Source organism: Rutidosis leptorrhynchoides, chromosome 4, assembly GCF_046630445.1.
Source record: "Rutidosis leptorrhynchoides isolate AG116_Rl617_1_P2 chromosome 4, CSIRO_AGI_Rlap_v1, whole genome shotgun sequence".
NCBI classification, from domain to species: domain Eukaryota; kingdom Viridiplantae; phylum Streptophyta; class Magnoliopsida; order Asterales; family Asteraceae; genus Rutidosis; species Rutidosis leptorrhynchoides.
Genome location: NC_092336.1, coordinates 480563731 through 480635819, shown reverse-complemented (window position 1 = coordinate 480635819; position 72089 = coordinate 480563731).

Genomic DNA, 72089 nt, shown 5'->3' with positions numbered 1-72089 from the left:
TCAAACCTAGTGTTTATCATCTCCGTTACGTCTACGTACTTTTCTGAAATATTGAATCACAATATTGATACGTAAGCATTTATATTTTATCTTTTATATACTAATAGTGTATCCATGTCAAGTGCTCAAGTATATATATTTATACAAGCTTGTATGCTAAATTTCATCGTTAAACAGTCTATGATGAATAACAAATTAAATACATATATTACTGGTAAAAGGTATATGATATACATGTTTTTGGAAAGCTGGCGAAAAATCAATAACTTTTCATTTAGACACCGAATAGTTTCGATGAACGGATTAAAAGATATGATCAACTGAATTATGATTGACGTTAATTAAAATTTCTTTTGAATCTGCAATTAAGATTTAAACAACTTGTTAACGAGATTGATAAAATGGTTTTTTTGAATATTACCAACCGAGTAAATGAATCCTTATATAAGGTACATCTCGTTTTGTTGAACTTTTGTCAAAATTGACTTTTTGAAATGACTTTTGATAACTTTTGTATGTCGATCTTGAGCATTAGGATTATGATACACTATGACCAGACCTAGCTTAATAAACATTTATTGACCAACATATGTTCTCTAGGTTGAGATCTACAATTAATTGGTAATTCGAGTTTCGGTTACATTTTGGTGAACAACTTTATATGCTGCTAAGGTGAGTTTCATTGCTCCCTTTTTAATTGCTTTTGCAATATATTTTTGGGCTGAGAATACATGCAATTTATTTTAAACGCAATGGATACAAGTACATACTTAATTCTACACTGAGTTTAAACCAAAAATCCCTTAGCTTTGGTAACTAGTAACTGCCAGTACATAGGATGTGAAATGGTGGGCTCGAATAACAGTATATGGATCCATAGGGCTTGACATCCCCGTCCGAGCTAGAGCGCTAGACTTTTAACGGACGTGTGTTATTTGAGTTTAGGACACGTTGGTTTGCGTGTATTAAAACGAATGGGGTATTTATCATTATAACGTTAAAGTTTAGTTACCAGGGTGCTCTGTTATGTAGAATCTATTGATAAACGTTTCTGGATGAAACAACTGAAATCTTGTGATCCACTTTTATATACAAATTATGCGAAACACTAAAACTATGAACTCACCAACCTTTGTGTTGACACTTGTTAGCATGTTTATTCTCAGGTTCCCTAGAAGTCTTCCACTGTTTGCTTATATGTTAGACAAGCTATGTGCATGGAGTCTTACATGGCATATTTTTCAAGGAAATGTTGCATTCACCAAATCATCACCATGTATCTTATTTTGACTGCATTGTCAACGGAAGTAATATTGTAAACTATTATTTACGGTGATTGTCTATATGTAGATATCATCAGATGTCGAAAACCTTTGATTTAAATATTCATTTATGGTGTGCCTTTTCAAAAGAATGTAATGTTTACAAAACGTATCATATAGAGGTCAAATACCTCGCAATGAAATTGATGAATGATGTGTTCGTCCATATGGATTTAGAGCGATCGTCACAGTTGGTATCAGAGCGTTGGTCCTGGTGAACCAGGTCTTGCATAAGTGTGTCTAACTGATAGTTGTTAGGATGCATTCGTAAGTCTGGACTTCGACTGTGTCTGCATGTCAAAAGTTTTGCTTATCATTTCTTGTTGGAAATTACATGCTTATCATTCTTAAGTCTAGACACGTTTTCCAGCATTTATTGCATAAATAGTGTATAGACAAAAATTCATATCTTAGCGTATCTGTTACTGTAAAATTTTCCTGACATCTTCCGTAAATTCCTCCGTGATTTATGGAATTTTGGTATTATATATACATATGTAAATTATGTATTGAAGAGTACCAATCTAAATTCTATAATCTATTTCATATCAAAAATCATCTCTCTAATTATACAAGATGGATCCCGTATCTAGTTCAAATTCCTTAAACTCCGACAGCTATTCCGATATGGATATTCACCTGAATTCCGAAGACAGTGTAACCGGAATGGATCAACCAATCAGTCATCATCTATTCTGGATGAATTGGGGATGGGTTCGTAGCCTACTTAATTATTGGAGACAAGAAGAAGGCAATCCCTTCCATCCATCACATTGCCCTCTTGGCGAAGAACCTGAAGCACTTACCGGCGAACCTGTTCGTAATACCATTTTCTCTCTCATCTCCTGAATATCTCGTCATGATCATATACTCTCTCAAATTCTGAATCTTATTCATCCGCTTGTCCGAACCGCCAATCATCCCAGTATAATAGAAGAAGTCAACGAGCTTCGCGCTCGGGTAGTGGCTTTGGAGAATATGGTGCAAGGATTACAAACACCAGCAGCATAACCAGTATCACCATCATCAACACCAACAGTACCATTACCACCACCAATAACAACATCCCCATCACACACCTCAACATCACAATCTGTACCTCGGATATCAACATCATACGCACCATAGGTACCAAGGAGTACCAACAACAATAAACGATGAAGTATTGATTCATAACTTCATCGAAAAAATATTCTACGGCGATTAGGTAATCTCTAAAATCTTAGAGATTATTTATCCCAGTTCTAACCGTAAATCAAATGAATAGAGATGATAGAAGGAAGAATAGAAACCCTGACAAGAATGGTGCGTAAGGTACAAGCTAGACTTGTTTTACCAACAACATCAATAGTACCCTTAGCCTCACCAGCACAGTCGGTGCTGTCAACATCGCCTCTAACATCACAAGCTCTGCCAGTTCAAGAAGGCACTGTGGATATTATTACGAGTCAACAACGAGTATATTGTATCAATGAGTTATGAAGTAATAACTCAATCCCTCTAAAGAATTTATATGTATATCTTATATATATAAATTTTAAAACCATCATAAATATTTTCGTACTAAGCTATTATGTAAGAATTGAAAAAGGGTAAATACTACTCGGTTAATTCATATTACTAATATGCTATAATGTACATCTTTCGTTAACAACTTAACCTTCGTTAACTACAATCTCTGTTTCAACTCAATGAATTCCATTTCCTAATAAACCAGGTGTACTATTCAATTACATAATTGATTTTACATTTTCATTTTTGATGTACTCGAAACTTTCCATAAAACATCATATGTGCCTTGTAAGGTTCACAAAGATTCCACAAGCATCAACATCCTTCACCGAGAAATAAGAATAAATAATGAAGTATCGATTACATTAGCGAAATACTCCGCAAAGATTATGTAATCTTTAATGTTTTAGAGTTTAATCATTTCTAAGTCAAGCCGAAAATCAAATGAGCTTAATATGATATTAACTCATTAAATCTATATTAGATCTGAAGAAAATATACATACATATATTTTCATAAAGACGGTAATAAAAATTCTTTTATACAAAGTATTAATTGTGAAATCTTTAACGGGTAGGTACTACTCGAGAAATATTTAAGTTCACAATTAATATGTTACACTGTACATTCTTCAATTTTGATTCAAAAATCATTAACTATACTCACTATCTTCACAATGATACACAATCATTTCATACAAATTCAATCACATATTCTGATATCGACGTATCAGAATCCAAGCCATAACTCTGAACCAGTGACATCATTCTTAGATCTTTACATCTTTCAAAGCTATACTTTAACTTTAAAACTGTGAAAGATCCTTTAGCATTGTTATTACCGAAAACAATCTTGCAATCCCTGTTCAAAGTATCCAGTTTTACCACACTTCCAACCAGTCAACTTCGACTTTTTAGATTAGCCTTATTATAACCTTGATATATACGTTTTTGTTACTGGGGAACCTTTCATGTTCCACCACATTAGCAGTAAATTTACCAACAACTTCATTGATCTTTGACCTTCTGAAAAATCCTTATACTCATTGAAACCGTATCATGTACTCATCCACATCTTGTAACGGCAATTGACATACCAACTATCAGGAATTAGCAATCAGTATTTTGAAATCTTGTAGCACGTCTACGCCAACAGTTATATGTGTACATATAACGTCTACCTCCTGGACTTACATACTTCGAATGTGAAGTTTCCGAAAAACACCCCAAACTACGAAACTAGTTCTCCGAATTTTGGAAAAATGTTGATGAAGCGGCAAAAACTGTAAACGACCTTAACAGTCAAAAGTTTGATGATAAAGAATAGTATGGTGGTAAAGCTGAGAAAAAGAGAAGGTTTGGAACTGGAAAACAGATTGAGCAGACCATGAAGGAGGCTGTGGACAAATCACAAAGACGAAATCTACCTTCAAAGAATCCAAATGATTCAGTGCCAGCTGAAACCATTAGTAAGAACCTTACTTCTTATTCTAAAGCTTCATAGATAGATTTTCCGCATCATCCTCTGATATTAGAAATTCTAAGATATCATCGTATCTTCCATTATAAATATCCTCCATATTTCTGAAGATATTTTCATAACTATTCTTATCTGAAATCATTTATCTCTTCACGCTATCTTTGTTACATCATAAAAGAAACTATTTTAGTGTCTAAAATCTGAAAAATTCGAAAAATGGATGTTTTGAAGTAATGTTGGGAACTAAAGCATGAGTTAGTATAATATAATGACACTTGATCAACGTGATTATATTACAGTAAGTCATGCTGAGTTTCTAATGGAACGTGATAAAGGTTCACAGATCATACCCTCATCATGAACCATGTTACATAACTCTTTCATTCTATATAATCTCTAAAAATATCAAGAAAATATTTTCTTAATGATTCGGTCTTTTTCGAGGTATTCTGGTAATTTGACAAGTCAGATTGTGCTATTACTATTTCTTTCTTAGAACATTTGTTATGTTCATCTGAAACTTCATACCTACGAATTCTGGACCATTATCCGCTTGACTTAAGGTCGGGAAGAGAAAACGAAAGCATGAAGCTCCGAAATATAATGGAGAATATAAAGCCCGATAACAACCCTGAAATTACAAACCGTGTATATCAATGCGTATAGCAATATAAAGACACGGTAGAATGAAAAACACTATAACCCCAAGGTGTAACATCCCGCATTTTTCCGTTAAATTATTTTAACGCCCGTCTTTTTCTTTTTAAATAATACCCTTCATATCTAGATTCGTATCCTTTGTTAAGTAACATTTTAAATATTCTCGTTATCGGATTTTTAATATCTCCCGTACTTCCGTGTAATTTAAAATAATTCGTTTGGTCAATTCACGCACCCGCAACCGAACGCGAGGGACTAGTTTCGCCATTGGAGCAAAGATGTGACTAGCTTGACTAGTCAACACCCACCTCCCCATTTTCCTTTTCATTTTCATTTCCATTTACTTTCTATACTTTCCAATTTTCTCTCAAACACCAATACAAAGAATCATCATCTAAATTCGGATTTGGAAGCTTCAACCAAAACAAAATACATATTTGGAATCCTCTCTTCATCCTCTTCAATTTGATACCAACTTCATCTCATTTGGGTAACTTTCTAAAATCACTAATTTTATGTGTTCTTGAGATTTTTGAGTTATAAAGTTGTTAATTAGTGTCTATGGCTCATTGTGATGTCGTGTATGTAATTTGTATGCTCGATTCGTTGTTTTTGGTGTAACTAGTTCAATATGAAAATTACTTGCTAAATCCTTGATTTTGGATGATCAAATGTTGTTAGATTATTAAAGTGCATGTTTTAAAAGTGTTACTAGTATCATTAGCTTCAATTTGATGTGTAGGTTGCCTTAGAAAACTTCATGAACTTGATTATTGATTTTGGTGAATTTGGGTTAGGGTTTGATGAACTTGAAATGGACTTTTGATGCATTGAATGCCATGGATTATTATTGGTAAGTGTTTAGTTGGATTGTATGCTTGATTACCTTCGAAACGGCATATCATTCACGTAAATTGGTTGCCCGAATCATTGAATTGCATTTATGAACTTGTATGCGGTTAATGTTAAGCATTAGATATGAGTTTGTTTGGTTTTGATTGAGTAAATGCGTTTAGTTATTCTCCTTGTCAAATTACCTCTCCAATGATATATGATATGCGTTTTAAGTGTTTTCGGTGCATGAGATGTGTTAAATTGTATTTTGGTTCGTGACTTGGACCATTTTTCTGCAAACTGCATGTCTCCCAGGTATTGCGCGCCGCGCATATACCCGCGCGCCGCGCAGAATTAGAAATCCCAGATATTTGCCCCCTTTAGTTGAGTTCTGACCCGGATTTACACTAGGGTGCGCGCCGCGCAACCCATAGCGCGCCGCGCATATGCCCAGCTCATTTTTGTTTTTATTTTTCCTTTCACAAAATGTTTCCCGCTTAACCGTAACTTCGATTAACATGAAACTTGACTATTATGCTCGTATATGACTTCTCATCATGAGAAAATTGTCGGACACCCGACCCGACCCCGTTGACCTTGACTTTGACCAAGTTTGACTTTTAGTCAAACTTAACCAAACAATTATTACGATCGTTCTAACATGCTTAATTACTTGTATCGTGCATGAAACTTGACAAATTGATCCACGTGCTATATTAATCGAGTCGTAACGAGCCATAGGACTAATTGAACATCTTTGACCCTTCGTGACTATCGTTATTGATACAACCTATTTGTTTAGGTCAAGACTAGCATTGTTTCTTGCACGTTTACTTGTCGAAGTACTTTGTGGTTCGTGCATACAAGGTGAGATCATAGTCCCACTTTTTACTCTTTTGAACTTACTTTTGGGATGAGAAAACATAAACGATTCTTTTGAACTAAGTGAACACAAGAACGGGAAAACAAACATTCTACATACGAGTTTAGAACAAAATCCTCAATTCAATTATCATTAGTTACATTTGCAGGGTGTAAGTGTAGGCGTGAACTTATGTTGTATGGCCATATGGGTTTGACAACCCTCATCTTTGACGGTTCGCTACCATCTACGGATGAAATATATTTTCGGGAATAGTGTTGTTCTAGCACTAATTTATGGGGTATTCAACGGACGGAATGTTAAGCTTTGATAATTGGGTGCTCGTGAATATTAACTTTAGAATGTATTACTATTATTACAACTTTACAAATCTTGTGGTTCGGCTTACTTTACTTTTACTCACATACTTACTTAAACCTATGATTTCACCAATGTTTTCGTTGACAGATTTCTATGTTTTTCTCAGGTCTTACACGATACGTGAAACATGCTTCCGCTCATTATTTGATACTTGCTTTGGATGTCGAGTATACATGCTTTTCATGGAGCGTCCTATGACTTTACTTTAAACCGTGTCGCCTAGATTTCCTTTGTACTTATAACCTTGTAACTTAACTTTTGGTTGAACAATTCTTGTAAACTTTGAAAACAATCTTTATTTTGAAATGAAGGCGACATATTTTGGTCAAACGTTGTCATAAAGACTTATGACCAGGTGATGAGACCCATGTAGACGACGCCGTCACTTGACGATTTGTCGGGGTCGCTACAAGTGGTATCAGAGCCTTGGTTGTAGGGATTTAGAGTTCATTTGTGTCCACCCCGAGTCATAGGGTACATAGGTGAATCTAGACTACAACCGGCATATAGACTGAAGTAGGAATTACTTGACTATTTGTGCATTTATACTCGAACTCTTCTATCATATCTAACTCGTATTCGATCTTGATCTTACGTTGATAAATTTTGTTGACGCGCCACCTTGACTTTATAAAGTAATGTTAAATGCACATGTAAATCAGGGTAATATAATTTCCGGGATTATATTACGGTGATTCACATGGACGTTCCGACATTATGACGTAAAGAATTTAAGGCGAGTCAAGGAAAAATTTCCTCTCTATCCTTATTCCATACTCCGGTTAGTATTGTTGAAAATACTAACCAACGATATTCTTGTGTCATGAAGGAACAATGGCTCACCAAGGTCAACACAATACTCCTCTCGAAACCCTAGAACAAGCTCTTCAACGAATGATAACCACCGCCGTGGGTACGGCCGTGGCCGATCACTTTTCTAACAACAACAATCATGGAACCGGTAATTCAAACGAAGGTTGCTCCTACAAGAACTTCATGAAGTACAACCCTCCCACTTTCGATGGAACCGGAGGACCGGTTATTCTCACCCGATGGTTTGAACAAATGGAGACCGTTTTTAACACAAGCAGTTGTCGAGACCAAGATAAGGTCAAGTTTTCCACCCTCACTTTCACCGGTGTTGCACTCTCATGGTGGAACATGTATGTACAATCGGTGGGTATCGATGAAGCCCACTCACTCTCTTGGACCGAATTAAGAGAAAGAATGATCACCGAATATTTTCTGCGCGACGAGACTCGAAGGCTCGAGCAGGGTCTAAGGAATTTAAAAACGATCGGGAATGACCTCGAAGCTTATAATCAACGGTTTACCGAACTAGCCTCAATGCGTCCCAATATCATGACTCCCGAATCCCTAAGAGTCGAACTTTACATGGATGGCCTCCCTAAGAGCATTCAACACGGGGTAATGACATCCCAACCCACTAACCTACAAGAGGCTTTAGCAAAGGCCCACCAAACTTTGGAAACGGTGAATGAAATGGAAGCACCGGCACCAATGGTCGAGAACCACCCGAGTAACAACAAAAGAATATGGGAAGCCTCTCAATCAAGCAACCACAACAATAACAACAACCCCGCCAAGAAGCCTTTCGCCTCCAACGACAAGAAAGGCTATGCCGGAAAACTACCTTTTTGTAACGAATGCCACAAGCATCACTTTGAAGGATGTGGCAGGGTCCGCCACCGGCGCCAAGGAAGTGGTCACATCGCCAAACATTGTGGAAGTGCCACCCCCGTCACTCAAAAGGGACCCAACCCACGAAAGTCGGTCACTTGCTACGCATGTGGCCAAACGGGTCATTTTAGGAATGAATGCCCAAATAAGAAAATTAACCCCAACGCACGCCGTTGAACTTTCAACATCAACGCCTAGGAAGCCCGAGACGATGATGGACTAGTCACGGGTACATTTCTTCACAACAAACCGTATATTTCATACTTATTCGATTCAATTACCGCTAGACGTTTTACAACCGAGACTTTCACTTGTACTCTTTACATTCCACTTTTTCCCCTAGATACTACTTAGACGATTTAAGTGACCAACGGAAAAATATTGTGTGCCTATAAATTCTATCGGAGGATATGCGTTAAGAAATTGGACTCGACACCTATAGAACTAAGGAACTCAAAATCCAGTCATTAAGGAGAAATTGTTGCCCTACATTTATGTATAGATTATTGTGAACTAAGAAATTTTCGGTTGAAAACCGATACCCTCTCCCTCACATCCATGACCTCATGATTATTTGCATGAATCTCGTATGTTCCAAATCGACCTCCGTTCCGGTTATCATCAATTGGGGGTTAAGGGAGACGATGTCTCCTGAGTCTTTTCCGAACTCGCAACGTTAGTTGTAAATCTCTCTTAGTACCATTCGATTTATCCAAGGCTCGTCCATATCCATAAACCTCTTAAACCACGTATGCAAACTTATCTAGACAAATCTGTTATCGTATTTATAGATGACATCTTAACTTATTCAAGTAAAGAAGGAAAACGAACAACATCACCAGCTTACGCTCGAACTTTTGAGAAAAGAGCAACTTTATACCAAATTCTCCGAGTGGGAATTTTTGTTGAACGAAGTCTAATTTTTCTAACCATGATGTTAACGGTCGAGGCATTACAATCAATCTCGAAATCAAGCCACATGTAATCAGTAAACTCTCCCAACTCAGACTTGTATTCGTAAAATCTTAGGTCTCGTCTGTTATTACCGAAGATTCATTTCTGACTTTTCTCGTGTTACACGACTTTTAAACTCGTTAACTCACTAAGGAAAACTTTAAACCTCTCTGTGTTCGAACCTTGAGCGTGATTCTTCACACCAACATTTCTAGTTAAATTCGTATAGCAACAGATGGAACTCAAACATGGAAATATTTCTACTTGAACGCCGAAAGGCATACTCTCTCGACTCAAAATCAACGTAGCTAAAAATTCGTTATTTTGCACGAAGAATTCGAATACTAAATTGTGGATCCGATCAATTTTCTCGTCATCTCATACCATACTACATACCTATGATATTTCATCGTTACCGTCTGATATTACTGGAATATAAGATAACACACAATCCAACGATACTTCACTCTTCTTTGACTTAACGCCCTTGTGTTTCTGATAATCGGCCAACTATTATTCAACCCCGAACTATACAACTACGTGTACTATCTCGTTTCTCTTTCAGACTTCAACTTTTGACAACTAGAGGCACGTTATGGCAACCCCGAGATGTAAGCTCATCCTATTCTAAGTCCTCATTTCACTCCTATCTTTATCGCTCACATTTCTGTTTAAGGAAACTCCTTGTAACATTTCTCCATGGATAGAGAAACTCTTCATATTACAATAGTATTCGCCACGAGGGTGAATAGTTCTAACGAACATTTTCGAACCCTAACTAACTTGTTCAAACGTATATTAAGAGATTCTATTCCAACACGGTGCATCTTTGTCAATTATCACGTATCGAAATACTCGTTCCACTTCTAGTTTTGCAAGAAACCTTGGAGACCCGCTTAGACATGAGTACCGCGTACCACCCACAAACCGACGAACCGAGCAAACGAACGATTTACGTCTTGGAAAGACATGTCACAAACTCGTATCGTCACCTTTAGTAGATCACTCTTACAACAGTAGATACCACTCGTGTGTTCACACGCACTTTCCGAAACCCTATATGACCGCTAATGTCATACCCCTGTTCATTTAACCAAAGCATCAACCACCGAAATCTGAACTCCATCAAGAAACAACAATTGAGATCGTTCAAGTCCGAGAAGGGCTCGAGACAACCCATTGTCGCCAGAAGAGTTATACCAAACTTAGATGAAAACCTCACCAAACCCAGTGTGTAACCGCGTAATATTGAGAAACCGCGCCTTGGAAGGGTGTAATCCATTTTGGGAAATCGAGAAAGGCTATATCCGCAATATTGAACCTTTTGAAACCTTGGGGCGTATTGGAACCGCTTCCTACCGTTTAGAACTTCCGACTCAATTAAGTTTCCATTTACCCTACATTTCGTGTAAAAAACTTAGAAACGTGTCCTGCGGAACAGGAACGTGCAATCCTGCTAGATACATCAACTATCGATGACAAACTACTCTTCATAGGAAAACCAGTTGAAACCAGGGATCGTAAAAACCAAACCTTAATACAACGTAAAACCCTGACTATCCAAATTCATGAGAACACTCAAGGACGTACCTACACTTATTCATATCATGAACAACGTAAAGTCTCGAGTAAGAGATATCGACTATTACTTCCAACTAAATTTCGGGACGAAATTTCTTTTAAGGTGTGGATAATGTAACATCCCGCATTTTTCCGTTAAATTATTTTAACGCCCGTCTTTTTCTTTTTAAATAATACCCTTCATATCTAGATTCGTATCCTTTGTTAAGTAACATTTTAAATATTCTCGTTATCGGATTTTTAATATCTCCCGTACTTCCGTGTAATTTAAAATAATTCGTTTGGTCAATTCACGCACCCGCAACCGAACGCGAGGGACTAGTTTCGCCATTGGAGCAAAGATGTGACTAGCTTGACTAGTCAACACCCACCTCCCCATTTTCCTTTTCATTTTCATTTCCATTTACTTTCTATACTTTCCAATTTTCTCTCAAACACCACTACAAAGAATCATCATCTAAATTCGGATTTGGAAGCTTCAACCAAAACAAAATACATATTTGGAATCCTCTCTTCATCCTCTTCAATTTGATACCAACTTCATCTCATTTGGGTAACTTTCTAAAATCACTAATTTTATGTGTTCTTGAGATTTTTGAGTTATAAAGTTGTTAATTAGTGTCTATGGCTCATTGTGATGTCGTGTATGTAATTTGTATGCTCGATTCGTTGTTTTTGGTGTAACTAGTTCAATATGAAAATTACTTGCTAAATCCTTGATTTTGGATGATCAAATGTTGTTAGATTGTTAAAGTGCATGTTTTAAAAGTGTTACTAGTATCATTAGCTTCAATTTGATGTGTAGGTTGCCTTAGAAAACTTCATGAACTTGATTATTGATTTTGGTGAATTTGGGTTAGGGTTTGATGAACTTGAAATGGACTTTTGATGCATTGAATGCCATGGATTATTATTGGTAAGTGTTTAGTTGGATTGTATACTTGATTACCTTCGAAACGGCATATCATTCACGTAAATTGGTTGCCCGAATCATTGAATTGCATTTATGAACTTGTATGCGGTTAATGTTAAGCATTAGATATGAGTTTGTTTGGTTTTGATTGAGTAAATGCATTTAGTTATTCTCCTTGTCAAATTACCTCTCCAATGATATATGATATGCGTTTTAAGTGTTTTCGGTGCATGAGATGTGTTAAATTGTATTTTGGTTCGTGACTTGGACCATTTTTCTGCAAACTGCATGTCTCCCAGGTATTGCGCGCCGCGCATATACCCGCGCGCCGCGCAGAATTAGAAATCCCAGATATTTGCCCCCTTTAGTTGAGTTCTGACCCGGATTTACACTAGGGTGCGCGCCGCGTAACCCATAGCGCGCCGCGCATATGCCCAGCTCATTTTTGTTTTTATTTTTCCTTTCACAAAATGTTTCCCGCTTAACCGTAACTCCGATTAACATGAAACTTGACTATTATGCTCGTATATGACTTCTCATCATGAGAAAATTGTCGGACACCCGACCCGACCCCGTTGACCTTGACTTTGACCAAGTTTGACTTTTAGTCAAACTTAACCAAACAATTATTACGATCGTTCTAACATGCTTAATTACTTGTATCGTGCATGAAACTTGACAAATTGATCCACGTGCTATATTAATCGAGTCGTAACGAGCCATAGGACTAATTGAACATCTTTGACCCTTCGTGACTATCGTTATTGATACAACCTATTTGTTTAGGTCAAGACTAGCATTGTTTCTTGCACGTTTACTTGTCAAAGTACTTTGTGGTTCGTGCATACAAGGTGAGATCATAGTCCCACTTTTTACTCTTTTGAACTTACTTTTGGGATGAGAAAACATAAACGATTCTTTTGAACTAAGTGAACACAAGAACGGGAAAACAAACATTCTACATACGAGTTTAGAACAAAATCCTCAATTCAATTATCATTAGTTACATTTGCAGGGTGTAAGTGTAGGCGTGAACTTATGTTGTATGGCCATATGGGTTTGACAACCCTCATTTTTGACGGTTCGCTACCGTCTACGGATGAAATATATTTTCGGGAATAGTGTTGTTCTAGCACTAATTTATGGGGTATTCAACGGACGGAATGTTAAGCTTTGATAATTGGGTGCTCGTGAATATTAACTTTAGAATGTATTACTATTATTACAACTTTACAAATCTTGTGGTTCGGCTTACTTTACTTTTACTCACATACTTACTTAAACCTATGATTTCACCAACGTTTTCGTTGACAGATTTCTATGTTTTTCTCAGGTCTTACACGATACGTGAAACATGCTTCCGCTCATTATTTGATACTTGCTTTGGATGTCGAGTATACATGCTTTTCATGGAGCGTCCTATGACTTTACTTTAAACCGTGTCGCCTAGATTTCCTTTGTACTTATAACCTTGTAACTTAACTTTTGGTTGAACAATTCTTGTAAACTTTGAAAACAATCTTTATTTTGAAATGAAGGCGACATATTTTGGTCAAACGTTGTCATAAAGACTTATGACCAGGTGATGGGACCCATGTAGACGACGCCGTCACTTGACGATTTGTCGGGGTCGCTACACAAGGTAATATTAGAAGAAAATAACTTCCTCTGGTGGCAGATGAAAAAGAAGAATGAAGGATACGATAGCCAGGAAAATATCAAGAATCAGAACTGGATTAAGCATTTTCACAATCTATTGGGATGTATGAAATAAGAAAGAAGATTATAGGAGTGTTGAAAATAAATGAAACGGAAGAGGTCAATTTATAGCGAAATATCAGACATAGCAATTGAGGCAGATTACGCATTTAATCAAAGAAAATCCTAATTTCTGCAAATTCCGAAGAATCAAATCTTATTTAGATTATGAAGATTTTCTATTCCTTAAATTCCGGAAATCAATCGTAACTACGTTAAAAGTTAAGACGAATCTCTATTCTTTCATTTCACTCTATTATGATAACTTCTCTCATACACTTCGAGTAATTGGATTGTTTTATCCATATTATTCAACGGTGATAAAAATTCTATTTATCAACACATATTCGTCATGAAAACATTTTTATTGTTAGCCATGACGACCTCACTCAAATTTCGGGACGAAATTTCTTTAACGGGGAGGTACTGTGATGACCCGAAAATTTCTGACCAAATTTAAACTTAATCTTTAACGTTTTCGACACGATAAGCAAAGTCTATGAAGTTGAATCTCAAAATTTTGAACTATTCAATTACCCTTCGATTGTTCTCAATGATTCGCAAACCATTATATGTAAATAGATACATATATATACTATAACTTGAAAACGTAACAAAGTTTTAATTGTTTAATACCGTACATTAAACTTATTGGTTTAAATATTTATTTGAATATACATGATAAGTTGGAATATTAATTGTATGAATAAATTGCGACGTATATTTAAAACGTGTTTATGAATGTTGAAAATATATATTAACTTGGTCATAAAACGATTTGTTATTATATATCAACAAATAGCGAGATAATGATTTATAGAAGTAAATGACCAAAACACTCAAAAGTTTAAGATACACTTTGAATGATATAGTTTATTGATAATTTAAGACTATATTTTGACAAAGGTACAAGTCACAAAACGTAAATTGTGAGTTTTCTAAGCGTACGAAAATGCGTTCGAGAAACTAGAATCGGGACATAAGTCGAGTGACAACGTACGAGTCATCGGAACGAAAATTACAAGTCAACCATGCATGTGAATTTAATATAATATATAATTAATTATATAAATTAAATATATTATATATATTATATAAAATTATGTCAACAAACAAAAAGTTAAAAGTTTATGAGCTGGATCAGAGGGCCATGCGATCGCATGGCCTTGAAGCACGAATCCCATGCGATCGCATGGGGTACTTTTTCAGAAAAGGTTCTATAAATTGCGCGATTTTGGCTCAGCTGAATCTATCTCTCTTTCTCTAGTATTATTACTCCGTAATATTTATTTAATTTATTTTATTATTATTATTATTATTATTATTATTATTATTATTATTATTATTATTATTATTATTATTATTATTATTTATATTATTAAGATTATTATTATTATTATTATTATTATTATTAATCTTATTATTATTAGTATTATTAATTATTAATTATGTATTATACATAAAATACTACGACGAGGTCATGAGTGAGTTACTTTCAAAATGGGTTTCCAAGCGGGATAGAGCTAAGGAAATTATGGGTAATGTTCGGGGGTATATTTATGAATCAAACCTAGTGTTTATCATCTCCGTTACGTCTACATACTTTTCTGAAATATTGAATCACAATATTGATACGTAAGCATTTATATTTTATCTTTTATATACTAATAGTGTATCCATGTCTAGTGCTCGAGTATATATATTTATACAAGCTTGTATGCTAAATTTCGTCGTTAAACAGTTTATGATGAATCACGAATTAAATACATATATTACTGGTAAAAGGTATATGATATACATGTTTTTGGAAAGCTGGCGAAAAATCAATAACTTTTCATTTAGACACCGAATAGTTTCGATGAACGGATTAAAATATATGATCAACTGAATTATGATTGACGTTAATTGAAATTTCTTTTGAATCTGCAATTAAGATTTAAACAACTTGTTTATGAGATTGATAAAATGGATTTTTTGAATATTACCAACCGAGTAAATGAATCCTTATATAAGGTACATCTCGTTTTGTTGAACATTTGTCAAAATTGACTTTTTGAAATGACTTTTGATAACTTTTGTATGTCGATCTCGAGCATTAGGATTATGATACACTATGACCAGACCTAGCTTAATAAACATTTATTGACCAACATATGTTCTCTAGGTTGAGATCTACAATTAATTGGTAATCCGAGTTTCGGTCACATTTTGGTGAACAACTTTATATGCTGCTAAGGTGAGTTTCATTGCTCCCTTTTTAATTGCTTTTGCAATATATTTTTGGGCTGAGAATACATGCAATTTATTTTAAACGCAATGGATACAAGTACATACTTAATTCTACACTGAGTTTAAACCAAAAATCCCTTAGCTTTGGTAACTAGTAACTGCCAGTACATAGGATGTGAAATGGTGGGCGTGAATAACAGTATATGGATCCATAGGGCTTGACATCCCTTTCCGAGCTAGAGCGCTAGCCTTTTAACGGGCGTGTGTTATTTGAGTTTAGGATACGTTGGTTTGCGTATATTAAAACGAATGGGGTATTTATCATTATAACGTTAAAGTTTAGTTACCAGGGTGCTCTGTTATGTAGAATCTATTGATAAATGTTTCTGGATGAAACAACTGAAATCTTGTGATCCACTTTTATATACAAATTATGCGAAACACTAAAACTATGAACTCACCAACCTTTATGTTGACACTTGTTAGCATGTTTATTCTCAGGTTCCCTAGAAGTCTTCCGCTGTTTGCTTATATGTTAGACAAGCTATGTGCATGGAGTCTTACATGGCATATTTTTCAAGGAAATGTTGCATTCACCAAATCATCACCATGTATCTTATTTTGACTGCATTGTCAACGGAAGTACTATTGTAAACTATTATTTACGGTGATTGTCTATATGTAGATATCATCAGATGTCGAAAACCTTTGATTTAAATATTCATTTATGGTGTGCCTTTTCAAAAGAATGCAATGTTTACAAAACGTATCATATAGAGGTCAAATACCTAGCAATGAAATCGATGAATGACGTGTTCGTCCATATGGATTTGGAGCGATCGTCACACAATTGTTTTTGTTTAAAAAAGAAAAATCAATGAAATCTTTGATAGATACAACCACCATCCTCGCCATCAAAGAACCCAAAACCCTACTATTTCCCTTCGAAATCACCACCACAGTTTGCTTTGCTGTTGTCTTTTCTGTTCTAATCAATCTGAAATTGCTGCTGTTGCAGCAGTCCTACTTGATGTTAACAGCGAAGAAAGTTATAAGGGAGAAGATAGAAGACGATGAATAGTAAGTTAAACAAGAACCTGCAAACCTTCATATTTTATTTTTCTTCGATCTTCACATCCAACTATTCGAACAGATAACATTACTCCTGCTATAATTATACTTCTGCTTCTGTTTTAAATAACGATAATGATAAAGTTATAAAGTGCTGAACAATGATTATTATGGTGGACGACAAAAAGGAATGGTGATAATACAGCGGCATTATTGTATTTCCTTTTAAACAGAACCCTTATTATTTAATAAAAACGTGCTATTTGATCCATTGAAAATACACTTGGGCTAGTTAAATTGATCTTTTTTTGGACTGCTATTCGACACACCAACCATACTTCAAATTGTTTTGGGCTGTAGAATTGGTTATACTTATGATGATGGTATAAGTTGGTGACAATAAGGATTATGATTATGATTATGTTAGACAATAACATCGAAGGAAGTAAGGATTATTCGGTCGTATATTATGACCAATGATCTTACGGTTGTACCCCCAAAATAAGCATCAGATACATATAATAACATAGTGGACTAGTAGGTTAAATGGGGCTTTATGAGATTGGGCCGAGATTTGGTTCATGATTTTTGTTTGGGCCGTTAGTATAAGATCAAGCCCAATAAATTAATGGATCGACTATTCTAAACTGCTCTTGGTTGTAGTCTGTTTCTGAATCCATAATGAAAACGATGATGAAAATTTATGAACAAGATCGTGATATTGATGGTGATAGCGTAATATTATAGATGAAATAAGAAGCAGAATACGGGTTAAAAATATTTATGTTACGAATAAAAGCAGAAAAACAAGTTAGCTCAGATGGTTTGGGAGTGTGTGAGGGGAATGAGAGGTCGTGGGTTCAAGCCCGGGCAGTGGCGTATTTTTTTAGAAGCTTGTTTCTTCAAAGGTTATATTCTAAAATTTTTATTATTATTATTATTTTTATTATTATTATTATTATTATTATTATTATTATTATCATTTTTAATATTATTATTATTATTATTATTATTATTATTATTATTATTATTATTATTATTATTATTATTATTATTATTATTACTACTATTATTATTATTATTATTATTATTATTATTATTATTATTATTATTATTACACTAACATAAATATTACTCATTATTATTATTATCATTAAAAATGAGCACTAGGATTATTATTACTATTATTATTATTAATATTATTGTTATTAATATTATCTTTAAAATTATCATTTTTGAAATTATTACTATTAACAAAAGTATTTTTATTAAAATTATCATTTTCATTATCATTATAAGTATTATTATTTTATTATCATTACTAACATTATTATTATTATTATTACTATTATTTTTATCACGTTTATTATTATTATTATCATTATTAACATATAACATTTTTATCCTTTTATTATTAGTATTATCATTATTATTAAAAGTATTATCATTTTTATTATTATCATTTCTATTATTATTTTTAGTATTATTATAATTATTATTTTTAACAAACAAGTGTTATCTATATAAAAATATATTACAAAACAACTAATATTACATACTAATATGTTTTTAACTAATATATTATCAATTATATTGATAAAACTTTAATTAAATTATATATCATATATTTATTATAAGTATAATTATATGTAAAGATACTAATTTTAATAAATTATAAAATATTAGTAAACGTAGTTGATTAAATGAGATATGTGTTAATATATATGCAACAGATATAGGTTCGTGAATCCGAGGCCAACCCTGCATTGTTCAGTATCGCCGTATGAATATTTTTACTTCAAAATACAGTATCGTGAGTTTCATTTGCCTTTTTACCCTTTATATTTTTGGGCTGAGAATACATGTGAAATTTTTATAAATGTTTTACGAAATAGACACAAGTAATCGAAACTACATTATATGGTTGAATGATCGAAGCTGAATATGTCCCTTTTTGCTTGGTAGCCTAAGAATTAGTAAACCGATCTACTAATTGACGCGAATCCTAAAGATATATCTATTGGGCCAAACGAACCCCATCCAAAGTACCGGATGCTTTAGTACTTCGAATTCGTTTTTATCATGTCCGAAGGATTTCCCGGAATGATAGGGGATATTCTTATATGCATCTTGTTAATGTCAGTTACCAGGTCTTCAATCCATATGAATGATTTTTGTCTCTATGTATGGGACGTATATTTATGAGAAATGGAAATGAAATTCTTGTGGTCTATTAAAATGATGAAAATGAATGATTTTGATAAACTAATGAACTCACCAACCTTTTGGTTGACACTTGAAAGCATGTTTATTCTAAGGTATTAAAGAAATCTTCCGCTGTGCATTTGCTCATTTTAAAGATATTACTTGGAGTCATTCATGGCATATTTCAAAAGACGTTGCATTCAAGTCGTTGAGTTCAGTAAAGATTATTCTAACGACCCGTCCTATTCCATATGGACGAATACATTACATTTGGTTACATCGCGAGGTACTTGACCTCTATATGATACATTTTACAAACATTGCATTCGTTTTTAAAAGACAAACTTTCATTACATAGAAAGTTAATGGCATGCATACCATTTCATAATATATCCAACTATAATTGACTTAGTAATAATATTGATGAACTCGACGACTCGAATGCAACGTCTTTCGAAATATGTCATGAATGACTCCAAGTAATATCTCTAATATGAGCAAATGCACAGCGGAAGATTTCTTTCATACCTGAGAATAAACATGCTTTCAAGTGTCAACCAAAAGGTTGGTGAATTCATTAGTTTATCATAATCATTCATTTTCAATAATATAATAGACCACAAGATACTCATAAATATACGTCCCATGTATAGAGACAAAAATCATTCATATGGATTGAACACCTGGTAACCGACCTTAACAAGATGCATATAGAATATCCCCATCATTCCGGGACTCCCTTCGGACATGATTAAATTCGAAGTACTAAAGCATCCGATACTTTGGATGGGGCTCGTTTGGCCCAATAGATCTATCTTTAGGATTCGCGTCAATTAGGGTGTCTGTTCCCTAATTCTTAGATTACCAGACTAAAAAGGGGCATATTTGGTTTAATAATCCAGCCACAGAATGTAGTTTTATGTACTTGTGTCTATTTCGTCAAACATTTATAAAGCAGCGCATGTATTCTCAGCCCCAAAAATATATATTGCAAAAGCATTTAAAAAGGGAGCAAATGAAACTCACAATACTGTATTTCGTAGCAATTATGCATATGACGGAACTGAACAAGTGCAGGGTTGACCTTGGATTCACGAACCTATATTAATTGTATTTCTATTAAAACATATAATAGAAATCTCATAATTTCATTTATTTATATATATTATATATATATATATATATATATATATATATATATATATATATATATATATATATATATATATATATATATATATATATATTGTAGTTATATAATATTTATACTAGATTCCATTTAAAAACATATACTTTATTTTATATCTTGAATTATATGTTATATATATTTATTTTGTATATGTATTTAAAGTGATTAATATAGTTATATTAATATCTATATATATTTAATATTATATTAAAAATACCGAATTTGTTGTATATAAGTTTTTATATAAGAAATGTTAATATGTTTTATATATAGTTATATGGAATATTAATATAATGGTAATATATGTAATAACTATGTTTTATATGCAAAATATTTATTTGTTTAAAAATAATAGTTTTGATATTAATGATTTACTAATGATAATAATAATAATAATAATAATAATAATAATAATAATAATAATAATAATACTAACTTTATAATAATAATAATAATAATAATAATAATAATAATAATAATAATAATAATAATAATACTAACTTTATTAATAATAATAATGATATTATTAATAATGATACTTTTATATTATAATAATAATAATAATACTAATATTTACAAAAGTAATACTAATACTAATATTAATGATAATAAAACTAGTTTGTGTTATTTTTATAGTAATGATAATAATGATAATCCTAATCATAATAATACTTATATTAACATTAATATTACTAATAACAACACTAATAATAGTTAATGATGTTGCTTAAAAACAAAAGTGATAATAATATAAATTAAATTAATAATGTTAACCTAATAATACCAATAACTAATAACAATAACAATAACAATAACAATAACAATAACAATAACAATAACAATAACAATAAAAATAAAAATAAGAGTGTTACCCTTAAAAGAGCTTTTCTAAAAAAAATCGCCACGAACCGGGCTTGAACCCAAGACCTCTCGCTCAACCGCTAACACACAAACCACTCTACCAAACCCGTTTTTCTGATTCATTATACTCCCATAATAATTATATCCTGTATCTAACTGTTTTTCACTTCTTCTTCTTCAATTCAAATCGAACAGAAACCATAACATTTATATTTGTAAAATATTTGTTGGATTTGGACCTTTTAACATCAACAGAAAACAACCATTCTTATAGTGTTCTTGTAAAAAAAAATTAAAAGTATAGCAGTAGCAGATGTCACGATGAACATTTTTAGACTCTAACACCAATTTCGATTTTTAGATCGTTTTAGAAAAATATTACAACATGAAATAAGTCGAAAATCACTCATAGAAACCTTTTCAAACATCAATTTGACTAGAATCATTAAAACAAATTTTGAATTTTAACGAAGAACTAATTGTTGACTTTTATTTCAAGAACTTTGACTCGCGAATTCAAACTCGATATAATGAATTGAACCTTGAAACTTTGCAGTTAGTTTTAATAGACGATTCCTAACAAAATGACATTTTCAGATTTTGAAATTTGATAAAAAAAATCGAGCTTTTGCAAAATAAATTACGCGTACAGAGTAACGGGATGTTTCCCTTCTGTTTTTGATTTTTTTTTCTCGTTTTGTTTTTGTGAAATCCAGTAAACAAATGCTGTGTAGATGATTATAACATGTGAATCGAATATTTGGTATAGTATAATTGTTTGTTATTTAGTAACAAAAATCGAATATTGCTCACAGGTTAATAGAAGAGATGAAGAAAAAAATAAAATTGAAAGTGATATGTATAATATTATATATATATATATATATATATCATTATATCTGCATCTAACTATATCTGTATCTTTATATCTTTATTTAGTTATATCTATATTTGCATTTTATAAGAAATGATCATAATATCATTAATAACACAAACATTAATATTTAATATTAATATTAATATAAATATTAATATTAATAACAAAACTAGTAATAATAATAATAATAATAATAATAATAATAATAATAATAATAATAATAATAATAATAATAATAATAATAGAGATAATAATAATATTATTTATATTAATATCATAATTATACTAATAAGAATAATGATAATTTTTTTTAAATAAAATGACAATGACAATTTTTAGTAATCAAGTTAATATTAATACTTTTAATAATCATAATAATAATTAAAACTATAATTTTACTAATAAAAATGATACTAATAATGATAACAATAATATTAATATTAATATTTATTTTTAATCATAATGAAAGTAATAATAATAATATTAGTAAAGATAAAAAATTTAATGTACTAAAATTCATATCTATATATTCTCCATTGAAAATAATAATATAACTAATACTAATATTAATATTAATATTAATGTTAATATTAATTAGAATAATGAAAGTAATAATAATATTACTATAACTAGATTTTTAACTTGTAATAAGATTTCATATTTTAACCTTTCATGTTATAAATTATTTAATACTTATTTTTTTTAATAACATAAGTGTATATGTAATATTTATATAATTTATATATAATACAATGTACATACATTATTAATTATATAGAAGTCATTCATATATATATATATATATATATATATATATATATATATATATATATATATATATATATATATATATATATATATATATATTCATTCTAATAGCAACCTAGCTATTATATATACTATTTTACATTTTTAACTTTAATGTTCATATTATATTTTATATTTACATGTTTATTTACACACAGTTGTTCGTGAATCGTCGGGAATAGTCAAAGGTTAAATGCATACATGAACATAGTTCAAGGTTTTTGAGACTTCAGTTTAACATACCTCGCTTATCGTGTCAAAATCATATTAAGATTAAGTTTAAATTTGATCGAAAATTTCCGGGTCGTCACAATTATGATTAAGTAAATGACAGATTAGATCATTTATAGATGGATATTTTGAAATGGTATGCATTCCTGTCAACTTTCTATGTAATGAAAGTTTGTCTTTTAAAATGAATGCAATGTTTGTAAAATGTATCATATAGAGGTCAAATACCTCGCGATGTAATCATATGTTATTGTATTCGTTCTTATGGATTAGGACGGGTCTTTACAATTGTGGTATGATTGATGATACTAGCTTGTATGCTTGATATACGAGATTATTGTGGTAAGATTGATTGATGTAAGTTTCCTATACTATGACATGTGGGTTTATGTGATGGCCCGCCAAAATCCCTATTGACGCAGCACATCATTCATCGATCCCATTGCGAGGTTTGCCCTCTATATAATACATTTTACTAACATTGCATTCATTTCAAAAGACGCGCTTTCTATATAAGAAAGTTTTAAAATCTGTATACATTTTTAAAGCATGTATATAAATGTTTTTAGACTTGTGGTGATTTCTACATATAGACAATCCCAATAAATGATAGTTCATAATAATACATCAGTTGACTAAACAGTCAAAATATAATACATATTAATGTTTGAATGCAAAGTTTCCTTGAAAAATATGCCATGTAAGACTCCATGCACATAGTAGTTAAACAGCGGAAGCTACTTTGATACCTGAGAATAAACATGCTTTAAAGTGTCAACCAAAAAGGTTGGTGAGTTCATCGTTTTATCATAAATAATGATTTTCAATAGTTGTAATAGACCACAAGATTTCAGTTTCATAAATAACCATACACTTGAAAGTGTATAAAAAGCATTCTATAAGTTTTAGGCACCTGGTAACAAGCCTTAACGTTCATGTTTTACCCTCTGAAAGTACACCGAATCAGGTGTGTTATATAAACCTCGAAGTACTAAAGCATCCCATAGTCAGGATGAGGTTTGTGAGGCCCAATAGATATATCTTTAGGATTCGCGCCTACCAGTCATACACCAGTAGTTATAGTTACCAAGCTAAGGGGATATTTCTGGTTTAAACCCACGTAGAATTAGTTTTAGTACTTGTGCCTATTTCGTAAAATAGTTATAAAATATGCATGTATTCTCAGCCCAAAAATATATAATGCAAAAGCATTTAAAAAGGGAGCTATGAAAACTCACATATCAATATTGTGGTTCAATATTGTAGGAAAAGTGTGTAGACGCAACGGAAATGATAAATGCAAGGTTGGCCTTTGATTCACGAACAATACCCCCGAACATTACCCATAACCTCCTTAGCTATAACCCATTTGAAAACCCGTTTGAAATCACTTGAACATAACACCGTCGTAGTATTTTATGTGTATACTAATAATAATAGTACTTCTAATGATAATAATAAGATTAATAATAATAATATTAATCTTAATAATAATAATGATAATGATGATAATAATAATAATAATAATAATAATAATAATAATAATAATAATAATAATAATAATAATAATAATAATAATAATAATAATAATAATAATAATAATAATAATAAAATTGTGATGATGAATATGATATGGAGTAAATATCTATTTCTATGTGAAAATGAATTGAACGAGAAACTGAAGTTATGTGAAATTATTGGTGTCGATCATTCATATATATAGACTAATAAAATAATAATATAATAATTTTGAAATAAAATATAATAATAATCAATAATTCAATATAATAATAAAAAAATTAAAATTTGAAAATGTGTGAATTTAAAAAGTAGTCGCCTTTGTCTCATTCTACCGACAGTTTTCACAGACCAGTATTTCGTACTCTGTTGCTAATAATTGACGGGTAAAAATATGGATAAAAATTCCACTTTATATATATATATATATATATATATATATATATATATATATATATATATATATATATATATATATATATATATATATATATATATATCTGTTTTGGTCTTAAGATTTATAAAATTAGTTATAAAAAGGTTCGTTTATAAAGTTTATAAGCGTAATATGTGTTTTTCTAGTTTTTGATTGGACAAAGATATATAATATAATATAAATTTTAATATAATAATATAATAAATATAATAATATAATAATATTGAAATAAAATATAATAATATAATAATAAATTTAGAATCAAATTTGAATCGTAAATTTTTAAAAAGTCGTATTTATTAAATACTTTAGAGGTATATTATGTAACTTATAATTAATAATTTCTATCATATCGCTTTCATGTGAATAGTAAATGAATTAATTTCGTTTCATTTACTATTCAATGAATAGTAAATGAATTAATTTAAATTTAACTATTTAAGCTACACGTTATTGTACACTGTGCTTTACAAATTGTACATTTTTAATTTAACTTCGTTTCTTAAAAAAAATTACAAAAATTATATCATAAAAATAAAACGACTTAATACGTAAAATTTTTAATTTGAAATAGCATCGTTTAATAGTAAATTTTTTAACATTTCATATATAAATATTATAAAATTTAGTTTTCTAGAACTAATTATATTGAAAATCAATTTATTAAGAGGTTATAATAATAGAAATTATTATATCATAAAACGTTTTCATTTAAGAAAGTAAAATCATATATAAATCATGACGGGTTTGAGTTTTAAATTATAGGTTGTTCGTGAATCGTAGGGTAAAGTCCAATGGTTAATTAAATGTATGAAAAAATATTTTAATGCAACACATCAATTTGCTTATCTTGTCGGAGTTATCAGAGTTTAATTATGACCGAAATTTCTGAAGAGATAATTAATTTCAGACAAGAATAGTTATGGAGGTATTTTTTAGAAATATTGAGGATATTTATAATGGAAGATACGATGATATCTTAGAATTTAAAAAAAATTAAAATCAAAGGATGATAAAGAAAATTCTTCCGCAAGGATTTAGAATACGTAAAGAGATTGCATATCTTCTGAGATTTCCATCAGAAACTGAATTATCTAAATTCTTCAGGTACGGGTTTAGTTCTTGTGATTTGTCAACAGCCTCCTTCATAGTTTGCTCAATCCGTTTTTCAGTTCCAAATTTCTTTTCTAACATACTTCTCTTTATTATCAACTTTTGACTATTAAGACCATCAACAGCTTTGGCTGCTTCATCCACATTCTCATATATAACGAGTCCGATTCGTTGATTTTCAATCTGAGGTGCTTTCAAGAATTTTGAATTTGAGTGTTTGAACGCAGGTTGTATCCATTAGTATATGATGGTGGAGGTGAAATCATAGCGAATTATGAAAGATACGAATAATATTCTCCTCGGTTTTATGAATAACATTTTGAATTCAAAGTATGGTTTCGAAGGATGTAGGAATTTAAGATTGATGACAATTCTTAAATCTTGACTTGGATTTTGATTTGTCAAAATCGGAAAATTTAATTGAATTGGCATGGAAAATGGTTGTCTTGATTTTTGTGAAATGATGTATATTGCTATGAAAGGAGAGAGTATAATTAACGATTGTCGAAACATCAGCGTAATATATTAATGTGAACTTAAGTATTTCTCGGGTATTACCTACCCGTTGAAATAAAATTTCACAAGTAATATTTTGCACAAAAGAATTTTTATTACAGTCTTTATGAAAATATATGTATATATATTTTCTTCAGATGTAATATGGATTTAATGAGTTAATATTATATTAATCTCATTTGGTTTACGGTTGGAACTAGAAATGAATAATCCCTAAAACTTTAGAGATTACATAATCTTTGCGGAGTATTTCACTAATGTAATTAATATATCATTATTTATTCTTATTGATATTCCTTGGTGAAGGATGTTGATGCTCATGAAATACTTGTGAATTCCGTAAAGTACGAATGATGTTTTTCTAGAAAGTTTCGAGTATATCGAAAATGGGAGTGTAAAATCAAACATGTAGTTGAATAACACACTTGGTTTATTATGAAATGGAATTCATTGGTTTGAAACATAGATTGTAGTTAACTAAGGATGTACATCATAGCATATTAGTAATATGAATTAACCGAGTAGTATCTACCCTTTTTCAATTCATACTTAATAGCTTAGTACGAAAAAATATATTATGGTTTCCAAAATTCATATATATAATATATAAATTCCTTAGAAATAATGAGTTAATACTTCATAACTCGTTATTCCAATATACTCCTCGGTGATTGTGGTGTTGATATCGTCGGTGGTTATGGAGTTGGTGGAGCTTGTGGTGCTACAGGTGTTACTGGTGTTGGTGATACTAATGGTGATGCTGGTGGTACTTCTGGTGGCGCTTGTATAACCAGTCTAGCTTGTAGATCACACACCATTCTTGTCAGGGTTTCCTCTATCATCACTATCCATCTACTCTTCTGGTTTATGGTTAGAACTAGAATAAGTAATCTCTAAATTTTTTTTTTAGAAATTACATATTCTCTGCAGAATATTTCTTTAATGAAGTGATGAATCGATACTTCATCGTTTGTTGTTGTTGGTACTCCTTGGTACCTATGGTGCGTATGATGTTGATGCTCGAAATACATATTTTAGATGTGATATTGAGGTATGGGATGTGGATGTGGTTGTTGGTGGTGGTAATGATACTGTTGATGTTGATGATGGTACGGTTGATGTCGGTGATGCTGCTGGTGTTTGTGGTATTGAGGCTTCCGATGTGGATGTTGTTAGTGGTACTGGTGTTGTTGATGGTGCTTGTAATCCTTGCACCATATTCTCCAAAGCCGTCACGCGAGCGCGAAGCTCGTTGACTTCTTCTATTACACCGGGATGATTGTCGGTTCGGACGAGCGGATGAATAAGATTCAGAATTTGGGATAGTATATAATCGTGACGAGATACTCTGGAAATCAGAGAGAAAAGGGTGTTTCGAACAGGTTCACCTGTAAGTGCTTCAGGTTCTTCGCCAAGAAATGAATGTGGTGGATGGAAGGGATCACCTTCTTCTTGTCTCCAATGGTTAAATAGATTACGAACCCATCCCCAATTCATCCAGAATAGATTATGGCTAATTGGTTGATCCATTCCGATTACGCTGCTTTCGGAGCTCAGGTCGAATTCTATATCGGAATAGCTGTCGGAATTCGAGGAATTTGAACTAGATGTGGGATCCATCTTGTATAATTAGGGAAAGAATTTTTGGTATGAAATAGATTATAGGATTTAGATTTGGTATTCTTCAATACATAAATTACATATGTATATATAATATCAAAATCCCATAAATTACGGAGGAATTTTTGGAAGATGTCAGGCAAAGTTCACAGTAACAGATATGCTAAGATAGGAATTCGTCTATACACTATTTATGCAATAAATGCAGGAAAACGCGTCTAGACTTAAGAACGATAAGCAGGTAATTTCCGACAAGAAATGATAAGCAAAATTTATAATATGCATATACGGTTGAAGTCCAGACTCACTAATGCATCCTAACAACTACTGGTTAGACACACTAATGCAAATTCTGGTTCGCTAAGACCAACGCTCTGATGCCAACTGTGATGGCCCGCCAAAATCCCTATTGACGCAGCACATCATTCATCGGTCCCATTGCGAGGTTTGCCCTCTATATAATATGTTTTACAAACATTGCATTCATTTCAAAAGACGCGTTTTCTATATAAGAAAGTTTTAAAATATGTATACATTTTTAAAGCATGTATATAAATGTTTTTGACTTGTGGTGATTTCTACATATAGACAATCCCAATAAATGATAGTTCATAATAATACATCAGTTGACTAAACAGTCAAAATATAATACATATTAATGTTTGAATGCAAAGTTTCCTTGAAAAATATGCCATGTAAGAATCCATCCACATAGCAGTTAAACAGCGAAAGCTTCTTTAATACATGAGAATAAACATGCTTTAAAGTATCAACCAAAAAGGTTGGTGAGTTCATAGTTTTATCATAAATAATGATTTTCAATAGTTGTAATAGACCACAAGATTTCAGTTTCATAAATAACCATACACTCGCAAGTGTATAAAAAGCATTCTATAAGTTGTAGGCACCTGGTAACAAGCCTTAACGTTCATGTTTTACCCTCTGAAAGTACACCGAATCATGTGTGTTATATAAATCTCGAAGTACTAAAGCGTCACATAGTCAGGATGGGGTTTGTCAGGCCCAATAGATCTATCTTTAGGGTTCGTGCCTACCAGTCATACACCAGTAGTTATAGTTACCAAGCTAAGAGGATATTTCTGGTTTAAACCCACGTAGAATTAGTTTTAGTACTTGTGCCTATTTCGTAAAACAGTTATAAAATATGCATGTATTCTCAGCCCAAAAATATATAATGCAAAAGCATTTAAAAAGGGAGCTATGAAAACTCACGTAACAATATTGTGGTTCAATATTGTAGGAAAAGTATGTAGACGCAACTGAAATGATAAATGCAAGGTTGGCCTTTGATTCACGAACAATACCCCCGAACATTACCCATAACCTCCTTAGCTATAACCCGTTTGAAAACCCGTTTGAAATCACTTGAACATAACCCCGTCGTAGTATTTTTTGTGTATACTAATAATAATACTACTACTAATGATAATAATAAGATTAATAATAATAATATTAATCTTAATAATAATAATAATAATAATAATAATAATAATAATAATAATAATAATAATAATAATAATAATAATAATAATAATAATAATAATAATAATAATAAAATTATGATGATGAATATGATATGGAGTAAATATCTATTTCTATGTGAAAATGAATTGAACGAGAAACTGAAGTTGTGTGAAATTATTGGTGTCGATCATTCATATATATATATATTAATAAAATAATAATATAATAATTTTGAAATAAAATATAATAATAATCAATAATTCAATATAATAATAAAAAATTAAAATTTGAAAACGTGTGAATTTAAAAAGTAGCCGCCTTTGTCTCATTCTACCGACAGTTTTCACAGACCGGTATTTCGTACTCTGTTGCTAATAATTGACGGGTAAAAATATGGATAAAAATTCCACTTTTTATATTTGTGTATATATATATATATATATATATATATATATATATATATATATATATATATATATATATATTGGTCTTAAGCTTTATAAAATTAGTTGTAAAAAGGTTCGTTTATAAAGTTTATAAGCGTAATATGTGTTTTCCTAGTTTTTGACTAAACAAAGATATATAATATAATATAAATTTTAATATAATAATATAATAAATATAATAATATAATAATATTGAAATAAAATATAATAATATAATAATAAATTTAGAATCAAATTTGAATCGTAAATTTTTAAAAAGTTATATTTATTAAATACTTCAGGGGTATATTATGTAACTTATAATTAATAATTTATATCATATCGCTTTCATGTGAATAGTAAATGAATTAATTTCATTTCATTTACTATGCAATGAATAGTAAATGAATTAATTTAAATTTAACTATTTAAGCTACACGTTGTTGTACATTGTGCTTTACAAATTGTACATTTTTAATTTAACTTCGTTTCTTAAAAAAAAATTACAAAAATTATATCATAAAAATAAAACGACTTAATATGTAAAATTTTTAATTTGAAATAACATCGTTTAATAGTAAATTTTTTAACATTTCATATATAAATATTATAAAATTTTGTTTTCTGGAACTAATTATATTGAAAATCATTTTATTAAGAGGTTATAATAATAGAAATTATTATATCATAAAATATTTTCATTTAAGAAAGTAAAATCATATATAAATCATGACGGGTTCGAGTTTTAAATTATAGGTTGTTCGTGAATCGTAGGGTAAAGTCCAATGGTTAATTAAATGTATGAAAAAATATTTTAATGCAACACATCAATTTGCTTATCTTGTCGGAGTTATCAGAGTTTAAATTTGACCAAAATTTCTGGGTCATGACAGTTTAACTTGTGGTTTGGGTAAGGGAGTGCAAGTAGGCAAATTATATATGTATGTGTATAATTATTGCACTCATTAAGCATTAGCTTACCCTCTGGTTGTTTACCTTTTTTTTATAGATTCGCATGGAGGTGGAGGCTCAGGTAAGCATGGGAACTAGTAACTTGCGTAGGTTGCTTTAGAAGGCGTGCTTTTGGATTGATTTGGATTGGGTAGCGTATCCTCAATCGCCATGCTCGGTTTATGTTTTTATTAAACTAAAATGGGTCGAAATGGTCACTTTGTCGTAATTCGGGTCGATGTGGGTCCGGTGTTGTAAAACTCGATTTTATTTTGGGAAATTCTTAGTTTTACTTTTAATGACGTGTTATAATAATTTGTTTCATTTAAAAATGTTGAGAAACGTGTTTTACGAACGAGCATAAAAAGAAAGTGGACAGACCACTTTGGAGCGGCGCGCCCCTATATGGAGCGGCGCTCCATATGCCTAAAACTGGACTGTTTATATATAAAAAAATAAGCGTGTTTCAGTTGGATAACGGGTTGGGTCGTTACATTATATATTAGAAATATATTATAACATTTCTTAAATATTCAACGACTATTCATTAACCCGCTTGATTCACTGAAATTGGATATGGATGGATAAATGAAAATTAATTGGATACAGATGGATAAACGAAAATTAAATGGACTTAGTTGTAAACCTGAACTTACTGCGGTTGGTAGAAAAGTTTGAACGTTTTTTACCAGTACCTTTTGGGTTCACGTGTTTGGGATGCCACTTATCCGCATCGGGTGGCAGGGTGGCTGAATTCTCCCACATTAGAGTGGGGGAAGAATCAGCTTTATCTGGGCTTTTAAGATAATTTTATCATGCATTATCTTTTTGTATTTGGAACTATTATGTATAAATTTTATTAATTACTTGACTAATGGATTGTTTGGTAGATTTGAATTTGGAAGGCATACCGCAAGTCTATCGAGAAACTTGTAATAATGAGAGAGAAGGTGGTTTTCAGAGGGATTTTCTGGGAACGAATGGGAGCATCGTTCAACATTGAACATTACGTCAGACTACTACATGTCGAGGTTATAATCGGTTTTCAGAAATCTCAAAAAATATAAAATAGTGTTACTAACAAGTAACTTCTCAGGATAATGTGTCGAGGAAGCTTAGAATGTCGAGAGTTTTAAGGCCCACCGATACAGAGGCGGCTTGTGGCTGGTGGGTGGATAGTTATGCGTTTTTACGTCGGAAGACGAGAAAGGACACTAGGAGGATGAGCCGGTACACAAGGAGGATGCGACGGTACACAAGGAGGATGTGATGATAAATGGGATCCCCCGACTAGGGATCATGCGACTGAGCAGAGGTATATCTTCTTTGTATGTACTCATGTATTCCTTTATGGTATATAAAATATTGCTACTTTTTTATTATATATATATATATATATATATATATATATATATATATATATATATATATATATATATATATATATATATATATGGGCAGGATCAATGGGGAAGTAACCAATCGTGGGGAAGCGGGGGGAAGTAAATTTTTTTTTCATTTTTTTGAAATTTTTTTTCAGGCATCAAGATCACACGAAAATATGAACATTTAAAAAAGACATTTCGTGATGAATGTTATTATTTAGGCAGGAAAACGATCGACAAAAATAACATTCAAGATAATATTGATCGTGAAAAATGTTAACGTTTTTTTTCTTCATGTTTTGTGAAGTAAAATTTAGCCCGATTTAGAGTTTAGGGTTTGGTGTTTTGGGTTTAGTCCCTAAACCCAAAACCCCAAACCCAAAACCCTAAACCCTAAACCCTAAACTCTAAACCGTTCGTGTTAAAAACTCAATCTAAATCCTAAATCTAAACCATAAATTCAAACCCTAAACCCTAAATTTCTAAACCCTAATATCTAAAACCTCGACATACGCTCGAAAAACACGATAATTGTTATATATTACTTCTTCGAACGTTTTCCCGCCAAAATAAAAACATTTATCACAAAGTGTATTTATTAAATGTTCATATTTTCATCCAATCTATAATGTTTGTGAACAAAGTTTTTTCAAAAAACGAAAAAAAAAAGTTTTTGCTTCCCCTCACTTCCCTCGATTGGTTACTTCACCCCGATTGGTTATTTTCCCCTTGATCCTACCACTATATATATATATATTTCTATGTATATATATATTCACAGAAATGTGATTAATCTCCAATGTATATGGACATCAATTTTCCACATCAAACTCTTTTTTATATAGATTCTTTATTCAATTTAGTTATGACATAGAAGATATGTGAAATCTTGAAAGGTAACAGATACCACATCGCCGGTGATCATAACTTTCATCCATCCAAATTATCCACACACAAAAAGGACAACTGTTATCGAAAGATCTACAACTTCAAGCTTCAGGTTTATTAGATCCCTTTGTATTTTAACAGATCTAGTACGAATCAACACTTATTTCTCCCACTTGTACCTTTCTTCATCTTCATCTTTGCTAAACCCTATTTTCCCTTTTTCGCCGCCTACTTCCCATTCTAAGAAATCACGGCGGTGTGCTCTCATCTGCTGGTTTGTGAACGCGATGACCTCCTTTTCCGGCCACCGGCATCTCGCCGGTGGCTCGACGGTTTTTTTCCTGCCTTTTTTCTTTTCCTCCTTCACCTTCACTGCTCCGGTTCCGGCTGGTTTTCAAGAAATTCCGACGTTGTCCTTCAGGGTATGGTGGTCACAGGCGACGAAAGCTTCGGCTTTCTGTGATCCGGCGTGCTTGGGTTATGTAGGAGCTTCTTGGTGACCGGGTTCGGTTCGTGGTTCGCATTTCCGGCGGTAAGAGCTTCTTTCCGGCAAGGTTTTGGTGCAGGCGGCGAGCTTCATGTATGAGGTTCTGGACTGAGATCTGGTTTGGTTAGAAGTTGAATTTTGGATGTCTTTCTTGCTTACTGCTCTTTTTCTGATCTGTGTTGGTGATGGGGTTTTTCGCCGGCCACTCTGGCTCTGGCTCTTTTTGTGCTTTTTTCTGTCCTTGTCGTTGATGGTGCGGCCTGCCGGAGCTCTGCCAGTGGTGGGCTTCGGATGGTTGTTTGCTAGTAGTGACAGGGGGCTTCGGGTTCTGGGTTCATGCTGTTGTGTTTGGCTTTGGGGTTGGGGCGACTTAGGAAGGTTGCTTGCCGGTTGTTTCTTTTGTTAGTGGTTGGAGGTCGTTTCCCAGTGTTAGGTTTCCTGGTGTTTGACTTAGGAAGGCTGCTGCTGGTGGCAGCCGGTCGGTAGGTGGAGGTTGGTTCTGGCCCCTTTGTCTGTGTGCGGTAGTCGGAAGCGGATTTTTGAAGCTTAGTTGGTTGTGTTTCAGAAATTCCGGCTAAGCCGGTTTTTCTCTATTTTATAAAAATGGCGATTTTTATCTTTCCGGATTGACTGGTTTTTGTTGACTGGGCCGTTCTCCTTTGTTGAGTGTTTGGTCTGATTCGCTCGTCCTTCCTCGTCACCGGTTTCGGTTCGGAGCGTCCCGGTGTTGTTGCCACCTTGGCGGCTTTAGGGTCGTGAGAGGTGTTCTCTAGAGTCGTTGAGTGCCAAAAGGGTGGTTTTTCGGGTTGTTTTCTCGGTTGGTGTCCCTTCCTCCGTTTGGTCTGGGTTTTGACTGGTTAGGGTTTCTGGGATGGATGCTTCAGGGGTCTGCTTGGAGGTGTTGATCATCGAGGATTTAATCTGGGTTTCTGGTCGATGCGGCCTCGAGGGAGGTTTTCTTGGGTTTCCAGGCGGGTGTTTGGATTCGGATATTCGTACGGAGGTTGATGCGGTTGGTGTGGGACGTGTGGGCTCTGGCTCGCGGTTACAGGCTTCAATTCAGGTGAGGAACTTTCTTTTGGGTCAGGCTTTCTTGTTGGTGGTTACGTCAAGATGCAGCGGGCACGGTTTTAGTTTGTTTGTTAGTTTGGTTCTTGGGGATTGTTTTTCTCGGTTTGTGTCGTTGCCTTCAATTTTGTAGTTTGTTTGTAAGATCGCCTCTCTTTTGGCGAGTTCAATAGTTGTCAAACAGATTGTATAATCTGTCAATTGTAACACCACAAGATCGTCTGATCTTAAGATCGTCTGATCTTCTCTTTATTTATTTATATAATATGTTTTTTCGCAAAAAAAAAAAAAAAGTGAAATCTTGAATGACCAACTTACTTCCTTTTCTTTTTCACTTTTGGGGCTTTTTTATTTCTTATAAATGAGTCAACCATCACACATAGTATGTCATTTTCCTGCTATAATTGAAAATCCTTTATTCTACATATCTATACGATTGAGTCATTTGAGTTTTCGAAATAGTTTAAAGAAGTCCTTTAAATCTCATTGGGTTTTCGAAATAGTGTAAAAAAGTCCTTCAAATCATTGCTATTTTACTCGATTTGTTTATGTATTTAATAACCATAACAAATATTAATATCACGTATGTGTGTATATATATAATATTATATATTAAAATTGAATGATACATATAGTATATTTTTAGTTGTTTTAGCCATGTTTTTTAACCTAGTTAAACGAGGAGACCCAATTTATTAAAGGTTGCGACTTGTGAGGAAATTGAACCTAATATGTGCTTTATGCACATCTTAAATGTTATTGAAGGAAATTTAACTCTCCACAAATAATTTGGTTATAACTAATGAAGTAATGAACATGTATAGTTGCAAAGTAGATAGTTTATTAAATAAAGTTTATGTTATATTTAGAAAGTTTTAGCGAATTAAATAAAACTTATTTTATGTTCTAAAAGCATAAGTTAATCAATCTCTTTAAAACAGTACTAACTCACCGTGATAAAATTATTTCAACTTAAATGGTTAAGAGATACAGTATTTTAACTAAGCTAACAACACAATTTTATTTAAAAATTTTATGAATTTAGAGTACGTACACTAGACTTTGCTTAAAATATAATAACTTGGGTTAGTGATAAATTTCGACATCAAAATTACTAGATATTTTAGTGCATGGATGAAGTTGACCATATATCCTAAAAAAAAATTCAGCTAGCGATATAAATGGCACTATGTTTTAAATTATTTCCACTGCATATATATATGTATATAATTATTAAACATAGTTCACATAAGTTAAATTCAGCCCGTGACATGAATACATGATTCACAAATTACTATTTCCGTCTCAATTTAATAGTCATAAACTAGTTGTGGAGCCCTCGTGTTAGGAAAAGATTTCTGATGTTATGCGAGGTGTATACAAAATAGTTATATATTTACTACAAAATACTATTAAATACGATACAATTTTACACAACTTATTTATTTATTTATAGAGTGGAAATACCTAAACCTTGCTACAACACTTATAGGCAGTGTACCTAATCGTACAGTAGTGTAGTTTTTAGTAAGTCCGGTTCGTCCACAGGGAACTCGCCAAGTTAAACGCTATATTTTTAAAAACTATATTTGTATAAAAATATATATATAGGAGTAGTATTATTATTATAAAAGAGGGTTTTTACCGTTTAATGACCGGTTTGTCGATTTTAAAACTTTAGTCGCAGTTAAAACCTAATGTAAAATATTAAAAATAAATATAACTTAATTTTAAGCGTAAAGTAAATAACGATAATGAAATTGCGATAAATAAAAGTGCGATAAATAAAATGACGATAAATAAAATTGCGATAATTAAAAAGTACAATAATTAAAATGAAAATAAATTAAAGTGCGATAATTAAAAGTGCAATTAAATATGAAATAAAGGAATTATGCTTATTTAAACTTCCGTAATCATAATGTTTGACGTGTTGATTTTAGTTTATTACCATGGGTTAATTGTCCTTTGTCCTGGATTATTCAATATGTCCGTCTGGTTTTTGTCCATAACAGTCCATCAGTCATAAATATAAAGTGCGAGTGTCCTCGTCAAATTATCCTTATATCCGAAGTCAAATATTCCAACTAATTGGGGACTTAAACTATAATTACACCAAGTGTCCTTGTATATAATTCACCCCTGTTTTAATAAGTCCATTAGCTATTAATCCATTCTCGTGTCCGGTTAAATGAACGATTATTAGTACTTATAAATATCCCGCCCATCGTGTCCGATCGAGTGTATATGGTTATTTATAGGTACGTCCAATTGTAAATCTTTATATTAAATTAACAAACTATCATTTAATTAAACAAATATAAAGCCCATTAATAGCTCATAGTCTAATTTCCACAAGTGTCGTTCTTTTGTCCAAACTCCAATTATGGTACAAAGCTCAATTACCCAATTTTAATATTTTAGCCCAACATCATGATTACTTCGGCTTAAATAAGCATAATAATAACTTAGCTACGAGACATTAATTTAAAAAGGTTGAACATAACTTACAATGATTAAAAATAGCGTAGCGTTACACGGACAGAATTTCAACTTACACCCTTACAACATTCGCTCACATACCCTTATTATTAAAATTAAAATTAAAATTATAATATATATATATATATATATATATATATATATATATATATATATATATATATATATATATATATATATATATATATATATATATATATATATTACGAGTGAGAGATGAGGAAAGAAAAGATGTATACATTTGATCAAAAACTGCGAAATTTATAGGACCTGAGCTGAAAAAGTGTGCCATGCGATCGCATGGATTTTCTTCTTCCTGGCCATGCGATCGCATGGCCTGGGATTCCAGCTCACATATTGTTGTTTGCTTCTTGCTGACGGTTTTATATAATAATATAATATATATATATATAATTTTAAGAATTAATTATATATTATATTATATTCAAGTGCATAGTTGACTTGTAATTTTTAGTCCGTTGCGTCGAGTGTTGAAAGTTGACTTTGGTCCCGGTTCCGGATTTTCGAACGTCCTTGCGTACAATTTAATATCATGTAATTTGCGTTTTGCGGCTCGTACTCTTGTAATTTTGAGACGTTTATCACCAATAATTTGAACTACTTTGATTGTACTTTGTACTTTTGAGCTTTTTGGTCGTTTGCGTCTTCAATTCGTCGAATTTGTCTTTTGTCTTCACCTTTTATTATTTAAACAAATATCACTTGTAAATAGAACAATTGCAACTAAAAGCTTGTCTTTCATGAGAGATAATGCTATGAAATATATGTTCGTTTTTAGCATTATCAAATATTCCCACGCTTGAGCGTTGCTTGTCCTCAAGCAATATAGTCTTGAAATAAAAATACTAGAATCACTTCTTTATTCTTCACACTTTGTACATCAGTAATTTCTATACGGCGGTATGAACAATGGTAGTAACGTTGTGGTTTACAGTCCCACATGACTATGAAAATTTAGATCCTTAGGGAAATTGGATCTTTATGAAAACATTTGATCTTTTGAAAATTCAATCTAGCTTTTACCCTAGATAAGTTTTCCAGAATAACCCTTCACCGGTGTTTGCAAAATGTTTTTGTGGGTTTTGTGGGTTTCAGATTTGAAAATTTTAGCTCAAAACTTGCGGTTTTGTGTCACCCACTTGCTAACCTTGAATTGGGAAAGCAACACTTCCAGTATACTTGCTCCGTATATTACCTTTCAGTAAACTACCGTCCGGTTGTAAAGGAAAGCGTTGAACAAGCAACTGTTAAGGCAATGTCCCCTGACATGCTTTTAATTATGGTATATATCGTGTCGGATGCAATTACTATCCTTTGTAGGAGCAATAGTAAAGATCACCCTATAGTTTTTCGGTCTGGCACAAGGTCCTGTCTTTGACCATGCTATGCAACCACCGTTCTTATGGTTGACACCCGATTTGGTTCAGGTGACCTAATGAATTCCAGGTGAATTCCTAGGATTTTACGTTCAATGGTAATGAACGCATTGAAAATAGGGTTTTCAAAAAACAAATCGGTTTGTAATTTTGATCAAAATATTTTCTCGTTCAAGCTCGAGTTTAGATATCATCGAATTCCATGAGTTTGAATTCTCAATTTTTAAAGTCAATCTCAAGGATTGAGTAATATCAGTCTTAAAAGCTGATTTTTAATCTTTAAGGAGATTATCCTTTCTGGGGGTCTGATTCATTAGTCTGATTTTACGAGACAGATCCTCTCATGGTTCGAATAAGTCTGACCACTTGGCGACCCTGTTTGATGCTGAGGTCCGTGGATTTCCAGCTGATTTTTGAGAAAACTTTTCAAGGTTTTTCGTAGACTCTACAACTGGTCTGGACGACAACTTCCTGACCTAAATCAAGAAGCGCGTGTCTTTTTCGGAAGACTTTACTTCCTTTTAATGATGGAATTGATTCATCTTATAGATCCATCTTTCTTTCAAATATATTATAAGAAATTGGGTAAAACTGATAAAATTGTCCAAAACAAAAGTATCTTTAGTTATTTGTACAAAAATATGTGATATATGTTTTAAATAACTTGGTAAATTTTTCCCACACTTGGCTTTTATTTTCCTTTCTTTGCCTTTTTATTGTCCTCTATTCCATTTTAAATGAATTCTAACATTTTGGGTTGTTTCTCAATTTATGTCCTTTCCTAGGTAACAATAATTTCGGTGTCAACACCTAGTTTTATCGTTCATAAATATGTATAAACATGATTTTGAATTCATTTATTTGAAAATTTTGAAAATTTTTTACTAGAATTGGGTAGTCAGTATATAAGACTAGGGCTGTTCTTTATTATCAGAGAGCACTAGATTCTAATACAACTACTGCGTTACTAGTATTTTTAATGGTAACCAAGTGTATAAGTTAAAATTTTAAAAATCCGAAAGAATTTAATCCCTTCCCACACTTAAGATCTTGCAATGCCCTCATTTGCAAGAAATCAGTAACAACTTAAATTATTGAGGGTGATTAGCGTAGAAAAATGATTAAATTTTACCAAAGTTTCCAAACATATTGGCGTTTGTTTGTTGAATGATAAATGGTGCACATCATTTGTTCATTCCTTCTTGTTGTTACATCACATTTGTTTTTCGTTTTGTTGTCAAAATTAGTAGCTTTTGCTGAACTTAATGCCAGTCTTTGAAAATGCGCTGTTTTACCCTGTTGTGTACAATTGACAATATACATACATACAAATATAAACATGCATGGTAATTTGAAATGGGACTTAAAATTCCACTTTCAAATTAAATATGAAATATTAGTACAACATAATAAAAATATTAAACATTACAATAAAAGTATCACAATATAATATGTTTAAACATAAATAAATAAAAATAATAAAAAGATAAAAATCATAGAAATTACCAACGGGAACTATATCAATCTGGATAGGGGTTCCAGTTCATGTCGTCGGTCGGGTTCTATGGTTGGTGATAGGTGTACTGGTAGGCCTGGTTAGGGTCGTAGAGAGTATATGGTGGTCTCATCTCGGGCTGGTGTGGAGGATAGTAAGCGGGTCGGGTCGGTACGTAGTGATCCTGAGGTGATAGCCGACTCATGATCTGACGCTGATGATAGTCCCATCTATCATGCCGTCGTTGCCTAGAATGATCGTACTCATTCCGGGCTTGCCACTGCTCGTATCGATTATGTCTATCCTGGTTTGTCATTTCTACCTCATCTATATGCTGGTAGACATCAGTCATAGCCTATGATGCCCCGTACAAAACCATCATGTACGAATCATCAACAACAGGATCATTACAAGGTTAAGTACTATATGCGATTTCAAAAAGAGTTTGCATTCATAAATAAAGTGATGTCTAAACCAACATCGAATGTTTTACAATTCAAAAGCATGCTTCACTAAGTAGAAGCAAATAATAAGTGTATGTGACCACAATGGTCGTTACAAGTCATAGTTCAAAAGTACTAAAGTTTGAATGCAAGGTAAAGTAGTTCATGCGACGACAACTCTAAGCAGCGGGTGTCTACAGCACGACTAGTTCACAGCGGAAGCTAACCTCAAGCACCTGAGAAAAACATGCTTAAAAACGTCAACACAAAGGTTGGTGAGCTATAGTTTAAGTATAACAGTAAGTAAGGTAGGCCACGAGATTTCAGTGCTACAAAGAGCGTTTCAAAACAGTATGATAAAGTATATGTTAACCGTGGGCACTTGGTAACTAACTTAACGTTTATACCCCCTGAAAGTACACTTGGCAAGTGCGTATGTTTATGAAGTATTAAACACTCGTTAAATGCTAGCGCTACTAGCCCGAGTGGGGATGTCAAACCCTATGGATCCATATCTAAGATTCGCGTTCACGGTTCAAAAACCAATGATTAAACGTTACCGAGCTAAAGGGAATGTTTATGCCGTTGTATAACCCACACATATATAAGTTTAAGTACTCGTGCCTAGTATGTAAAAGATAAAATCCGCATGTATTCTCAGTTCCCAAAATAAGTTAAAGTAAAAAGGGAATGCTATAACTCACAATTATAAAGTAGCGGTAAAAGTCGAGTCGGGAAAAGGTGTGCAAGTAATCGGTCCGAAAGTCCTCAAACTAAGTCAAATAGTACTAAGTCAGTAAATCGTCTTAATAGGTTTAAAAGTATGTAAATAAGGTCTTAAGGGTCATCATCATTCATCATCAAACAAAAGGCGTAAAGTAGGTTTCGTTTATGAAAGTAGTTTAAAACAAAGGCTGACTTCGATCAGTCACCACGGCCTCTAACCTTACTGAATTAAGGTGAGACCAGTGGCCATGGCTCCGTATATGAGTCCTTTAAGTGTGGTAAAATTTACAGAAGCAAACTAGTCTTTGTTTGACCGTGGCGACGGTCTAAGTGCGAGTAGGTCAGAAATTTCTGCACAACGTTAAAAGGACATAGTGACGATCGGAGGGCCATAAATCCTAAACCGTAACTCGGATTAAGATGAGTCCTATATGAAAAGTTATCTACTCGAACAGAGTTATTTGAAAATCATAATCACAACAGCCCAGGTCTACTGGTCTGTTACAGAAACAGCAGAACATTATGCAGAGAACAGTAAGCAGAAAAATAATGGGTTCCGGTGGGTTTGGTGTTTGATGTTCATCATGGTTCTCATCCTTGATGCCTATAGCTTCAAGTGTACAACTCATTGATGGGTTTACATCATATTTACCAAGTTTTGACCATCATAACCCTTGTGCAAGTCTAAGACATGTAGCACAACTTCACTTAAGAGTTGTAAGTGTTTTGATGAACCACAGTTACATCAAAGTCTTAGTTTTAACACATACATGAAATATGAAAGTAATGTAGAACTATAAACTTGAAAGTAAACTAAATAATCAAGATCTTAAAATGTAGAACATAGTTCTTAGTTAGATCTTGAAGATCCAAGACTCAAAAGTCTAGATCAAGCATAAGTATACAAGGTTATATTTAAAGAAAACTTATTTGTGTGTTCTTGAACTTTCAAAGTTAACTTTTAGTTCAAGATTAATGAGATCAAGACTAACTTGTAGTACTTGACCATTTAAACTAATTACATGAAATTAAAGTGCAAGAATGAAGAAGTAAACTAAGTAAACAAGTAATTTGTTCATGGTTGTTCATACTTTAAAGATTCAAACCAAAGTTTGATCTTTAAGAAAGTAAACTTGAAGTCTACTTTATGAATCACAAGTATGATTTTTAATCAACACATGAACTTGCAATCTTTTAAGAAAGTATATGTAGAACATAACTAGTAAGTTAGTTCTTGTTGTTCTTGTTAGTACAAGATAAAAAGAAGAATTCAAACTAGAAAGCTTGATTCTTGTTAACTAGTAAGTAATCATCAACAAGTATGTAAACAATAAGTAATTAACTACAACAACAACAAGTGATGATGATGATTATGGGTTGTTTGGTCACGGTTTTACAAGAGAAAAAGGGAAGAAGAACACAAGATTGTTACTTACAAAATGAGAGAAAAAAAAGAGAGAGGAAAGTGTGAAGTGTTTTGTGAGTTGTAAAATGAAATGAAGATTAATGAAGAGTAATAAGGAAATTCAAAAAAAAGAACTCCCCACATGGCCCATAGGCCTATGGCCTCAGCAGAAAAAAGAGGTTGTTTAATGGTTACTTGCATGTAAAGATGATAAGAGGTGGTTAAAAGAGGTATGTGCATGGGGATAAGTTGCTAACTAGATTCCAAGTAACATAACCAACTAGTTACAACTCTAAGTATTACTTACATGTAATATTGGGCTAGTTAGTCCACTTAAAATGTAGGGTGGGCTTGTAAGCCCAAAGTCATAAGTCCACTTCACTAATAAAGCCCAAGTTCACTTAATTAACAATTAAACCCAAATAAAGCCCAAGTAACTAACTAATCACCATAGTTAATTAAAATGATTAATAAAATTAATCATGAATGTAAATAATACTTGAAAATATTATTCGTGTAAGTTTCGCGTGTCACAAAGACGTTTCGGGCAATTAAAGTCAAGTTCGGGCAATCATGGCAACAAGTAAATGTAATAACATACATTCGTTTAAACACGCGTATTAATAATAATAATTATTAATAAATAACGTTGGAAAATCCAGGGTCATTACATAGCCTCCCTAATGACATCCCTAATGTCATCTGCTTCCTCCATTTCCTCATCCGAACCTCTCTCTACCTGTGGATGACGACCAACATAGGGTACTGCCTGATTGCGTCTTCTCTTCAATACCTTAGCACCCTGATAGACCTTCAATCCTAAAGTATCATCCTGTTCCCTACAAACCAAGAGTGGACCCCCTTAATCCCTATCTACACCCAAATACTCTCCAATGAGAGTAACAAAAATACCTCCTCCTATTATTCCTCCTTCCTGTATTCCTTCCACTATCTTAGACAAATAAAAACCAACACAGTAGGGGATATTAACAAAGCCTCTTGGGTCTCGAATACACTTAAGGTAGAATAAATCATGTAAGGTCATTTTCTCCTTGTTGTGACCTCTCTGTGTAATCGAGTTAGCCAGAAATCTATGAATTATACGAAGCTCGGCTCTGTGAATATGTAAGTAGGTGTGTGTTCCTGCCCACCCAAAAACATTATAATCTGACATACGCCTCCAGACGGCGTTAGCATCAAAATTCCTATCTACCCTTTCACCATGATAAATCAAATTCATACAATCGGGTAGTAGTAATTCAGCGGGCGTAAATATCTGTAAAGCCCTGGCCATGTCCAGCATGGGCATCCTGTATATCCTACGGCCAAGTATAAATCTAAGAAAACTTCTATCATCTAACCTAACTACATCCGCATTAAGTGAAGTAGTACTCATAAGCTCAACGCACCGTTCCTTATATACAGGCCTACGAATGGTGAATAAACGTTCCCAATCGGGAAAAGAAGAGCTGTCATACCTTTGGATCAAATGCTGTCTAACTGAGTTAGCTAGTTGGACCCTTTCCAAAGGCTCCCAATCAATTACCCTTGGCACTTCTACATTTTTCGTCACCAATTTGAATTTGTTACTTTGATATGTCGGGTAATCTCTCCAACTTCGATCAAACCTCAGATTAGGATGCAACTATTCTTCATGAATCGTTGGGTGTTGTACTATCGGATGCATCGGAAATACTACGTAGGCATCAATATATTCTAGTTGCGGATCATAATATGGAACGTGTTGATCAGGTTGTTGTTGTTGTTGTTCCTGTTGTTGCTCCGGTTCATATTGCATTTCTGGTTCAGGTTCTGGAGCAGGTTGTCTAGATGATGATGATGCACCATCAGTATTAGTAAATCTCTGCAAAACACATTAAACGCAAATTTTGTGCATCCAAATATGCATTAGTGTTAGCAAAATAACAACTTGAAACAATTACAATAACATGTTTAATCAAAATTAAACTTATACACATTTTCACAATTTTAACAATTCTACACTTTTTCAAATAAGCATATATGAAAATGTTTACAAAGTTCATAAGCATTTAACTCAAATAACATGTTAAAACAACCATTACTAGCAATTAAACAAGTTTCAAATGGCATTTACATCAATTTAATCAAGTTCATGAATTTTATACCTAAAAAGTCCACTTTAATTATCAAAAATCATGTTTAGGATCAAAGTTTGGATCATTTAGCTACCTAAACATGTTACACTACTTAATTTAGCAATAATTCATGACAAAAATCAGCCATAACCTGTTTATATCAAAAAGCCCCAAATTACTCAAGAACACACACCCTAGATTCCTAAAAATTTTAAAATTTTTGGCTTCAAATCATGTTAAATAGCATCAATCTAGGTTATACATGCATAATATACTAACAATTTAACTCTAATTACACTAGAAATTAACAATATCAAATTAGGTAAAATATAGCTCAAGAACACTAAAAATCAAATTTAAAGAGGTTTAGGGGTGAAATTGTTACCCTTCTTGATAAACTTCTTATCAAATTCATGATTAGAGCGGATTATAGCGAGAAATTTGGTTGATTTTGGTGAAAAATTGATGAAAATTTGAGGGTGTTTGAGTGTATGTTCGTGTATGTGTGTTTGTGAAATGGGACAGAGAACCAGTCGACTGAGTTTATGTTCCTGACCAAAAATTGGTCCTCATGCGATCGCATGAGGTTGAAGGCCAAACCCCATGCAATCGCATGGGGGTCTGGTTTTTTTGTTTTTGTTTTTGTTTTTTTTTATAGAAACCATTAACTTAAAAACAAATAAATTAATTTTAAAATTTTGTTTTCCTTTTTCTTTAGGACGAGGTCGTTTCGGTACGATGTCCTAGTCCGTCCCTCGACAAAATTTCAAAATTTGTCATTTTTAAGCGCCGTTTTAAAAGCAAAGATTTTTGGGGTTTTTTTTAATGTTTTTGGCATACTTTAATTCAATAAGATTAAAAATAATGATAATAAAAGTTCTCGTCCCTCCCTTGGGTAGAGCAATTTCAGTTCGACGACCTAGTTTTCAACTCACGACGAATTTTAAAAATCATATTTTTAACTTAGTGAAATAAAGTAAATTTTTGTTTTTAAATTCACACCAAACTTAAATTTAAATTGCATAAAATTAAAAATTCATACCAATTTATATTATATTTTTGTTTTTATACATACAAACTTATATTAAAAATATTAATTTTTTCAAATATTTACAAACTTAAATATATTGATTTTAAAAAGTTTACAATATTAATTTAATATTTATATATTAATTTTAAAAACATGGTAAAAATAAAATTAAAAATCTTTTTGTTCTTTTATCCCACTTTAATCAATCAAATATTATCAGAAATATACGCCCCTCTTTTCGGTAAAGTAATTTCGGTTCCATAACCTAGTTTTACTCCTGATGAATTTTTGAAATATTTTGGGTTGATTGATTAAAGATATTTATACCTTAAGAATAAACGGTAAATTTCGCAGTGATGTAATAAATTTTTCTATGATATCAATAATTTCGGTTACGCATACCTAATTTTATTGAATACCAATTTAATACTTTATAGCAAACGATTCAGCGTTTATTATCAAAAGGTTAAAAGCAATAAAAATAAAAATAAAAACTGTACATACTTACCTGTGAGAAAAAATTCTCAGAGACCTGCTTTAACCGACTCATAGGAGAGTCGTGTGATTTGGTTCTCCATAGCTACATAAGCATAACCTCGATTCTTCAATATCTTTTCTTCTAAACATATGAATGGTCCTTCTCTGCATAGAGTAACAAATTCGGTATTTGAATATGTTTGATTATTTGAACATTTACCTTCGTGTGACCATTTTCCGCATTTATAACATCTTTCAAGGTGTCGTGCTCTTCTTTTTGTTGCGGATTTTGATTTTCCTTTACCAAATTGTATCTTATGATGATCTTTTCTGAGCTCTTTTCTTACTTCGTCACATCTGCTTCTTATTACTGACACCAGGTCACTCGGAAGTGTGTCATTATTACGTTTAGTAATCAAAGCGTGTAGCATTAGACCATGGTTCAGATCAAAGGAATTCTTCATCTCGTAAAACCTAAAAAAAATAAAAATTCAGAATGGGGGGAGAAGACTAGTTCTTTAGAGTCTGCTAGGGAAAGACCATTCAGATTCCATTCTCAGAAACTACATGAAAACAGAATATCTAACTCTAACAGAAATAACTATTACCCTAAAAAGATTCGAACCTTCCCACACTTAGTTAGTTGTGGTGTCGAAATTATGATTAACTTCATCTTCAACTTCCATCGGATTATCTATGTAATGTTTAACTCTGTGACCATTAACTTTAAATTCAATCCCATTTGAATTTATTAATTCTACTGTTCCGTACGGGAAAACTCTTTTGACTATGAATGGTCCAGACCATCTTGATTTCAATTTTCCAGAAAATAGCTTGAATCGTGAATTGAAAAGAAGAACTCTGTCTCCTTCTTTAAATTCTTTTGAACTTCTGATTCTTTTATCATGCCATTTCTTCGTTCTTTCTTTATAGATTAACAAATTTTCATATGCTTCATGTCTTAATTCTTCTAATTCATTTAGTTGACTTAACCGTAGACCTCCAGCTTCATGTAAATCAAGATTACATGTCTTCAAAGCCCAAAATGCTTTATGTTCAATTTCTACTGGAAGGTGACATGCTTTTCCATAAACGAGTCTAAAAGGTGTGGTTCCAATTGGAGTTTTGTAGGCTGTTCTAAAAGCCCAGAGTGCATCCTCCAATTTCATGGACCATTCCTTCGGATTTGATCCTACGGTTTTCTCTAGAATTCATTTTAAAGCTCGGTTGGTATTTTCAACTTGTCCACTTGTTTGTGGATGATAAGCAGTTGAGATTTTATGAGTTACTCCATATCTTTTGAGAACTTTCTCAAGTTGATTGTTACAAAAATGAGTACCCCGATCACTTATTAAAGCTTTCGGTGTTCCGAACCTTGCAAAAAGATATTTTAAAAAGTTCACTACAACTCGTGCATCGTTAGTTGGGAGAGCTTGTGCTTCCGCCCATTTAGATACAAAATCAATGGCAACGAGAATGTAGAGATTATTATGAGATTTTGGAAATGGACCCATAAAGTCAATACCCCAAACGTCAAATACTTCACATACTTGAATGACATTTTGTGGCATTTCATCACGTTGACTTATTTTTCCAGCCCTTTGACATGCATCACAGGATTTGCAAAGAAGGTGTGCGTCTTTGAAAATTGTAGGCCAATAGAATCCAGCATCATAAACTTTTCTTACTGTGAGTTGAGGCCCATAATGCCCTCCTGTTGGTCCTATGTGACAATGGTTTAAGATTTGACTAGCTTCATCTCCGAATACACATCGGCGTATTATTCCATCGGGACAACTTTTAAACAAATGTGGATCTTCCCAGAAATAGTGTTTTATATCACTAAAGAATTTCTTTCGTTTTTGGTACGACAACCCTTTTTCAAGGAATCCACATACTGAGTAGTTTGCATAGTCTGCAAACCATGAAATTTCACTGTAATCTATCTTCAATAGATATTCATCAGGAAAGTTGTCTTGTATGGCTGATTCATTTAGAACTTCTAATTCGGGATTTTCAAGACGAGAAAGATGATCAGCGGCGAGATTTTTTGCTCCCTTTTTATCTCGGATTTCAATATCGAACTCTTGTAAGAGTAAGATCCAACGGATTAATCTTGGTTTAGCATCTTGTTTTGAAAATAGGTATCTAAGAGCAGAATGGTCGGTATAGACCACCGTTTTAGCTAGAACGAGATATGAACGAAATTTGTCAAAAGCAAAGATGATAGCAAGGAGTTCTTTTTCAGTAGTTGTATAATTCGTTTGTGCTCCTTGTAATGTCTTACTAGCGTAATAAATAGGTTGAAATCGTTTTTCAATCCTTGGACCTAAAACGGCTCCCATTGCAAAATCACTTGCATTGCACATGAGTTCAAATGGTAGATTCCAATTTGGAGTTATCATAATCGGCGCATTAGTGAGTTTTTCTTTAAGAATATTAAAGGATTTGATGCATTCATCCGAAAAGATGAATGGTGCATCCTTTTCTAGGAGTTTATTCATAGGAGTGACAATTTTAGAAAAATCTTTTATGAAACGTCGGTAAAAACCGGCATGCCCTAGAAAACTCCTAACTCCTCTAACATTGGTGAGATGTGGAAGTTTAGCAATTACATCTACTTTAGCTCTATCCACTTCAATTCCTTCCTTTGAAATTTTATGACCAAGAACGATGCCTTCTTTAACCATGAAATGGCATTTCTCCCAATTATGTACTAGATTTGATTATTCGCATCTAATAAGCATTCGTTCAAGATTAACTAGACATGTTTCAAAAGTATCACCGAAGACTGAAAAGTCATCCATGAAAACTTCCATGCATTCTTCTATCATGTCGTGAAAAATCGCCATCATGCACCTTTGAAAGGTTGCAGGGGTGTTGCAAAGTCCAAATGGCATGAGTTTCTAAGCAAAAGTACCATAAGGGCACGTGAACGTGGTTTTCTCTTGGTCCTTGGGTGCTATTGGAATTTGAAAATATCCGAAAAAACCATCAAGAAAACAATAGTAACTATTTCCGGCTAATCTTTCTAACATTTGATCAATGAAAGGTAAGGGAAAGTGATCTTTTCTGGTGGCGTCATTTAATTTTCTATAATCAATACAAACACGCCATCCTATTACAGTCTTAGAAGGAATAAGCTCATTTTTTTCATTTGTGATGACAGTCATGCCACCCTTCTTAGGTACGCATTGAACTGGGCTTACCCATGGATTATCAGAAATTGGATAAATTAAACCTGCATCAAGCAGTTTAATAATTTCTTTCTTAACAACATCTTGCATATTAGGATTTAGTCTTCGTTGGCGTTGCACATACGTTTTATGACCTTCTTCCATAAGGATTTTATGTGTGCAATACGAAGGACTTATGCCTTTAATGTCATGAATCTTCCATGCAATAGCTGGTTTATGAGCTTTTAACACAGAAATGAGTTGAGATTTTTCATTTTCCGTAAAATAAGACGATATTATTACAGGTAATTCAGATTCACCATGTAAATAAGCATATTCCAAATGGTTTGGAAGTGGCTTTAACTCTAATGTCGGTGGTTCTTCTATCGATGATTTGTATCGATATCTATCTTCTTCTTTTAGCATTTGAATTTCTTTTGTTGTAGGTTCTTATCCATTAGCCATAAGTGTAGCTAACATTTCAGCTTCATCAATTGGTTCAGTTCCTTCTCCTAAAGAACATTCTCCTGTTCCTCGTAATTCTGAAAATTCTTCTAACAATTCTGCATGTGAATCTATAGTTTGAATATAATAACATGTATCATCTGCAGATTGCGGTTGTTGCATGGCTCTATCAACTGAAAAGGTAACACTCTCGTCCTCTATACTTAGGGTCAGTTTCTTACCGAACACGTCTATTATTGCTTTAGCCGTGTTTAAGAATGGTCTTCCTAATATGAGAGGAACTCGAGAATCTTCTTCCATGTCCAGAATAACAAAATCTACTGGAAATACTAAAGTACCAACTTTAACTAGCAAGTTTTCCATTATCCCTCTAGGATATTTTACTGATCGATCGGCTAGTTGTATACTTATTCGTGTTGGTTTCAATTCTCCAAGGTCTAGTTTAGCGTATAGTGAATACGGCATTAGATTTATACTAGCACCTAAGTCTGTCAATGCTTCTATTGAACTAAGACTACCCAGAAAACATGGAATCGTGAAACTTCCTGGATCAGATAATTTTTCTGGTATTTTATTCAACAGTACTGCAGAACAATTTGCATTCATAGTAACAGCCGAGAGTTCTTCCATTTTCTTCCTATTTATGATTAGATCTTTTAGAAATTTAGCATATCTAGGCATTCCTGAAATCACATCAATGAAAGGAAGATTTACATTTATTTGTTTAAACATATCCAAGAATTTGAATTGCTCGGCTTCAAGTCTCTCTTTTCTTATTTTACTCGGGTAAGGTAGTGGTGGTTGGTATGGTTTAACATAAGGTTTAGCCTTAACTGTGTTATCTTCATTAACCTTTTCAACTACCAGTTCTGTTTCCTTATCGTGCTCAGATTGTGGTTCTTGTGGAGTAGGAATAGAGTCATCAGAAATTACAGGTATTTCAGGTGGTTTAAGTGTAATACCACTTCTTGTGGTAATGGCTTTAGCTGTTTCATTCTGGGGGTTAGCATTTATATCGCTAGGTAGACTTCCCGGTTTTCTTTCACCTATTAACCTTGCTAGGTTGCTCACTTCTTGTTCCAAATTTTGAATAGAAGCTTGTTGATTTCTAAATGCTTGAGCATTTTGTTCATTGGTTTGTTTCTGAGATGTGAAAAACTGCGTTTGAGATTCAACTAGCTTCGACATCACATGTTCTAAATTTGGCTTTTTATCATCGGTTTATGGTGGTTTATTTTGAAAAATAGGTCTTTGCTGATTGTAAGTATTGTTGGATACTTGTTGATTGCTAGGACCTTGTTGGTTGTCGTATGGAATATTTCAGTTATAATTTTGGTTTTGATTGTAGATCGGTCTTGGCGGTTGATAATTATTCTGATAATTATTTCCAGGCCTTTGGTTCATGTATGAAACATTCTCTCTTTGTTCCATTGTTTGTTCAATACTGAGACAATCTTTTGTCAAATGTGGTCCTCCACACTGCTCACAACTAATTCTTATTGAGTGAATATCCTTAGTCATCTTTTCCATTCGTCTCTTGACAGCATCTATCTTTGCGGAAATGGAATCAAAGTCATGGCTAGAATCGGCTCTAGCTGCTTTAGATGATCTAACGATATCTTTTTCTTGATGCCACTCATGTGAGTGGGAATTAGTGTTATCAATAATTTTATAAGCGTCAGTTGCGGTTTTCTTCATAATGGAACCACCAGCTGCTATATCGATGTCTTTTCGTGTAGTGATGTCACATCCTTGGTAGAATATTTGTACTATTTGACAAGTGTCTAAACCATGTTGCGGACATCCTCTCAATAACTTTCCAAATCTTGTCCACGCCTTATATAGAGTTTCATTTGGCTTTTGTGTGAACGTAACAATTTCTCCTTGAAGTCTCACGGCTTTAGATGCCAGAAAGAATTGTTTAAGAAAATTTTCAACTAAAACATCCCATGTATCAATCACCCCTTCAGGTAACGATTCTAACCAATCTTTGGCTTCTCCCTTTAAAGTCCAGGGAAATAACATGAGATATATCTGTTCATCCTCCACTTCTCTTATTTTGAATAAAGTACAGATCATATTAAAGGTTTGAAGATGTTCATTTGAATCTTCCTTCGGCGCACCACTAAATTGGCATTGATTAGTTACCATGTGTAGGATTTGTCCTTTGATTTCATAATCTGGCGCATTAATGTCTGGTTGAGTAATTGCGTGACCTTGGTCAGTGCGTTTAGCTCTCATTCGGTCTTCCATACTTAGAGGTTCTAGATTTTCCATTATTGAGTTTGTTGAATCTGAATCACTAGAGGATTCTGATTTAATGGGTTGTTCCTCAACAATTTCTGGTTGAATGATTGGTGGTTCTGGAGGAAAGATTAGTGGTTCAGGATCTCTGAATTGTCCCTGAATATCCTCCGGATTCTCAATTGTGAGGTCGGGTTTAAAAAATGGATTATCGTAAATTTGAATTGGAGTATTTGGTCGGCTTGATGACGATTCTAAAGAAAAATCAACGGCGACAATATTGGCTAGATGTCTTGATCGATGTAACACCCCGTTTTCCCGTGCGCGTCTAAAGGTACGTACTTAATCAATAGTACACTTATAACTTACTCGTCATGTGATTAAATGAACTAAAGTGTTAGTTAGGTGTAAGTGCATATATGTATATGTGTGTATATATATATATATAGGTATATTCAAATGCGTGCGTGTACGCGTATATGAATGTGTCGTGTTTGGCGTCGAGTCGTGTGAGACTTAAGGTCGAGGTTTAGACGTGCATAGGAAGGGTGAAAGTTGTTGTGCTTGTGTTTGAACCTTTGTTTTATGATTTGTTGTCGAAGTGACCAGGAACAGGCCAATGTCGCGCCGCGAGGAATGGGGCCGCGACGCGACAATCAAAGCAAATCCAGATCAGAACTTGAGTTAAGAAGGGTGGTTTTTCCTTCTTTATGTCGCGCCGCGACAAACGAGCCGCGCCGCGGCACATCTGCAGTTCAGACTCCGAATTCCACTCAAATTAAATAGGGTTTAGGGGCAATTTGGTCTTTTCGCGTTGATAGTGCTCCAAATGAACATATATTTAGTAGCAATATCCTCCCAATATGTAAATTATTTAGTTGTAATTGTCCTATTTTAAGTTGTAATCGTTTATATTAAGTAAGTGCGAAGACAAAAGGCGAAAACGACGATTTGAAGACGCAAATGACCAAAAAGCTCAAATGTACAAGATACAATCCAAGTGGTTCAATTTATTGATGAGAAACGTCTAAAAATGACAAGAGTACAAGTTGCGGAACGCAAAGTACACGATATAAAATAATACGCAAGGACGTTCGAAAATCCGAAACCAGGACATGAGTCAACTCTCAACGCTCGACGCAACGGACTAAAAATTACAAGTCAACTATGCACATAAATATAATATAATATTTAAATAATTCTTAAAATTATTTATATATTATATTTATTTATATATTATGTCGGCAAAGCTAAGATCCAAATTGATGTGAGCTGGAAAATCAAACTCCACGACTAACGGAGTTTGAAGGCCAAAAACTCCACGACTCGCGGAGTTTGAAAAATCAGAAATCCCTATAAAAGGCCATGCATTCTGCCGAGTAAAAACATAATAAATAATAATAATACTCTGTAGTATAATATATATATATATATATATATATATATATATATATATATATATATATATATATATATATATATATATATAGTATAGATTAGTGTTATATTAGATTAATTTGGGTTATGTAAAAGTTATTTTACGGGTTTTGAAGTCGAAATTCTGTCCGTGTAACACTACGCGATAAATACTCAATGTAAGTTATGTTCTCCTTTTTAAATTAATGTCTCGTACTTAAGTTATTATTATGCTTATTTGAGCCAAAGTAATCATGATGTTGGACTAAATATTAAAGACGGGGTAATTGGGCTTTGTACCATAATTGGGCTAAACGCTATATTTTTAATTTATTTTTGTATAAATATATTTATATATATTTTTAGAAAAACAATATAAAATTTAAAAAAAAACACGTTTTTCAAACTCCACGACTCGCGGAGTTTGCAGGCTTAAAACTCCACGACTCGCGGAGCCACCTTGACAGGCGCACCCAGAAACCCTATTTCGCATTAATTACGGGGTATTATTAATTATTATTATTATTTAACCCTAATTAATTTATTATTATTATTATTTAGTTTAAGTTTTTAAATTAATTAGTTATAATTAAATAATTAATTATATTTAGTTTTAATATATAAAGAGTTAATACTTTTATAAAATATAAAAATAAAAATATAAAAATAATATTTTTTATAAAAATAAGTAATTTTATCACTTTTTATAATTTGTATCCTTTTATTTAGTGTAATCGTAATATTTTGTATATTTTTCGTTCGCAATTAGTTTTAAAATTAGTTTTTCCGTAGTTATTTTATATGTATAGATTCTTAGGCTTTGCCGTAAAATCCCTTAAGTGCTTTTTCTTTAGATTAAGATTTAGACGCTTTGGAATTTTGCGACGCCGTTTTTCGCTTTAGTTTTAAATAGATTTTAGTGCCTTTAAGTAATTGCCGTTTTCTGAATAAAATTGCATTTACCTTTAGACCTTTAGGCGCAACTTTTTAGATATAATTTTTAGACTTTTAAGTTTCGACGTTTTTCTTTCTTATTTTTATTTTTCGACGTTTTTCGACGCGCATTTTTTTTCTTTCTTATTTCTCGACGCTTTAGTTTTTAGGACTTAGAAATTTTCTCTATTTCTTATCTAATATCTCAAACGGAAAGAAAAATTATTTAAGTGGTTAAATTAATGGACGTTGACAATTTTCTGCTTCGTAGTAATAGTTGGATTTGTTAGTGGCTGAGTTGTGAGCTTCCGATTTAAAGGGTTCTGGCTCCCTGCTGCATCTTTTGGCTATTCGAAACGTGGGCAAAAGCAGAAAAGTCTATTCATTGGACAACTTATATAAGTTTTTCTATTTTTATAACTAATAGGATAATTAGTAAATGCACCACATTGTAGCTAAAATTTGGCCATCGCAATAAAATGGAAAATTTTGAAAACAAGGCTATGGAAACTCTTTTTGATATCCAAAATCAATTAAATCAATACTCTCAAACGGGTGTTGATGACAATTCGTTCGGTCAATCTTGGATCACGAATGACGAAACAATAACTGGTTGTGAAATCTGTGGAGATTATCACTCAACATGGGAATGTTATTATTACGTTCCTATGGAAAATCACGCACCCACAGAACCTGAATGGAATGATTATGAAGAATACAATTCAAATTGGGATTATTACCAAGAATATTTCCAAACTCAACAACCAGTAGACGAGGAAAATTATGTGTCTGAAAATTTATTAGACAATATGAAAATCAAACTCGAAGAACTCAATGCTCAAAATGAACAAATGAGAGAGTTTGTAAACCGGCAAGCTGAAACTCTATCAGACTACACACCTGTTGATCTGAGGAGTCGTGTGCAAGAAAATCTCATATCATCGAATTTTGATGAATTCGAGAGCTCCGAAATCACCAACTATCCCGATGATACTTTTTATTCAGTCTTACCAATTTCACAACATATCGACACATTAGCCTCTACCGACGAAATCATCGATCCATCAATGGATAAAGAAGAAGTAAGGGTGACAAATTGGTACTCTTGGGAATACGATAACGTTGAAAATTTTACCCCCGAGGCCAAACCGAACTTCACCATTCCACAACCTTCCAACCCAATATTCTCAATAGACGAGTCATCTACCGGAAATGAACTACGAGCTGTAATAGATAATGACACCTCGGATTTCACCCAATTGGGTAATAGAGGTGAAAACTTTGATCCTGAGAATAAACAGAAGGAAATGTTAGGAATTTTCCACCCTATAGAAATATGTATGTCGGTGTATATCGATCCATTTGACCAAGAACCAGAAAAGAGACATATCCATTTACTAAAAGCTACACTTAAAAAAGAATTAAGTAGTGACGATCGGGTGGGTCTAAACTTTAAACCCATTGATATAATATATACCACCCGAGATGTAAATAACTGGCTCACTATTTTAATTCTTGGAACTTATTCTACCGACTTCACATGTCGTCAGCTAAGTGTGGGGAAGTTTAACCCCACTTAACGTTAAATTAGGGGTTCGGGTTAGTGCATAACTCGTTAATAAACATGCATAATAAATTAGGGTAAAAGACGCATTTTTAAAGATTAGCAAACAGTTCAGAAAAGCAACCGTTTTTGAAGAAAAATATGTGTGATAAAACATGAAGGAATGAACGATGAGGCGCGCCATTTATCATTCGACGAGCTTTGTAATTACAAACTGGGTATTTTTAATTACTTTTCTACCCTAATCACCCTCATGAATTTATAATTATAGTCTGATTTCATGCAAATGAGGGCATTGCATGATCTCAAGTGTGGGGAAGGGTTATAAATTCTCTCGGGTTTGCACTTTGTTTATTTGCCAAATTTTGTGAAAATTTGAAAAATTTTAAACTAAATGAAGTCAAAATCATCTTTATACATATTTATAAACGATGAAAACTAGGTGTTAATACCGAAATTATCGTTACCTCGGAAAGGACATAAATTGAGAAACACCCTAAAACGATTGAATTCATTTAAAATGGAATAAAGGAGAATAAAAAGGCAAAGAAAGAAACTAAGTGTGGGGAGAATGTACCAAGTTATTCAATTAAAAACTATCTATCACATGTTTCTGTAAAGTTATTGCAGGTACTTTTGTTTTGGACGATTTTAATCAGTTTTACCCGATTTACTTTAATATATTTGAAAGAAAAGATGGATCTACAAGATGAATCAATTTCATCATTAAAAGGAAGTAAAGTCTTCCAAAAAAGAAACGCGCTTCTTGATTTAGGTCATGAAGTTGTCGTCCAGACCAGCTGTAGGTTGACGAAAAATCTAGAAAAGTCATCTCTAAAATCAACAGGAAATCTACGGACCTCAACATCAAACAGGGTCGCCAAGTGGTCAGATTTATCCTAACCATGAGAAGGATTTATCTCGTACAATGGGGGGCACCGTGCAAATTAGCTTGATAAGACTAATGAATCAGATCCCCAGAAAGGATAATCTCCTTAAAAGATCAAAAATCATCTTTTAAGACTGATATTACTCAATCCTTGAGATTGACCTTAAAGATTGAGAATTCAAACTCATGGAATTCAATGATATCTAAACTCGAGCTTGAACGAGAAAATATTTTGATCAAAAATTACAAACCGATTTGTTTTCTGAAAACCTATTTTCAATGCGTTCATTACCATTGAACGTAAAATCCTAGGAATTCACCTGGAATTCATTAGGTCACCTGAACCAAATCGGGTGTCAACCGTAAGAACGGTGGTTTGCATAGAATGGTCGAAGAAAGGATCTTGTGCCAGACCGAAAAATCATAGGATGATCTTTACTATTGCTCCTACAAAGGATATTACTAGCATCCGACACGTTTATAGACCATAATCAAAAGCAAGTCACGGGACATTGCCTTAACAGTTGCTTGTTCATCGCTTTCCTTTACAACCGGACGGTAGTTTATCGAAAGGTAATATACGGGACAAGTGAACTGGACGTGTTGCTTTCCTAATACAAGGTTAGCAAGTGGGTAACACAAAACCACAAGTGTTGAGCTAAAATTTTCAAATCTGAAACCCACACAACCCACAAAAATATTTTGCAAACACCGGTGAAGGGTTATTCCAGAAAACTTGTCTAGGGTAAAAGCTAGATTGAATTTTCAAAAGATCAAATGTTTTCATAAAGATCCAATTTCCTAACGGATCTAAATTTTCATAGTCATGTGGGACTGTAAACCGCCTTTCAAATGTGCACTTTGCTTTGGAAACCGAAAGTAAATCGGCTATTTGATTGCAAGTATCGTTGACCTAAACCCGAGGCAACTGTGGATGACACACCCACCTTTAACCATGGTTCTATCGTTACTATCATTGTTTATACCGCCATCTCAAAATCACTGATGTATAAAGTGTGAAGAATAAAGAAGTGATTCGTGTGATGTATTATATTATTTCAAGTTATGTATTGCTTGAGGACAAGCAACGTTCAAGTGTGGGGATATTTGATAGTGCTCCAGATGAACATATATTTAGTAGCAATATCCTCCCAATATGTAAATTATTTAGTTGTAATTGTCCTATTTTAAGTTGTAATCGTTTATATTAAATAAGTGCGAAGACAAAAGGCGATAACGACGATTTGAAGACGCAAATGACCAAAAAGCTCAAATGTACAAGATACAATTCAAGTGGTTCAATTTATTGATGAGAAACGTCTAAAAATGACAAGAGTACAAGTTGCGGAACGCAAAGTACACGATATAAAATAATACGCAAGGACGTTCGAAAATCCGGAACCGGGACATGTGTCAACTCTCAACGCTCGACGCAACGGACTAAAAATTACAAGTCAACTATGCACATAAATATAATATAATATTTAAATAATTCTTAAAATTATTTATATATTATATTTATTTATATATTATGTCGGCAAAGCTAAGATCCAAATTGATGTGAGCTGGAAAATCAAACTCCACGACTCGCGGAGTTTGAAGGACAAAAACTCCACGACTCGCGGAGTTTGAAAAATCAGAAATCCCTATAAAAGGCCATGCATTCTGCCGAGTAAAAATATAATAAATAATAATACTCTGTAGTATAATATAAATAAATATATAATATATATATATGTATATATATATATATATATATATATATGTATATATATATATATGTATATATATATATATGTATATATATATATATATAGTATAGATTAGTGTTATATTAGTTTAGTTTGGGTTATGTAAAAGTTATTTTACGGGTTTTGAAGTCGGAATTCTGTCCGTGTAACACTACGCGATAAATACTCAATGTAAGTTATGTTCTCTTTTTTAAATTAATGTCTCGTATTTAAGTTATTATTATGCTTATTTGAGCCAAAGTAATCATGATGTTGGACTAAATATTAAAGACGGGGTAATTGGGCTTTGTACCATAATTGGGGTTTGGACAAAAGAACGACACTTGTGGAAGTTAGACTATGGGCTATTAATGGGCTTTATATTTGTTTAACTAAATGATAGTTTGTTAATTTTAATATAAAGATTTACAATTGGACGTCCCTATAAATAACCATATACACTCGATCGGACACGATGGGCGGGGTATTTATATGTACGAATAATCGTTCATTTAACCGGACACGGGAATGGATTAATAGTCACTAGAATTATTAAAACAAGGGTGAAATTATGTACAAGGACACTTGGCATAATTGATAACAAAGTATTAAAACCTTGTTACAGTTTAAGTCCCCAATTAGTTGGAATATTTGACTTCGGGTATAAGAATAATTTGACGAGGACACTCGCACTTTAAATTTATGACCGATGGACTGTTATGGACAAAAACCAGATGGACATATTAAATAATCCAGGACAAAGGACAATTAACCCATGGGCATATAACTAAAATCAACACATCAAACATCATGGTTACGGAAGTTTAAATAAGCATAATATATTTTATTTCATTTTTCCTCGTACTTTTATTTATTGTCATTTTAATTATTGTTATTTATTTTATATTGTTATTTAAATATCGTCATTTACTATACGCTTCGCTTAAAATATAAATCGACAAACCGGTCATTAAACGGTAAACCCCCTTTTATATATTATTATATGTAATTATATATATTTTGTACAAATATAGTTGTTTAAAAATATAGTGTGCAATAAGCCCGCTCCCTGTGGAACGAACCGGACTTACTAAAAACTATACTACTCTACGATTAAGTACACTGCCTATAGTGTTGTAGCAAGGTTTAGGTATATCCCATTTGTAAATAAATAATTAAAACTTGTGTAATTTGTAACGTATTTCGTAGTAAAATATAGTACTATCACGTACCCCCACGCTACCACATCACGCGTATAGATCAGATTGGAGCCTTTAATCTCAACCACTTGTTCTCCATTTCTCATTTTCTTTTCCATTTTCTTCCACATATTCCTCCCAAAACATAAAACCCACTAAGTTTAATTTTGAGATTTGAAGGTGAAGAGTTGTGAATCAACCCTAGGAGCAAGAATTAAAGTTGTTCATCGTATCTCTAGCTACACGTTCATAGTCTTGGTAAGTTCTAGCTCTAAGTTTTGAGTTTCATTTAGTTTAAGCTAGGGTTTGGTTCATATGGAACTCGTGTGACCCATTTGAGGGTTAAATGGGTGGTTTTTGGGTTAGATTGTTGAAAGGAAACCCTAATTACCATAACCTAGGGTTTGGTCTAATGAAATGGGGTTTGTAAGTGTTAATGGTGTTGTAAGCATTAAATACACTTGTTAAATATTGTTGAGATTGTGAATAGGTCATGTTTGACAAAGTTTGAATGTGTAAGTGTCAAAATGGGTCATATGAGTCAAAGTTGAACTAATTGGGTAAAATGGGTATGAAATACACCAAGTTTATGTTAGTTGATGTTAATAGACCCTAATCACTAGCTTTTAGTGATTTATGACAAGGAATGGTCATTAATGGGCGGTTTTGGTGTAGTGAGTCATTTAATGCAATAGGGTCATTAAATGCTCAAGGGATAGAAGTTGGCATTTAATACAACTTGATTGTATGTTAATAAATGCATAATGTAATAGGTACATTACATTGAAGGGTTGCAAGCTCGGTTAGCTTCCACAAGAATCTTGAGGTGAGTGGAATGATTATGCATATGTGTATATAATGTATTTACTTGTACGAGATTCGATGTGGGTTTAAGTTCGGGCGGTCGATACCACATTGGGTCAATATATGATATGGATTTAAGTTCGAGCGTTCGATGCCATGTCATGTATGTGTGTGGGCATGTAGCGTGGGTCTAAAGTTAGGGCGTTCGATACCACATTACACGTGACGGGTGGGTTTAAAGTTCGGGCGATCGATACCACTCCGTGGTTAGTGTTATAATTCGTTGTACGCTAACGGTTGTTGGGAACACCAATGGGAAACTCGAAGTACCATTCCTTGTACTATTGGTTAACCATGGTTATGTATTTGTTGTGTGGTGTTTTCACAATATTCGAGTTATATATGTTATCGTTATGCTAGCTTGTGGTCTTGGAGATTTAGCGTTATGCCTTGCGTTGGTATGTCTTTTAAATTGCTAGCGTGTATGAGGTAATTGTGTATGTGATTGCATGTAAGTAGGTTATATATGTATGTGTATAATTATTGCATTCACTAAGCTTTGCTTACCCCTCTCGTTGTTTATCTTTTTAGATGCAGGCGCGGGCAAGGGCAAGGGGGTCGTTGGGCACTAGGTGTCCCTTGTTGTTGTTATGTTGGAGCTTTTGGAAGTTGGCCTAGTTTTGGGTAGTTTAGTCCCAAACCATGCTCGGAACATCGTTTGGTTTATAAACTATCATTTGTAATGGGTCAAACTTGTACTAAACTTTATTCATGGCCCTCGTGCCTATTGTAAACAATTAATTGTTGTACGTTTTAAATAGAACTCGTGAAATGGGTTACATATTTAATTGGCGTGTAATTGTGTAGTATATAAAAAAAATTATCGTAAGGATTACGGGTTGGGTTGTTACAATCGAGTTACAGGTGGTGAACGTATAAAAGGTGGTGAACGTTTTGCTCGGTGCATTCACTGAATATCCTATTAGTTATAAAAATAAAAATTATATAAGTTATCAAATAATACATTTTTCTGATTTTGCCTACGTTTCGAATAGCCAATAGATGCAGCAGGTAGCCAGGACCCTTTAAATCGGAAGCTCACAACTCGCCACTAACAAATCCAACTATTATTACGAACCAGAAAATTTTGGATGTCTATCAATTTAACCACTTAAAATAATTTTTCGTTGAAATTTAAAGAAATTTTAGGGAAGAAATAGAAAATTCTATGTCCTAAAAACTAGAGCGTCGAGAAATAAGAAAGAAAAAGAGCGCGTCGAAAAACGTCGAAAAATAAAAATCGGAAAACAAATGTCGAAAAACAAACAGTCGAAAAATAAAAATAAGAAAATAAAGCGTCGAAACTTAGAATTCTAAAAATTAAAACTTACGTCTAAAGGTATTAAAGCTTAAAAGGAATTCTATATCCAAAACGACAATAACTTAAAAAGGTACTAAAATTTTAAAACGGTGTCGCAAAATTCTAAAGCACTTAAATCTTAGTATAAAGAAAAAGCACTTAAGGGATTTTACGGCAAAGCCTAAAAATCCAGAAATAAAAATAACTATGGCAAAAACTATGACTTAAAACTAATTACGAGCGAAAAATAACAAAAATATGCTTTAACGATTAAAAAGATACGAAATATAAAAAGATATAGATAGTGATAAAATTATTTATTTTTATAAAAATATTATTTTTATATTTATTTATAAAAGTATTAATTTTTATATATTAATAAAACTAATTAAACTTAAAAATACAAATTAATTAAAACTAATACTAAATAATTAAGTAATACTAAATAATTAAATAAATAACCCTAATTAGGGTTTTAATTATAATAATTATAATTAAATTAAACCCTAAACTGTCGGCTGAGGTTACCAGGCCTGTCTTTTCAAGCCATGCGATCGCATGGCTTCGAAGTTATATTTCCATGCAATCGCATGGGCTAGGGTTTCGGGCCAGAATCTGGGCTGCAACAGTACCATGCCGAGTGTTTTATTAATTTTTTTTTCCTGTTTTTAGATTATATAAAATATAAATATAACTTAGATAAAAATTTAATTTTAAAAACTAAAATAAAAATACTTTTTAACTTTATATATATTTAACAACTCTTAAAAACAAATATATAGATTTTTTTTATATTTTCTTTTTATATTTTTGTATTTTTAATAATTAAAACGTATTTTTACAAAAGCGTATTTTTTACAAAAGTATACTAAGAATCTTTTTTTTAATATATATATAGCGTTTCGCTTCAGGCGTTTAAGCAAGTCCCCGGCAGCGGTGCCAAAAATACTTGATGTTATGCGAGGTGTATACAAAATAGTTATATATTTACTACAAAATACTATTAAATGAGATACAATTTTACACAAGTTATTTATTTATTTATAGAGTGGAAATACCTAAACCTTGCTACAACACTTATAGGCAGTGTACCTAATTGTACAGTAGTGTAGTATTTAGTAAGTCCGGTTCATCCACAGGGAACTCGCCAAGTTAAACGCTATATTTTTAAAAACTATATTTGTATAAAAATATATATATAGGAGTAGTATTATTATTATAAAATGGGGTTTTTACCGTTTAATGACCGGTTTGTCGATTTTAAAACTTTAGTCGCAGTTAAAACCTAATGTAAAATATTAAAAATAAATATAACTTAATTTTAAGATTAAAGTAAATAACGATAATGAAATTGCGATAAATAAAAGTGCGATAAATAAAATGACGATAAATAAAATTGCGATAATTAAAAAGTACAATAATTAAAATGACAATAAATTAAAGTGCGATAATTAAAAGTGCAATTAAATATGAAATAAAGGAATTATGCTTATTTAAACTTCCGTAATCATAATGTTTGACGTGTTGATTTTAGTTTATTACCATGGGTTAATTGTCCTTTGTTCTGGATTATTCAATATGTCCGTCTGGTTTTGTCCATAACAGTCCATCAATCATAAATATAAAGTGCGAGTGTCCTCGTCAAATTATCCTTATATCCGAAGTCAAATATTCCAAGTAATTGGGGACTTAAACTATAATTACACCAAGTGTCCTTGTATATAATTCACCCCTGTTTTAATAAGTCCATTAGCTATTAATCCATTCCCGTGTCCGGTTAAATGAACGATTAATAGTACTTATAAATATCCCGACCATCGTGTCCGATCGAGTGTATATGGTTATTTATAGGTACGTCCAATTGTAAATCTTTATATTAAATTAACAAACTATCATTTAATTAAACAAATATAAAGCCCATAGTCTAATTTCCACAAGTGTCGTTCTTTTGTCCAAACCCCAATTATGGTACAGAGCCCAATTACCCAATTTTAATATTTTAGCCCAACATCATGATTACTTTGGCTTAAATAAGCATAATAATAACTTAGCTACGAGACATTAATTTAAAAAGGTTGAACATAACTTACAATGATTAAAAATAGAGTAGCGTTACACGGACAGAATTTCAACTTACACCCTTACAACATTCGCTCACATACCCTTATTATTAAAATTAAAATTAAAATTAAAATTAAAATTAAAATTAAAATATAAATTATATATATATATATATATATATATATATATATATATATATATATATATATATATATATATATATTTACGTATATATTGAGAGAGAGATAGATTATGGATATTTTTGCGATCAAACTGCGTTTGCTTTTATCGGGATTTGAGTCCAGGTGAGCTCCACGACTCGCGCCCTTTTTATGAGACGTTTTTCAAAGACTGTATTCATTTTTAAAACAACCATAACCTTTATTTTATCAATAAAGGTTTTAAAGACATTACGTAGATTATCAAATAATGATAATCTAAAATATACTGTTTACACACGACCATTACATAATGGTTTACAATAGAAATATATCATACAAACATGGACTCCGAATCTTGTCCTTATTTTAGTATGCAACAGCGGAAACTCTTAGTATTCACCTGAGAATAAACATGCTTTAAACGTCAACAAAAATGTTGGTGAGTTATAGGTTTAACCTATATATATCAAATCGTAACAATAGACCACAAGATTTCATATTTCAATACACATCCCATACATAGAGATAAAAATCATTCATATGGTGAACACCTGGTAACCGACATTAACAAGATGCATATATAAGAATATCCCCATCATTCCGGGACACCCTTCGGATATGATATAAATTTCGAAGTACTAAAGCATCCGGTACTTTGGATGGGGTTTGTTAGGCCCAATAGATCTATCTTTAGGATTCGCGTCAATTAGGGTGTCTGTTCCCGAATTCTTAGATTACCAGACTTAATAAAAAGGGGCATATTCGATTTCGATAATTCAACCATAGAATGTAGTTTCACGTACTTGTGTCTATTTTGTAAATCATTTATAAAACCTGCATGTATTCTCATCCCAAAAATATTAGATTTTAAAAGTGGGACTATAACTCACTTTCACAGATATTTTCTTCCTCGGAAATAAGACTTGGCCACGGATCGATTCACAAACCTATACAAATATGTACATATATATCAAAGTATGATCAAAATATAATTACAACCATTTTTATTATGTTTTAAAGATTTGAGTGTATTAAGTCAGCTGTCCTCGTTAGTAACCTAGAACTAGTTGTCCACAGTTAGATGTACAGAAATAAATCGATATATATTATCTTGAATCAATCCACGACCCAGTGTATACATGTTTCAGGCTAAATCACAACTCAAAGTATATATATTTTTGGAATCAACCTCAACCCTGTATAGCTAACTCCAACATTACTGCATATAGAGTGTCTATGGTTGTTCCAAATAATATACATACATGGGTCGATATGATATGTCAAAACATTTGCATACGTGTCTATGGTATCCCAAGATTACATAATATATTATAATACATGTATAATACAATATAAGTTAGCTAGGATATGATTTGTATAGATTTGTTAAACATTTCCCATAGCTAAAAAGATCAAAAATATCCAATCTTGTTTTACCCATAACTTCTTCATTTTAAATCCGTTTTGAGTGAATCAAATTGCTATGGTTTTATATTGAACTCTAATTTAAGAATCCAAATAGAAAAAGTACAGGTTTATAGTCAGAAATTTAAGTTACATGTCAATTACTAAAGAGGTAGTCATTTCCTTCGAAAGAACGACATCTTGATGACCATTTTGAAAAACATACTTTCACTTTGAGTTTAACCAAGATTTTTGAATATAGTTTCATGTTTATATGAAAAATCATTTTCCCAGAAGAACAACTTTTAAATCAAAGTTTATCATAGTTTTTAATTATCCAAACCAAAACAGCCCCCGGTTTCACTACGACGGCGTATATCCGATTTTATGCTGTTCATCGTGTTTCCAGGTTTTAAATCATTAAGTTAGCATATCAAATAGATATAGAACATGTGTTTAGTTGATTTTAAAAGTCAATTTAGAAGGATTAACTTTTGTTTGCGAACAAGTTTAGAATTAACTAAACTATGTTCTAGTGATTACAAGTTTAAACCTTCGAATAAGATAGCTTTATATGTATGAATCGAATGATGTTATGAACATCATTACTACCTCAAGTTTTCTGGATAAAACTATTGGAAATGAGAAAAATGGATCTAGCTTCAAAGGATCCTCGGATGGCTTGAAAGTTCTTGAAGCATAATCATGACACGAAAACAGTTCAAGTAAGATTTTCACTCGAAATAAGATTGTTATAGTTGTAGAAATTGAATCAAAGTTTGAATATGAATATTACCTTGAATTAGAAAGATAACCTACTGTAAATAACAAAGGTTCCTTCATCTTAAATGATTACTTGGAATGGATTAGAAAGCTTGGAAGTAGACTTGCAAACTTGGAAGTATTCTTGATTTTTATGAAACTATACTTATGGAATTTATGAAGAACACTTAGAACTTGAAGAAAGAACTTGAGAGAGATCAATTAGATGAAGAAAATTGAAGAATGAAAGTGTTTGTAGGTGTTTTTGGTCGTTGGTATATGGATTAGATATAAAGGATATGTAATTTTGTTTTCATGTAAATAAGTCATGAATGATTACTAATATTTTTATAATTTTATGAGATATTTCATGATAGTTGCCAAATGATGGTTCCCACATGTGTTAGGTGACTCACATGGGCTGCTAATAGCTTATCATTGGAGTGTATATACCAATAGTACATACATCTAAAAGCTGTGTATTGTATGAGTACGAATACGGGTGCATACGAGTAGAATTGTTGATGAAACTGAACGAGGATGTAATTGTAAGCATTTTTGTTAAGTAGAAGTACTTTGATATGTGTCTTAAAGTCTTTCAAAAGTGTAAGAATACATATCAAAACACAACATGTATATACATTCTAATGGAGTCGTTAAGTCTTCGTTAGTCGTTACATGTAAGTGTTGTTTTGAAACCTTTAAGTTAACGATCTCGATTAATGTTGTTAACCCAATGTTTATTATATCAAATGAGATGTTAAATTATTATATTATCATGATATTATGATGTATGAATATCTCTTAATATGATATATACATTAAAATATCGTTACAACGATAATCGTTACATATAAGTCTCGTTTCGTAATTCTTGAGTTAGTAGTCTTGTTTTTACATATGTAGTTCATTGTTAACACACTTAATGATATATTTAAATATCATTTTATCATGTTAAATATAGTGTATCAATATCTTAATATGATACATATATATTTAGTAAACGTTATCATAACGATAATTGTTATATATATCATTTCGAGTTTCTTAACTTAGTAATCTCATTTCTTATGTATATCACACATTTTTAATATACTTAGTGAGATACTTACTCATAATAATCTCATGTAAACCATATATATATGTCTATATATACCACAACCTGTAGTTTTTACAATTTTGTAACGTTCGTGAATCGCCGGTCAACTTGGGTGATCAATTGTCTATATGAAACTTATTTCATTTAATCAAGTATTAACAAGTTTAATTGCTTAACACATTGGAAACATTTAGTCATGTAAATATCAATCTCAATTAATATATATAAACATGGAAAAGTTCGGGTCACTACAGTACCTACCCGTTAAATAAATTTCGTCCCGAAATTTTAAGCTGTTGAAGGTGTTGACGAATCTTCTGGAAATAGATGCGGGTATTTCTTCTTCATCTGATCTTCACGCTCCCAGGTGAACTCGGGTCCTCTACGATCATTCCATCAAACCTTAACAATCAGTATCTTGTTTTGCTTAAGTCTCTTAACCTCACGATCCATTATTTCGACGGGTTCTTCAATGAATTGAAGTTTTTCATTGATTTGGATTTCGTCCAACGGAATAGTGAGATCTTCTTTAGCAAAACATTTCTTCAAATTCGAGACGTGGAAAGTATTATGTACAGCCGCGAGTTGTTGATGTAGCTCCAGTTGGTAAGCTACTGGTCCGACACGATCTATAATCTTGAATGGTCCAATGTACCTTGGATTTAGTTTCCCCCGTTTACCAAATCAAACAACGCCTTTCCAAGGTGAAACCTTAAGCATGACCATTTCTCCAATTTCAAACTCTATATCTTTTCTTTTACTGTCCGCATAGCTCTTTTTTCGACTCTGGGCGGTTTTCAATCGTTGTTGAATTTGGATGATTTTCTCGGTAGTTTCTTGTATTATCTCCGGACCCGTAATCTGTCTATCCCCCACTTCATTCCAACAAATCGGAGACTTGCAATTTCTACCATAAAGTGCCTCAAACGGCGCCATCTCAATACTAGAATGATAACTGTTGTTGTAGAAAAATTCTACTAACGGTAGGTGTTGATCCCAACTGTTTTCGAAATCAATAACACATGCTCGTAGCATGTCTTCAAGCGTTTGTATCGTCCTTTCGCTCTGCCCATCAGTTTGTGGATGATAGGCAGTACTCATGTCTAGACGAGTCCCCAATGCTTGTTGCAACGTCTGCCAGAATCTTGAAACAAATCTACCGTCCCTATCAGAGATAATAGAGACGGGTATTCCATGTCTGGAGACAACCTCCTTCAAATACAATCACGCCAACTTCTCCATTTTGTCATCTTCTCTCATTGGCAGGAAGTGTGCTGACTTGGTGAGACGATCAACTATTACCCAAATAGTATCATAACCACTTGCAGTCCTTGGCAATTTAGTAATGAAATCCATGGTAATGTTTTCCCATTTTTATTCCAGGATTTCAGGTTGTTGTAGTAGACCTGATGGTTTCTGATGTTCAGCTTTGACCTTATAACACGTCAAACATTATCCTACATATTTAGCAATATCGGCTTTCATACCCGGCCACCAAAAGTGTTTCTTGAGATCTTTATACATCTTCCCCGCTCCGGGATGTATTGAATATCTGGTTTTATGTGCTTCTTTAAGTACCATTTCTCTCACATCTCCAAACCATGGTACCCAAATTCTATCAGCCCTATATCTGGTTCCGTCTTCCCGAATATTAAGATGTTTCTCTGATCCTTTGGGTATCTCATTCTTCAACTTTCCTTCTTTTACAACCCCCTGTTGCGCCTCCTTTATTTGAGTAGTAAGGTTAGTACGAATAATTATATTCATTGCTTTTACCCGTATAGGTTCTCTGTCCTTTCTACTCAAAGTGTCAGCTACCACATTCGCATTCCCCGGGTGGTATTGAATCTCAAAATCATAATTATTCAACAGTTCAATCCACCTGCGTTGTCTCATATTCAGTTGCTTCTGATTAAATATATGTTGGAGACTTTTGTGGTCGGTATATATAATACTTTTGACTCCATATAAATAATGACTCCAAGTCTTTAATGCAAAAACAACAGCACCCAATTCCAAATCGTGAGTTGTATAATTTTACTCGTGAATCTTCAATTGTCTAGACGCATAAGCAATCACCTTCGTTCGTTGTATTAATACACAACCGAGACCTTGCTTTGATGCGTCACAATAAATCACAAAATCATCATTCCCTTCAGGCAATGACAATATAGGTGCCGTAGTTAGCTTTTTCTTCAATAACTGAAACGCCTTCTCTTGTTCATCCTTCCATTCAAATTTCTTCCCTTTATGCGTTAATGCAGTCAAGGGTTTTGCTATTTTGGAGAAATCTTGGATGAATCTTCTGTAGTAACCAGCAAATCCTAAAAATTGACGTATATGCTTCGGAGTTTTTGGAGTTTCCCACTTTTCAACGGTTTTGATCTTTGCCGGGTCCACCTGGATACCTTCTTTGTTTACTATGTGACCGAGGAATTGAACTTCTTCCAACCAAAATGCACACTTTGAAAACTTAGCGTACAGTTTTTCTTTCCTCAATACTTCTAGCACTTTTCTCAAATGTTATTCGTGCTCTTGATCATTCTTTGAGTAAATAAGTATGTCATCGATGAAAACAATGACAAACTTGTCAAGATATGGCCCATACTGAAATGTCCCGTTCTTATTAATTAAAAACGTTCCATATTAATTGATTTCGTTGCGAGGTTTTGACCTCTATATGAGACATTTTTTCAAATACTGCATTCATTTTTAAAACAAACCATAACCTTTATTTCATAAATAAAGGTTTAAAAAGCTTTACGTAGATTATCAAATAATGATAATCTAAAATATCCTGTTTACACACGACCATTACATAATGGTTTACAATACAAATATGTTACATCGAAATCAGTTTCTTGAATGCAGTTTTTACACAATATCATACAAACATGGACTCCAAATCTTGTCCTTATTTTAGTATGCAACAGCGGAAGCTCTTAGTATTCACCTGAGAATAAACATGCTTTAAACGTCAACAAAAATGTTGGTGAGTTATAGGTTTAACCTATATATATCAAATCGTAACAATAGACCACAAGATTTCATATTTCAATACACATCCCATACATAGAGATAAAAATCATTCATATGGTGAACACCTGGTAATCGACATTAACAAGATGCATATATAAGAATATCTCCATCATTCCGGGACACCCTTCGGATATGATATAAATTTCGAAGTACTAAAGCATCCGGTACTTTGGATGGGGTTTGTTAAGCCCAATAGATCTATCTTTAGGATTCGCATCAATTAGGGTGTCTGTTCCCTAATTCTTATATTACCAGACTTAATAAAAAAGGGCATATTCGATTTCGATAATTCAACCATAGAATGTAGTTTCATGTACTTGTGTCTATTTTGTAAATCATTTATAAAACCTGCATGTATTCTCATCCCAAAAATATTAGATTTTAAAAGTGGGACTATAACTCACTTTCACAGATTTTTACTTCGTTGGGAAGTAAGACTTGGCCACTGGTTGATTCACAAACCTATAACAATATATACATATATATCAAAGTATGTTCAAAATATATTTACAATACTTTTAATACATTTTGATGTTTTAAGTTTATTAAGTCAGCTGTCCTCGTTAGTTACCTACAACTAGTTGTCCACAGTTAGATGTACAGAAATAAATCGATAAATATTATCTTGAATCAATCCACGACCCAGTGTATACGTATCTCAGTATTGATCACAACTCAAACTATATATATATTTTGGAATCAACCTCAACCCTGTATAGCTAACTCCAACATTCACATATAGAGTGTCTATGGTTGTTCCGCAATATATATATATATATATATATATATATATATATATATATATATATATATATATATATATATATATATATATATATATGGGTAGACATGATAGGTCGAAACATTGTATA